This window comes from Narcine bancroftii, chromosome 1 (genome assembly GCF_036971445.1).
Source record: "Narcine bancroftii isolate sNarBan1 chromosome 1, sNarBan1.hap1, whole genome shotgun sequence".
Lineage (NCBI taxonomy): Eukaryota > Metazoa > Chordata > Chondrichthyes > Torpediniformes > Narcinidae > Narcine > Narcine bancroftii.
This window is the reverse complement of record NC_091469.1, coordinates 11,224,375-11,296,463: the sequence shown is the minus strand read 5'-3', so window position 1 is coordinate 11,296,463 and position 72,089 is coordinate 11,224,375. Positions and strand designations below refer to the sequence as shown.

Sequence of the window (72,089 nt, the reverse complement as noted above, 5' to 3'; positions counted from 1 at the left end):
GGGATTGCTTAAGATGGTATGTGGGTGGGAAGGGAAGGTTGAGAATCACTGCTCTAGACCCAATTGGTACTGAAATATTTTGCTTGAGAAAAATTTTTAGTGGTCCATTTCCCCTGGAAGTATGAAACCGTGCACATAGCGAGTCAATTAGGTACGATTAAAACAATTATTTTCAAACGTTTTCTTTCCACCCACATACCACTTTAAGCAGTCCCTTACTAATCACAGAGCACATTTGGCAGAGGGAATACTTAAAGTGGTATGTGAGTGGAAAGAAAAAGGTTGAGAATCACTGGATTAGAGGTTAATTCACTGGACCATAAGAGTGGCAGAGGGGATCACTGGAGTCTCGCCCCCTCCCCTCTCTCTTCCCCCCCATCACCTCCATTGACATGATTTACTGGGATCACGGTCTGAAGATGGGGCACAAAATTATTGAGGACCTCTTCCACCCTGCTCATGGTATATTTCTACTGCTCTCATTGGAGAAGAGAAGCAGGAGGATCAGAGCCAGCACCACCAGTCTGAGTTACAGCTTCTTCCCACAGGCAGTGAAAATGCTGAACGACCAAAGGAACTGCTCACCCTAACCATCCGTGATTCTCATATGCACCAAACAGTATTTATTTATTTGTATTGATAAAATACTTGTCCTGCATATGTATTGTTTGTCTGCATGTGTGTTATGTCCGGTCGTATGTCTGCCTGTTTTGCACTGAGGACCAGAGATCACTGTTTCGTTGGGTTGTACTTGTACAATCAGATGCCAATAAATTTGACTTGTCTTGAAGCAGCTGACAACCTTAGAATGGAGGAGTTGCTAAACAGGAAGGCTATGTGATGTGCAAACAGACTTAAGATGAATTGGAAATGGACCAGATCTTCTGGAAGGGAGACGATTAGAAAGGATTCAATCTCGATAGGGGACGTTAATATATGGAGCAGTGTCCAATCTGTATTAATGTGACCAGGGAAGGTTAGAGACAGTTTGATAGCACCATTATTCTCTGCATTTATAATACCAGAAGTATTTGCTTTGGGAACTCTTGCACTGAGGCTTTGATATCTCAATGGTTAGAGCACTGGTCTTGTAAACCAGGGGTTGCGAGTTTGTTCCTCGCTGGGGCCTCATTTCTGTGAGGGGTGCTGGACAAAGTGGTGAATCTCTGTCTTCTTTATGGTAGTCAAAGTTAAAGAATTTCATGTATGTTACATTCTAAATGTAGTATTACGTGTCAATAATGGAAACTTTACTGTTACAATATTCACAGTACAACCAGAGGGAGAGATCGAGAGTATGTACATAGGGGACCTTTCCTCTGAAGCTTAAAATATTGAAGACTTAAAAACTCCGAGTCAAGCTGTGAAAGATGACCCGGTGTGTTAGCCCGACTTTCAATTGGAGAGATTTCCACACACTGAATCAACTGTCAATCTGGCGTACTTTTTGAGGTTGAATAGAATCAGCTCCGGGATTAATTAAGTAAAACGAATGTAAAAATAAGCCATGAAGGGGAGCTAATTATAGTCTGAAAAGGTGCAGAAGAGGACAGTGTACAAAGGATGGAATCTATTCCCACTGATATGTTGAAAGGATGAGGTTTGTGAAGGATGATTAGTTGCTATAATTACACAGGTGGCGTGGCATCACATGGCACATAATAAAATCTCTCCCGTATATGAAATGGCACTGTGTGAAATGAAGTCTGCATATAGGATTCATGTACTCTCCTTTGAATTTTGTATTTGTGTCTGTCTGTACATAAGAACAGCCATCACACCATCACTAATGCCATCCAATTGGTATAGAGACCCCATCTGGATAATTGGGCTCTTCAACTGGTAGGTTGAGTGAGTGAATGCACAGCTGATAAACAGAGTTCAGTGGGGAGAGGGAGGATGGGCACATTGCTAAGAGGAAATATAAGGAAGTAATTGGAAAGCAAGGTGGCAGAGGCAGATGAATCACAGAATTACTGTCCTAGAGGCTTGTGCAGGCAGAACCTAGTGCAGGTTATAAAAGAGGAGATACATTTTTTTTGAAAGATCAGGGAGCTGACAGGGTTGGGGATTTGGTGCAAAGGAGGAATTAAGGCCTGGGCAGTACAACCATGATCATATTGATTGACAGCACAAGTCTGAGGGCCCCAGTGACAGACTCTCGTGCTCTTGTGAATTTTGCCTTGACTGAACAGGTAAAACGACTTGAGATTCAACCTTCAACTGCTCCCTCACCCTTGGTTAGAATCCTCGATTCAAGCACTTAACATGGCCGGTGCCTGTGGCTAATTTCTAGTTATTGATTCCATAAAAGTACAGCATTCAATATCCACAATTGACCAATGTCAACAGAACCAATGCAAAGCTGTGGAAAAAATGTATAATCAGAGCACTTCCAGTGTTAGTAAGTTGTGTGCTGATCAATAACGTTCCATTTATTCTGGTGATGGACCTTCTAAAAACCTGTCCCTTTGATGATGTCAAATTAGAAGTTGCTCCGTTCCTGATTATATTGATTATGGGTAATTTCACTTTCCTCTGGTCTGACATGTTCTGAGGAATAGATTACTGAAACAATACAAATCTCTGCTGGGATTTCTGAGGACAGAGAACCCATTTCTTCCTTCATGGACTTTGATGCATCACAATCAACACCCATGTCGCTACTTCCATCTCACAATTATTGGCCTTAATTTCTTGTGATTTGATATACTGTATTCCCTATTGCCCATGATATTGTCCCATAGCCCACAATATTGCCCTATGGCCCATGGTATTATTCCATGGCCCATGATATTGCCCCATGGCCCACAATATTGCCCTATGGCCCATGGTATTATTCCATGGCCCATGATTTTGTCCCATAGCCCACGGTATTCTCTCATGGCCCATGGTATTATTCCATGGCCCATGATATTGCCCCATGGCCCACAATATTGCCCTATGGCCCATGGTATTATTCCATGGCCCATGATATTGTCCCATGGCCCACAATATTGCCCTATGGCCCATGGTATTATTCCATGGCCCATGATATTGTCCCATGGCCCACAATATTGCCCTATGGCCCATGGTATTATTCCATGGCCCATGATATTGCCCCATGGCCCACAATATTGCCCTATGGCCCATGGTATTATTCCATGGCCCATGATATTGTCCCATAGCCCACGGTATTCTCTCATGGCCCATGGTATTATTCCATGGCCCATGATATTTCCCCATGGCCCACAATATTGCCCTATGGCCCATGGTATTATTCCATGGCCCATGATATTGTCCCATGGCCCACAATATTGCCCCATGGCCCATGATATTATTCCATGGCCCATGATATTGTCCCATGGCCCACAATATTGTCCTATGGCCCATGGTATTATTCCATGGCCCATGATATTGTCCCATAGCCCACGGTATTCTCTCATGGCCCATGATATTGCCCCATGGCCCACAATATTGCCCAATGGCCCATGGTATTATTCCATGGCCCATGATATTGTCCCATAGCCCACGGTATTCTCTCATGGCCCATGATATTGCCCCATGGCCCACAATATTGCCCTATGGCCCATGGTATTATTCCATGGCCCATGGTATTGTCCCATAGCCCATGGTATTGTCCTTGTTCCATGATATTGCCCCATGACCCACAGTATTGTCACATGGCCCTTGGTATTGTCCATTAAATATTGGGAAGGCCTTCAGCCCCTGCCTCAATCTTCAATTAAGCTCAGGGTCTATTCCATTCACTTTCACCCACTGACTGATTTGGGTGAGCCTTTAGTCCTAAAGTAAGCTCCCAACCCATTGCTCCCTCCCAGCTATTATAAGCACAGAAATGCTGGAGGAACTCAGCTGGTCTTGAAGCATCCATAGGTGGTAAAGATATACAGTAATTACAAAGTGACTTCCTTACTCAATACCCTGCCCAATGAAGGCAAGCCCGCTATACACATTCATTGCCACCTGTCTTTTAAAACTACATTTCTTTCCCTCTCAGGTTGGGTTTATGATGCAATCTCTCACAGCTGAGATCTAGTCCCTGCTGCCTAATGGTAGGGCACTGGTGGGGTTAGATGAAGCACCAATCATGATCTGATTGGATAACAAGAGCATATTGAAAAGTTGATTGCCAGAGCTAATGTTCCAGGTAATTATGATGGGTGTTAGACAGGCAGTATGATCCAGGTGGGCTGAATGGCCTGCTTCTGTTCTCTCCCACCTCAAAATCAAGCTTCCCACTGGACAGCCGCAGCCATTTATATTTCATCATTAACCACCAGAGGGCAGCAAAGGTTAGTATTTAATCTGATCTTTACAATCAATATTGATATTGCAATGATCTGCACTAGGTTCCAATGCATCAGGTTATTTCTCCATGCAATTTAAATGTTGATACTTCAATCCAATATATACAATCACTAAAATAAATTTTCTTAATTAAATAGACCATGGGACATCAAAGCACTTTGTTTCAGAAAGTGCTGTGTTAAATTTAGAGTGAGTGTTTCAGTACATGACACGAGACGCCAATGTGTATACACACACTGTCTCAGGAAAACCTGCGGGCTAACTGATCCAGTAAACTTTGAGAGAGAACTATTGATCAGACACGAGGCTGAATTGCGGTTTCTTCATGAAATTTTGCAGAATTTTTATCTCCTTCCTTCGGTGTACGACCTTGACACTAATCTCCAAACATAGAACCATAGAACACTAGAGTCGTACACAACTGTGCGCAGACATTCTGAACAACTTCCTTTTTGACACTGCCATGAATCACAGATGATTTGGCTCCACCTGCTAACGATAGCTGTGCTGTGCTTTTTAGCAAGTATTCTCAATGCATTGTGGGTTTTATTAATGTTTTTGGAACATGTTCTAACTATCACAGCAACCTACATTTCCTGTATCATTGATTGAGCAGGAAAAACAAAGAACATCAAATACAAGAGCTAGATCTCCTCTCGATCAAGTTGGTTGAGGACAAGATATGAACCAGGGACACCAGGTCAGTGGCATGGGATCTTTCACACCATGAGGGGGAGCTGGCAGGGCACAATTCAACGTCTCAGGGGAGAGCAGCACCCATTGCAGGCATCTACAGTACCTGTGCAAAAATACTTGCCCTGCACATCTCCTTTAAACTTTTCCCCCTTTATCTTAAAGCACGTCCTCTATTATTTTTTTTTTTACCCCATGATAAAGATTCTGATTGGCTACCCTATCAATGCCTCATAATTTTATAAACCAGCCTCTGATGCTCCAGAGAAAATACCCAAGTTTGTCAACCTCTCTTCATAGCTCATGCCCTCAAATCCAGACAGCATCGTGGTCAGCCTCTTTTGTACACTTTCCAAAGCTGCCACATCCTTCCTCTAATGGGGCAACCAGAATTGCATATAATATTCCAAGTGCTGCCTAACCAAATATTTATGCAGCTGTAATGTGACTTCCTTACCTTATACACAATCAAGCCAAGCGCATTATATACACTCTATCTAGATATTAGCTAACGACTTGCGTAAAACCCCACACTTCTTCATGGTTGTGGCATGGATCCATTCACACCCTGGATGGCTCCATTCAGCATCTCATTGGAGGACAGTACCGCTTGGTGCTTCATGCTCCCAAAGAATTTACTTTAAATTTGGTACCGTGACCTTCCACCTCTGACTCAAAGGCAAGCCCACTTTTCTCTGAACCGGAGAGGCAAAACCCTGAGCAGTATTTGCTCATTCCCTATGATACTTTGTTTAATTTTGTCATTATTATGCATCAGATCTTCCCATGGATCCATTCCTGAGAAAGTAAGCATTTGTTCAGTGGAAATATGTTAAGAAGTACATCTTGAATACAGGTTGAATATTGTAGAGTGCTTGAGATATATCAATGTCAATTGAAGTGTCAAATAAAATCTTGTTCCAAGGGAGTTTTTACTAAGAGTAAAGTTTGTAAATAAAAATATCCTGATAAAGGAATTATATGATACTGTACAAGCCATACTCAGCTATCCTTTATTGTCACGAATCAGTGCAGAACAGAGGCAGACAAGGAGTTACCGTTAGTGTCATCGCTGCCCCTCACTGTACAAGAGAAAGAGAAACAGAGAGTCCCATCAGACCATATAACCATATAACCACTTACAGCACAGAACAGGCCAGTTCGGCCCTACTAGTCCATGCCGTAGCAAATCCCCACCCTCCTAGTCCCACTGACCAGCACCCGGTCCATACCCCTCTAATCCCCTTCTATCCATGTAACGATCAAGTCTTTCCTTAAATGTAACCAATGAACCAATCAGGGTCACTGAATGTCCGTGGATTTGCCTCCAGTGCTCCCGCAGTCTCTGCAGCAGAAGACTCCAGTTCGATTCATCTCCAGATGCAAACCTCCGACATGATCAGAGGTGCCTGAGGCCCTTCGGGAGTCCTTGCACTCAGCACCCTCGCGATTCCCAGCTCCGATATCTGGTTCCCATGAGCCAGTGCCCAGCAAGCTGCAGCCCCCGACTTCAAGTCACCTGTAGCCTCTGTGGGTCCCTCAACCATCGACCTCCTTGCTGGTCTGCTGTTGCAGTTACCGTCCTGTAAAATTGTCTTCTCTATTTCTCCTTCTCCCATTTCTGGTGCCCTGCACCTGTCTGCTGGTCCCCACCGACTGCAACACCTCATGGCTGCTGCTAACCACAAGCGTCGCCAAATTTGGCACAGACCTCTGCGATCACAGGATTTCACTTACAAACATCGTAGCCTCATTTAACAGGCCATTTAAAGCCTCCACAGAGCTTCCGGTATTAGGACCAGGCGGTTAAAGCCTTTGGAGTAGCTCTATCTCTCTGCTCTCCCGGGTCTGCACCAGTGGCAGCACTTGCCATTACAGCAGCTTCGGTAATGCTGAAATTTCTTTTTGAACATGCAGTACAGAGGGATTCATATGATAATCATGGTCTCAAATGATTCATGTAATATATGGTGCACCCAGCTATTGATGCCATACATGCGGTACAGAGCGGTTCTGTTGAACAAAGCAGCTAATCACTTCCTCCTTTGATCCCCTCATTAATATAACTTTACTGGAATACATTTACTCAAAAAGAAACAGAATTAAGGCTGTTTAGCTAGTACCAAACCCTTACTGCGATTGCTAATGTAGGGGAGGTGTATAACGTGAGGTGTTCTCTTTCATACTGATATAGAGAGACAATCCGGGATTGAAGGCTCAATTGCTAGAAATGAGCATCAAAAGTCAATTACCGAAACCATTTCGACTGCTCTTTCTGGTGTCAGATTTCTGTCAGAGATATGGCTCTGCACTCTACTGTCACTTGCCCACCACATGTGTGAACTGCATTACTGAGTAGGAGGTTGTGTTTCCTTCACTACCTCCAATGTATCCTACACTATCTCCCAATCACCCTGTCTTTCTTTGCCTTGGCTTTGCGGACGAAGATTTATGGAGGGGTAATGTCCACGTCAGCTGCAGACTCGTTTGTGGCTGACAAGTCCGATGCGGGACAGGCAGAAACGGTTGCAGCTGTTGCAAGGGGAAATTGGTTGGTTGGGGTTGGGTGTTGGGTTTTTCCTCCTTTGTCTTTTGACAGTGAGATGGGCTCTGCGGTCTTGTTCAAAGGAGGTTGCTGCCCGCCGAACTGTGAGGCGCCAAGATGCACGGTTTGAGGTGATATCAGCCCACTGGCGATGGTCAATGTGGCAGGCACCAAGAGCTTTCTTTAGGCAGTCCTTGTACCTCTTCTTTGGTGCACCTCTGTCTCAATGGCCAGTGGAGAGCTCGCCATATAACACGATCTTGGGAAGGCGATGGTCCTCCATTCTGGAGACGTGACCTACCCAGTGCAGTTTGATCTTCAGCAGTGTGGATTCAATGCTGTCGGCCTCTGCCATCTCGAGTACTTCGATGTTGGAGATGAAGTTGCTCCAATGAATGTTGAGGATGGAGCGGAGACAACGCTGGTGGAAGCGTTCTAGGAGTCGTAGGTGATGCCGGTAAAGGACCCATGATTCGGAGCCGAACAGGAGTGTGGGTATGACAACGGCTCTGTATGCGCTTATCTTTGTGAGGTTTTTCAGTTGGTTGTTTTTCCAGACTCTTTTGTGTAGTCTTCCAAAGGCGCTATTTGCCTTGGCGAGTCTATTGTCTATCTCGTTGTCGATCCTTGCATCCGATGAAATGGTGCAGCCGAGATAGGTAAACTGGTTGACCAATTTGAGTTTTGTGTGCCCGATGGAGATGTGAGGGGGATGGTAGTCATGGTGGGGAGCTGGCTGATGGAGGACCTCAGTTTTCTTCAGGCTCACTTCCAGGCCAAACATTTTGGCAGTTTCCGCAAAACAGAACGTCAAGCGCTGAAGAGCTGGCTCTGAACGGGCAACTAAAGCGGCATCGTCTGCAAAGAGTAGTTCACAGACAAGTTGCTCTTGTGTCTTGGTGTGAGCTTGCAGGCGCCTCAGATTGAAGAGACTGCCATCCGTGCGGTACCGGATGTAAATAGCGTCGTCATTGTTGAGGTCTTTCATGGCTTGTTTCAGCATCATGCTGAAGAAGATTGAAAAGAGGGTTGGTGCGAGAACGCAGCCTTGCTTCACACCATTGTTAATGGAGAATGGTTCAGAGAGCACATTGCTGTACCTGACCCGACCTTGTTGGTTTTCGTGCAGTCGGATAACCATGTTGAGGAAATTTGGGGGGCATCCGAGGCGCTCTAGTATTTGCCAAAGCCCTTTCCTACTCACGGTGTCGAAGGCTTTGGTGAGGTCAACAAAGGTGATGTAGAGTCCTTTGTTTTGTTCTCTGCACTTTTCTTGGAGCTGTCTGAGGGCAAAGACCATGTCAGTAGTTCCTCTGTTTGCGCGAAAGCCGCACTGTGATTCTGGGAGAATATTCTCGGCGACACTAGGTATTATTCTATTTAGTAGAATCCTAGCGAAGATTTTGCCTGCAATGGAGAGCAACGTGATTCCCCTGTAGTTTGAGCAGTCTGATTTCTCGCCTTTGTTTTTGTACCCTGTAGATGGGGCTCAAATGCTGAGAGTTAGAGAGCAGCCTGTACAGGGTGGGATCTGAAACCAAGAAATGTCTGTGAGCACCTGAATCTTCCCCTGTTGAGGGCATGCTGGGATGGGATGGACTTACCCTGGAAACACCTGGCTCCCATTGAGATGCAGGGCTGGTACCACATTATTTTGTGCCCTAGGTTGGGCTGAGCATGGGGGGATGTGCTGACTGAGCTGAAATGTGTGTGTGTGTGTGTGTGTGTGTGTGTGTGTGTGTGTGTGTGTGTGTGTGTGTGTGTGTGTGTGTGTGTGTGTGTGTGTGTGTGGGAGGGGGGGTAGGGGGGAGAGGGGTGCTGACTGGAATGAGCAGTGGGGGCTGTACCTGACGTTCGACATGTGCTGTACCACTTCCTCCCGCCGCTTTACCAGACTGATGCATGCTCCGAAAGCGCATTAGTCAGGACCACGTTATTCATGTTGTAGAGGTGCTTGAGCTGTTGGATTCTCTTTTCCACAGTGCCCCTCTGAGATCTGTGCCCTAGTTGGTGCCTAGTTGGCCTAATGGTAGCTCCGGCCCTGCTGACATGTGGCCTTGCTGCAAACTATGTTTGTTCAGATACAGCAATGAAGTACCATCTTCCGTCAATGTCAAATCATAAAATGTCTCCATTGTCTTGGTCACAACCTCTCCTCGATGCTATGTGCAGTCAGAAGGTACTGGGTTTTATTCCAACAGCTATCAGGCTCTTGAACTTCCCTGTACTAGCCTAACCCTAAACATAAATTATTCCAAAAGATTTGGTTACATTATTGAAGCATTAGTTTGCTCTAACAACAACTGCAAATATTTATTTATTTATGGTCTTATTGTTGCTTTTCTTGTCTTGCCATATTGTGGTAATTTAATATTTACTGTTGCAGCTTGTGTGGCTGCAGCAAGTAAGAAATTCATGTGTGACAATAAACTCTCACACTCATATTATGCATTGAAATTTAATTGAATTGTTATTGTCATGTGTACCAACATGCGGTGAAAAGCTTTATATTGTGCGCTGTCCAGGCAACTCAATTCATACTCTCTTTCTCTTTGGCTTGGCTTCGCGGACGAAGATCTATGGAGGGGGTAAAAAGTCCACGTCAGCTGCAGGCTCGTTTGTGGCTGACAAGTCCGATGCGGGACAGGCAGACACGGTTGCAGCGGTTGCAGGGGAAAATTGGTTGGTTGGGGTTGGGTGTTGGGTTTTTCCTCCTTTGCCTTTTGTCAGTGAGGTGGGCTCTGCGGTCTTCTTCAAAGGAGGTTGCTGCCCGCCAAACTGTGAGGCGCCAAGATGCACGGTTTGAGGCGTTATCAGCCCACTGGCGGTGGTCAATGTGGCAGGCACCAAGAGATTTCTTTAGGCAGTCCTTGTATCTTTTCTGTCCACGCTGCTGAAGATCCAGCTGCGCTGGATGGGTCACGTCTCCAGAATGGAAGACCATCGCCTTCCCAAGATCGTGTTATATGGCGAGCTCTCCACTGGCCACCGTGACAGAGGTGCACCAAAGAAAAGGATTCAAACTTAAATGCAGCAAATAATGCAAAAATGAAACAAAAGTGCAAAATATTGAGTCATACAGGAAAACACGATTATAGACCAGAGCAAAGTCTGCAATGTGATGGGGTTTGTGAGATCAAGGCATCAGCTTTTATGAATGAGAGGTCTATTCAAGAGACTGATAGCAGTGGGAAAGAAACGGCCTTTGAATCTGATGGTACGTTCATGTCTTTCTGCTAATGGAGAAAGGGGAAGAGAGTGGGAGCAAGAGAGGATGAATCATTTAACATGTGGGCAGCTTTCCTGAGGCAGTGGGAGGTGAAGATAGAGTCGATGGAGGGGATGTTGCCTGCGTTGTGTGCACAGCTCTCTGCAGCTTCTTGTGGTCTTGGGCAGAGCAGTTCCCATCCCACACATGGATGCACCTGTACAGGATAGTTTCAAGCAGCAGAGTTTTAGTTTAATTTGAACACCATGTTCACTGCAAGCATCATGGGCCAAAGGGGCTGTTCCTGTGCTGTACTGTTCTTGGAAAGGTCAGACCTAGTATCAGACATGTATTGCAGGGTGCAAAAACTGAAGAGGACAAAGGGGAAATGCTGGTTATCTTTTAGGGAAAATTTCCTCAGGCTTGGTGTATTTTCTTAGCCATGGTGTCACAATGGATAAATGTAATAATGGCTGTGTTTTGTATCAAACTCTCTCAAATTTTGGGCTCTGCTGAATAACACCGAACCTGACACTTTGAGTCAAACAGCAAAGTCTGCAGATGCTGTGATTGTAGTGCAATACACAAAAGTGCTGGAAGAACTCAACTGGTCATGCAGCACTCCTTATATAGCAAAGATGCCTGACTGGCTGAGTTCTCCCACCACTACTTGTGATTTATATCACTTGGATGTCCTCTGCATCTTCCAAAGTTCTTTGCAGCTGGAGAGGTTTCCCTCATCCTTCTAATGTGGGTAACAGGTTGGCACTATAAGACTCCATAGTTGGCAATGATTGGAGATGCTGTGTTCTGTCATTTGTTGACAGGTTTTTGATTAATAAGAGTGTGCCTTCTTCTCCCTAGAAGAAGGCATTGAAAAAAAGAATATATCAGCCATAACTTGAATGGTGCTACAGAGTGGATGAATCGAATGGCTTCATTCTGCTCCAACACCTTGTGGCCAATGTTGTGCTTGCGGGTGGGTAGTGTGCAGGGAGGAGGGACAACAACCTGGGTATGAGGCATGGACTGCTGCAACTCCTGTGTCTATATGTGTCCCTCTGTGCTCTGCGCTGTCCAACTGGCCCGACTCCAACTGAAGGCACAAGTAATCTCCAGCCTGACTTCACTCTATTCACCATTTGGGTGGCTAGCTGAGTTGAGTTGAAGTCCAAGCTTTAGAGGGTGCCCTCTGTTGGTTGGGGGTGGGGTGGAGAGTTGCCCAAACTCACACAATCTCCAGGACCAAGCCTGCTCCCTACCAATCTCCTGCTTCTCCCTGTCTGTCTTGGTTGAAGTCCCAGACTAGCAGTATGAGACAAATGTTCCTGTAAAGCAATTTGCAGCTGATTTCCTTCCACTCATTTCAATGAAGATAATGTACATCTGATCACAGGGCAGATACTCCTGAAAGACTATACAATTACACTGGGGTGATGGGAAAGTCAGCTGTGCCATCCTAAAGACATCTCCACAGCCATCAGCTGTCAGGATGATGGATGGGTGATGTGGGCTTGTAATACAAATGGAGGCATTAGTCAAATACCAAGAAAATGAGAGTCCTGAGAATTTCCACATCTCACCTGCATAGAAGCCGATGGCGACAAAAAAGGTCAGTATCTATTTACCAGCCATGCAATAGATATCCACGACGATGCATCTAAACTGCATTTTGTTGTATCCTCATGAAGCTGGGAGCCACGTCTTTACATTGCTTCACCTGGGCACAATCTTTTGCAATTTGTTGGGTGGAGGGAGTGTTTAAAAAAATCTGGTCTTGAAGATATTGAATGTCACTTAAAAGGAATTGCTTTAAGAGCCATCTGGAGACATGGATATGTAACCCAGTATCTAAGTAATGGACTACCATTACAACCATGCCCATTACTCTGCTAATGTCCCAGGAAGGAGGTGTTGATTCTACTTTGCACCACTTTATTGCTACTAACTCATAGTGATTTTATTACCAGTGATTGGGGAAATAAATAAGAGGAAAAATTGTGAACGGTCCAAGCAGGAATCCAACTTCTGCACAGTTTCCTGCAAATAAGTGTACTTTCACTCCCATTGAAGCCATGCACAAATGCTGTTCAGCTTGCCTCATGAAACAAATTGATGCTCAGCAAGAAATGTGAATGCGATTTCCCTTCTCACATTATAGAATTTATTGAATTCAGAGACAAGCTTCTAGTCATTTCTTTTGAGGTGTGAGGGCATCCCAAAGTACCAGAGTGAAGGACTTCTTCGGAATGAAGCTAATTTGTGTGCAAACCTTATTGTCTGTTGTGATGAGGATGGTGACTAGCTCACACTGTGTTAAACAAGAAAGCGTGCAGTCGCCAGGGTCGCGGGCAGTACACAAACATGCTGGTGTAACTCAGCAGGACCTGCAACATCCACAGGAAGTAAAGGGTAACCAATATTTCAGGTCTGAGCCCCTTTTTTAGTTAAGAACATGACCAACCTGGTGAAGGGGCCAGGCCTGAAACGTTGGTTCCACTTTGCCCACTCTGTGTTAGGAACATGGGCAAAACCTCTCTGGTTTCTGCACCCTGCAATACATGGCTGACCTTTCCAGGAACATGGAACTGTGCAGGAGAGGAACAGGCCCTATGGCCCATAATATCTACCCTGAACGTGGTGCACAAATTAAACAAAATCTCTTCTGCTTGCAGATGATCCATATTCCTCCATTCCCTGCATATTCATGTATTTATCAAGAAACCTCTTAAATGCTATGACCATTATCTGCTTCCTCCTGGCAGCCCATTCCAGGCACCTGCAACTCCCTGTGTAAAACCTTGCCCCACACATCTCCTTTAAACATTCCCCTCCTCACCTTAAATGCATGTCCTCTAGTATGTGATATTTTTATCCTAGAGAAAAAAGATTCTGAATGCCTATGCTATCAATGGCTTCCATAATTTATATACCCTTCAGCCTCCAACACTCCAGAGAAAACAACCCAAGTTAGTCCAACATCTCCCCATAAATTAATTCCCTCTAATCCAGGCAACATCCTGATAAATCTTTTCTGTGTTGATCCAAAGCCTCCACATCCTTCTTGTAATGGGGTGATCAGAATTGTGCCATCCTAAAGACATCTCCACAGCCATCAGCTGTCAGGATGATGGATGGTTGATGTGGGCTTGTAATACAAATGGAGGCATTAGTCCAATACCAAGAAAATGAGAGTCCTGAGAATTTCCACATCTCACCTGCATAGAAGCCGATGGCGACAAAAAAGGTCAGTATCTATTTACCAGGCATGCAATAGATATCCACGAAGATGCATCTAAACTGCATTTTGTTGCATCCTCATGAAGCTTCACCTGGGCACAATCTTTTGCAATTTGTTGGGTGGAGTGTGGTCTAATTAAAGTTTGTGACAGCTGCCACATGACTTCTTATTTTTTTTTTACCAAATACCCTGTCCAATAAAGCCAAGCATGTCATGCTCCTTCTCGAACACCCAATCTACTTGGGGGCCCATTTTCAAAGAGCTGTGGACCTGGACTCCCAGATCTCTCTGCTTTTAAGTTTTTAACAGTCCTGACTTTAACTGTACCCATTGCCCTTACATTTGACCTCCCAAGTTCAACACCTCACGCTTCTCCAGATTGAACTCTATCTGTCATTTTTCTGCCTGTATCTGTAGCTATTCTTTACCTAGTTGTATTCTTTGACAGCTCTCTGCACTGTCCACAACTCTACCCAATCTTAGTGTCATCTGGAAACTTACTAACTCACTCTCCTACCTTTTCATCCAAGTCATTGATATCAATTGCAAACAACAGGGATCCCAACATTGTTCCAACATAACTGGTCATAGACCCCCAGCCGGAATACTACTTCTCCACCATCACCCTCTCAATTCACCATGTGTCCCAGACAGCCCTGCCTTCTGGATCATCCTCCCAGAAAACTCAAGTTCTTGAAATTAAATTGCTCGATGGGAACCTGTTTAACCTGCTGCTTAAACCCTGTTTACACTGATAGACACATGGAAACATCTCTCAAAGAATTTTTTAAAAAGGGCAACATCATTCACCCAGTCTCTGCATACCTACATTCTGTCGACTGATATTCCTGAAGTGAAGGAGGGGTAAACGACCTTGGGGAGAAGTCACAGAGGACCAGGTGTGCTGGGATTGCAGATTTTTCAAACTGAACAAAAAAGGCAATCACTTCTACACAAGGCAAGCAATTGTTAGATTTCACATTATGTTCGCCACCATTCAGGGTGGCCAACTCTGGTTCTACATGTTACATCAGATGTCCTGCTCTATGCAGTCAAGAGGTTTTTTTCCCTATCTCGTATCTATTTTTCTAATGCTCCGTTAAATGTTGTCCTGGGCATTTGCTGTAGTACCTAGTATGCAGGTGCTTAGACTGCATCCTGAGAAATCTGCAGTTTTCCTTCAGGGGCCGAATTATATGGAGGTTCAAAATTGACAACAGCTTCTGACAAGGATGATAACAGAATGGGGGTAGGTATAAGGGAACCAGAGCTGGAAAGGGTAGATTGAATCAACAGACAAAATATCCAAACAGTTGAATGAGATTCAATAATCTGAAAAATAAAAGGGAAAATCCTGGAAACACTTGATGCAGTACACTAATGTGCTGGAGACACTTAACAGGAAATAAAGGGCAACCAATGTTTTGGGCCTAGGCCCTTTGACAGGTATCAGGGAAAAACGGGCAGTCACCTGAATAAAAAAGTAGGGGGAGGGGTGGAGTGAGGAGGGATGAAGGGGAAAGAGCACAGGCCACCAGGTCATATTTGGATACAGGTGGGAAGGAAGAAGAGAAGAAAGCTGAGGGTCTGATGCTGCTGGAGCCATTGGTTTCAACATTTGCTTCTTCTATTTTAGATTTCCAGCTGCAATTTTTATGGATAGGACACAGTACTGACTGCTTGTACAGTTTTCCTCTGTAATCTGCTGGCTGAGATGGTTTCAGTGCCTGAAACTGAGTTATCCAAGTAAATGACCCACAGCAGAATGCTCGATATCAAGTGACCACAATTTACATTTTTAATGGGATGCAATGCCACGTCCCCCTGCACTACCCAAAATTACAGTCATACAAGATGCCACATGGAACTAATGAGAAGCAAACAGAACAGGAGATGGAATGGTTTCAAGGAGCATCTAGAGCGAAGAGGAAGGGGGGGGGGGTGTGGAGAGGATGAGAAGGAGGAGGGGCACTCTTTCTGAAATCAAGGAGGCTCGGGCGAGCAGAACAAAAGGCGCCGTGAGTTCATGGAGGGTTGAGGCTGTGAATAATATTACAGTGGGATGGGAAAAGATACTTAGGAATCTGAAAACAAAACAGCAGATCTTGAAACTTGTGCTAGACTTCAAACAAATCTCATTCCATTCAATGACTTGGTTTATATTTCAAAATATTATTCAAAAGCTATTTGGTGACTTCAAAAGGTGATTGGACATAAATAAAATTAAATTTTGTGGCCATTAATTTGCTAAATTGCAACTATCACTTAATAGACCATCAACACAGGGACTCCTTGCAGCTGCTTATTTAGTTCCCTGCTCTATTCCTTGTACACTCATGACGGCACATCCAAATCCAGCTCCAAATCTATAAATCCACTGATGACACCTCGGCTGTTGGCTGAATAAGTGGAAATGATGAATCAGAATACAGGATGGAGATCGAGAACCTGGTTGGATGGTGCCAAAACAACAATCCTGCTCTCAACGTCAGTAAGACTGAGGAATTGAATTTAGGAAGGAGAGGCCAAGGGTCTACATACCTGTCCACACTGATGGGTCAGTGGTGGAAAGGGACAAAACCTTCAAATTACTAGGAGTTCATATTTCAGAAGACCTCTCCTGCAGCGAACACATCAAGACAACAGTGAAGAAGGCACACAAACAGGTGCTACTTTCTAAGAAGTCTGAGAATATTTGGAATGTGGTTGAATACTCTATCAAACGTCTACAGATGCACTGTGGGAAGTATACTGACTGGTTGCATCACAGCCTGGTTTGGTAATACAAATGCCCAGGAATGCAGAAGGCTGTATAAGGTAGCTAATATAGCCAAGTTCATCACAGGCTCTGACCTCCCATCCACTAAATATACCTATGAGAAGGATGGTCTCAAGAAGGCAGCCAATGTCATAAAGGCCTCCCATCACCCTGGTGACAACCTTTTGGCACTGCTATCTTTGGGCAGAAGGTGCAGAAGCCTGAAGACTAGAACCTCAAGATTCAGAGACAGTTTCTTTCCAATATCTATCAGGCTCTTGAACCTCCCCTTATTACACTAACGATGCACTGCTCTGACACAACAAAAGGATTGTCCGCACTATTGTAATGCCAGCTTTTCCTCTGTCACTTTGGTAACTGTGAATATTTTTAACTTAAGGTATACGATTGTAATTGTTATTTTCTTTATGAAGTTTCTGTTCAACTGCAGCAAATAAGATTTCAGTGCATATGTACATTGTACAATGCATATGATATGACACCATTATCATCAGAAAGTTATTTAGGTCTCATGTAGTGAAGAGTTTGTATTCCTGTGCATTTTAAAAATTTTTAAATTTTTTTTCACACTATGAACCATATTAACCAAAGTACACACAAACATTTCCCTCTTGAATATACACAGTGTCATTTTCTCCCCTTTCCCCCCCTCCTTCCCTCCCTCCTTCCCACCCCCCTACCTACACACTAAACATTCAACATATACATTAAAATAAACCCATTAAACAATGTCATCACACAATGAAAATAAACAAGAAAATTGTATCATCTACTTTTACACACTGGGTCAGTTCATTTTGTCTTCTCATTCTGTCATTTTAGGGGGTGGAGGTCCGTGGTAGGCCCTCTCTGTTGTGTTCCATGTATGGTTCCCAAATTTGTTCGAATACTGTGACTTTATTTTTTAAATTATATATTATTTTTTCCAATGGAATACATGTATTCATTTCTATGTACCACTGCTATACTCTCAGGCTCCCTTCTGATTTCTAGGTTGACATTATACATTTTTTTTGCTATAGGTAAGGCTATCATAATAAATCTTGTTTGTGCTTCATGCAGTTTGAGGCCTAATTCTTTACTTCTTATATTACTTAGAAAGAAATATCTCTGGATTTTTTGGTATGTTGCTTTTTGTGATTTTATTTAGTACCTGATTTAGATCTTCCCAAAACTTTTGCACTTTCTCACATGCTCAAATTGCACGTACTGTTGTTCCCATTTCCTTCTTACAGTGAAAACATCTATCTGATACTGTTGGGTCCTAATTCCTATGCATTTTGCTGCAGGGTGCACAGGTATCTTCTGCTCTGTTCCATTCCTTAAGATTTCCCTTCATTGCAGGGTGAGTCTACAAACTGTAGAGGCCTGAGAGATCCATGCAATCACTGACAATATCTTCTCTATTTCTATTGTAAACTTGGCTACTGGTAGAAATTCCAGTCCCTTCCCATTTCACTGAAGAACATCGACAAATCCTTACAGCTTTTACTTCAGTGGGATTGGAATATCTGGTTTCCCACCAGCAGAGCCAATGTTACTCTTGAAAGAACAACCATATTTATGGCCCTCTACACCCTGATCGAGTGAGAGGAAGCTGCTTCACTTTATTAACTGTCCTTGTTTCCTTATGTAAGCTTGTCCCCTGATCTTGGCACAATCACAATGTACATTATCCTGCTGTGTAATTGCCTGGTATTGGCTTCTGTCATACAGCTCTCTGGCCATCAACCTCCACATAACCTGAAAGCTCAATGAGCTTCAAAAGAAGTTAATGAATGGACTGATAAATAGGCTGCAAAATGTGGTCAGATGTGAGGCGTTACACTTTGAGAGAACTAACCAAGGTAGGACATGCAAGGTAACAGTAGGGGCATCGAGGAGTGCAGTAAAACAGAGGGAACTGGGAATAAAGGTACATAATTCACTGAAAATGGCACCGCAGGGAGGGAGATAGGTCATAACAGAGCTTTTGGCACATTGGCCTTCATAAATCAATGTATTGAATGAAGAAGTGAGATGCTATGTTTAAGTTGTATAAGACATTGATGAGGCCACGTGTGGAGTATAGTGTGCAGTTTTGATAACCTAATGACGAGAAAGACATCAATAAAATTGAAAGAATGCAGAGATTTACAAGATGTTGCTGTGACTGGAGGAGTGTAATAAGGTTGAACGGGTTAGGACTTTATTCCTTGGAGCGTCAGAGAAAGAGTTGAATTTGATAAAGATATACAAAATTAAGAGCAGTATATATTAGAGTAAATGCAAGCAGGTTTTTTCCACTGAATTCAGGTGAGACAAGAAAGAGTACATGGGATATGGGTGAAAAACATGAAATTCTTAGTGGGATTATCAGGGGAAATTTCTTCATGCAGAGAGTGGTGTGAATGGGAAACGAGCTGCCATCTGAAGTGGTGCATGAGGGCTCGATTTTGACATTTAACAAAAATTTGGATGGGAGGAGTATGGAGGTCTGTGGTTTGGGTGCAGGCCAATTGGACTAGGCAGAATGATAGTTTGGCACAGACTAGATGGGCTGAAGGGCCTCTTTCTGTGCTGCAGTGTTCTATGGTTCTAAATTCCTTCAAAGGTGTAGCTTGAAGAACACGGAATTCTTGTTCATTAAAGTTTTATTCTGGACATCCCCTCATTTTTGTTTGTTTTATTGAGTTTGGGAGCATACTTTAATTTAAGGATGTAGCTATTTGATTCTCAGCAACTATACTCTTTTCTTCCAGTGACCCTTGACCTGCTCCCATAGGTAGCGGAGGTGGGGGGTGCGGTGACTGTTCCTCGGGCACCAGTGGGAGTGTTCATAAACTCCTCTGTCTGAAATCATGCAAATAGCATGAGTTCAAATCGGCAACACACAAAAGTGCTGGAGTAACTCATCAGGGTCCTTAGGAGCCAAAGATATATAACCAAAACTTTGGGCCTGAGCCCCTTGTCAAGGTTGCTATTACCTTGAGGAGAGCCTTTGGCCCGAAAAGTTGTTTATTTAAAAATAACAAGCATAATAAAGGGAAGAGAATATTTAGATGAATAAAAAGCAGCCTAACATTGCCTGCAAAGTTGTTGGAAAGGCTGCTGTGGTAGAATCTGGTTTTAAAGTTGTTCAGGGTTAGGGAGGGGAATGCATGGATTAGCAGGTCACCAGAGGATGTCAACGCCCAGCCATTCTCCTGTTCTGGATCCAGCTGAACTGACACCAGGAGTTTTGACTGAGGAGTGGAGAGAGTTCATAGAAAATAGGTGTAGCAGGAGGCCATTCAGCATCCCCATTCAACAATACCATCGTGGCTGATCATGCACACTCAGTATCCAGTCCCTACGTTCTCTCCATGCTCCTTGACCCCTTTAGCCAAAAGACCCACAACCCCTTTGTATAAATCCAGTGAACCAGTCTTAGCACCTTCAGTGGTAGGAAATTCCACAAGTTCACAACTTTCTAAGTGAAGAAGTTTCTCCTCATCTCAGTCCGAAATAGCTGACCTCTTATCCTCAGGCTGTGACTCATTGTTCTGGACTTTGCCAACATCAGGAACATTCTTCCTGCATCTGACCTGTTTCATCCTGTCAGAGTTTTATACATCTTAATGAGATCTTTCCCCTTTTATTGGGGTTTTGGCCAATGTTCATGGTAAGTCTTTGTTTGCCTTATGGCAGACAAAAGTTGAAGCATAAAATGTATATTACAGTTTTTGTGTATTATGAAAGGAACCTTTGAACATTTGAGATCCCCTCTCATTCCTCTAATTCCAATGAGTATACCCTGGTCTATCCAGTCTTTCTTCAAGCATTGGTCCTGCCATCTACTTTCACCATACACCCTCAAGAGCAAGAATGCTCTTCCTCAAATTAGGAGACCACAACTGCACATAGTACTCAAGATGTGACCATCCAAGGATTGCTGATTTATGTGATTACATGATGTGATCCAGCTGGACATCTAGAACACCTGGACAACAAAGGTGCATTCATCAGGATGCTCTTTATCGACTACAATTCAGCACTTAACATCATAATCCCCTCAAAACTGATAATCAAACTCCAAGTCCTGGGACTCTACTGTGTAATTGGACAATGGATTTCCTTATCTCCAGACCACAATCAATGGGGATTTGATCAGAACATCTCCTCCACAATCTCCATCAGTACCAGAGCACCACTGGGCTGTATTCTTAGCCTCTGCTCTACTCATTTAATACCTACAATAACACTATTTACAAATTTTCTGACGATACCACAGTAGTGGGTTGTACAAAGAAAGGTGGTGAGTCAGCACACTGGAAGGAGGTTGAAAACATGGCTGAACAGTGCACCAACAACAACCTTACACTCAATGTCATCAAAACCAAGGAGCTGATTGTCAACTTCAGGAAAGAAAGGTCAGAGGTTTACAATCCAGTGATTATTGGGGGATCAAAGGTGAAGAGGGTGAGCAAATTTAATTTCCTGGGAGTCACTATCTCGGAGGATCTTTCCTGAACTCAACACGCTAATGGCATCATAAAGAAAGCACGTCAATTCCTCTGTTTCCTTGAGTTTGCGGAGGTTTGGTATGACACCAGTAATCCTGGGAAATTTCTGCAGATGTGTGGTGGAATGTGTGCTGACTAGCTGCATCACGGTCTGGTGTGGGGACACAAATACCCCTGAGTGTAAAACCCTGTAAAAGATAGTAGACAAAGCCCAAGACATTACAGGCAAAACCCTCCCCACTAGCAATAACATCTACAGGGAACGCTGCTGTCAGAGAGCAGCAGCAATCACCGCCACGCTGCTGCCATCAGGAAAGAGGTATAGGTGCCGCAAGACTCACACCATAGGTTCAGGAATAGCTGCTACCCCTCCACCATCAGACTCCTCTACCACACACTCAATCAGGGACTCATTTAAGGACTCTTACTTGTGCATTTTATTGATTTTTTAAAAATTCGCTCAGTACTGCACAGTTTGTTTGCATTCATGATCTGTTTACAGTTCTTTCTTTGGTTACATGTATCCGCTGTGTACAGTCTTTTTGCACTACTAATAAGTGAAAATTCTGCCTTGCCCACAGAAAAAAGAATCTCAGGGTTGTATGTGGTGTTATATATCTGAAATCTATCTCCCACCCCAACTCTTGGAGCGCTGAGACCCAATTCATCCAAATAAGGTGCAGCCATGTTACTGCCTTGGATGCCATATCAAGGGTATGGAAGAGCAAGGCAGACACTTGCTAACTCTGAAGTCAATCCTTTTCATTATTCCATCTGCAGATTCTACCTCACCTGCTCATCTAATGTACATAGACAGGAATTTCAGGGCGTTACTGCCCCTTAGAAAAAGGTACAGCAATTAGATGGATGATTCAGCTTTCTAGAAGTCAATTTTTTTTTTTCTGGGGCAGACAATCTTGTGTTGAGTTGGAAAATAATGACAAGTTGTTGATGATCATGGTGGCAAAAATGTTGTTCCTGCTGTGTTCGACTGAAGGCTGGGCCAAGGACACCTATCAATCTTGGCAGTGACATCAGCCTGAGGAGATTTAACTGCGGGTTCATTGATGTCTAGCGAACTGATGCAAAAGAACAAGGACAAGGAAATCCGGAGGGGAATGATTGCTAGGATTGTTCCATCAAAACTCAAGTGGAACCAAGAGGGTTTAATCAAGGGAAATAAATAGCTTGGACCTGTCATCTTGCAATAAAGAGAAGCCAAAGGTATCGGCTGTTTGTCCTCAGATTGGTATCAGCTGCAATGTACAGCCATGATGTTTCACAATGCCCTCATTGAGCTGCGGCTTAACTGGAAATAGTCTTCTTCATCTTTAATTCTCTTCTTAAGTCGTTTGAGCTGAAGGTCTCAGAATCTTTCACATTCCCATGTCTGAAAGCGCCCGATGAGATGGCTCCATTAAAAAGAGGGGTTTGTGAGCTGCAGTGAGGTAGATAATCATTGAAGATTCAGAAGGTGGCTGGGCCAGAGCACCATGCCCAAACACTGCAAGTTAACATGGTTCAGGTATTTCCCCTGGTGGTGGCGACGAACTCGGCTTGTAGGATTTTAGCTCTGTGATCGAGGATTTTTTTTAAACAGATTCTTCACCTGGAAGAGAGCCTGATACTCACACATGGTAGATATCAGGGGTAACTGCTGTCTTTAATTTAATCTTAACTTAGACATGGTAACATGTCATTCCATCCCATGAGCTTGTGCTACCCATGAAGTGTTGGCCAATAGGTGGTAGGTGAATGTGGTATGACAGGTTGTGGGGAGGAAGGGTGGGGGGAGGGAGAGGATAGATATGTTGAGAAATTGCATTGGTCCGAAGTGGGAGTCTGAAGAGGTAGTGAAGGGGATCAATGAGGGTAGGGCGGTGGATGTTGTCTATGTAGATTTTAGCAAGGCCTTTGACAAGGCCCTGTCTGCTACCAGGTGTGGAAGGTTAGAACACATGGGATCCAAGGTGAGTTGGCCAATTGGATGCAGAATTGGTGAAGGTCAGAGAGTGTAGGACTGTGACCAGGTGCTGCATCTACTGTCATTTCTCATCTATGTGAACAATTTGGATGAGAACAAAATTAGCAAGATTAGTTTATTTGCAGATGACACCAAAAGGGGTGGTGTAGTGGATAGTGAAGAAAGTTCTCTGAAGAAGACTGAGTGACAGAGGTCAGTGTCCACTGCCCAGAGTGATGCAGAGGCTTATCACTGTGGGCTGACTGTGGCATCATTGACCTTGTGATTCCAGGCACCTGTATATGTTGCCCTTTAGAAAGGGGGTGATGGTATCTCTCCTCCCTCTTCTAGCACCTACAAATGCATCCTATCCACTGGCCATGTCACAGGCATGTTCATGGCAGGGAGGTAGCATGGAGAAATGGCAGGGTGAAGAAGCAAAGCCACTGCAGTAGACAGCAGCTGCCTTCTGGACCACTGTGCTTCCTCTAGAACTGCAGAGAATGGAACAGTGGGAAATGGCAGTCCCAGAGAGTGGCTAAACATCTATCTCCAATCAAAGCTGGTTTCTCCTGACCCCACTCTGAATAAGCATGTGTCCATTGACATTCCCAGTGCCTTGAGGAATGCCAGGTAATTTCACTAGCTGTCTGCCTCTTGAAAGATATTGGGTTCTGCAGTTTCCTTCAAAAGATCTTAATCTCTATCACATAAATGCATTCTTGAATTTAGGAAGTTTGATGGGAGTTTATTGTCATATATATAAACACAATGTAGAGATGCACTCAACTTATTACTTGCTGTAGCCACATTGGTACAATTCAATACAGCTACAATAATATAAATTAAATTAACACAAAATACAAGACAGAAAATGAGAAAATATTATTTTTTCTACAATAAATATGAAAGGATTACCACCTTGGAGATCCTATTTTCTAACCTCCCTATGTTCATTTTGCAGGACCACATCCCATTCCTGAACTATGCCATTGGTTCCAGCGTGTACCATGACTTCTGGCTGCTTGTCCTCCCCTTAAAGGAAGTGAGGACTCAATTGGAGAGATCCCTGACCCGGGCAATATACCATCTGGGAGTCTTGATCTTGGTCACAGAATCTCCTAGCAGTCCCTCTGACTATTGAGTTCCCCCATCACTATTGCTCTCCTTTTCCCCACCTTTCTCTTTTTGGGCTTAGAGTCAGATCCTCCCCAGAGCCAACATCCTCATCTTCTAGTGCAATAACCGGTAAGGTACACAGGAGACACAAAGTGCTGGAATCTCCTGCTGTGGCCAAACAGATGTTTTATAATATTGTGTCATAACCTCATGCATTTAATTCCTTGCAAGTTTCCCTCGTTCACCACCTTATTTACCCAGGCTGCCAGCTTCAGGGATTCTTTTCATCAGGACAATGTCCTTGTAAAATGCTTCACTGTGTGTGCATACACAGAGGGAGATTGGAGTTTACACTTGGGTTATGATTCAATTTTAATGACTTATTCATATAAATCTTGGTGATTTTTGAAAACCCACAAGACAATGCTTTTTTTCTGATGTTAATGAACTTCCTTCTGTTGTAGTTTTCTTCAGAGTTCCCCCCAGGTTCCTGAAGCTGCAGAGTTGACCCCTTGACCTTCTTCTTTCAAAGCATCTGTCTCCCGATTTCAGTCACGGGAAGATTCATCCTTTTTTCCCACAAGCACTGCTGCAAGATCCTCTGGGCTGTGGATGGAGAATCAAAGAATTCAAACACAGAACATGGAGTTTGGCTGTTTACAGTGGCCTGAAGAAGTCAATGTGGAGTCCCCAAGGTTCTTCAGCATGTGGCATCCTTTGCAGGTTTAATTGTGTCAGACAAATGTAGCTATACAGGTACAGAATCTTTTATCCAAAACTCTTGGGACCAGATACTTTTCAGAATTCAGATTTCTTCAGATAATTGAATAATAGTAACGTTGGTTCATTAAGCAATTACGCTGATTTCAGATTCGTGCAAAACAAACACACATTTCAACTAGAAGGATCTCTGGACGGAATGGGGTGGGGGGGGGGGGGAAATTGCCTCAGTGCTGGATGCCGGGGTGAGGAAGGGGGTGTAAATGAAGTGAGATAAAGATAGACCATACAGTCCAGACCTGTGTTTTTTGCCCTATGTAATGATGCTTTTCTATTTTTCATTAGTTTCTGGTCATCACTGTAAAACTTCAACAACTTATCTTTCTGCTTATTTAAGTCATATAGTTCCCACACCATAATCTTCAGTAAGACGCCATACAGATACAACATGATCAAGCTTCAACTTTGTGCGGTGTCGATAATGACAGTCACTTCCTTTTCTGATTCTCTCTGTTACCATACGGGGGTCTGCAGCTCATTTTGACACTTGCACGTTATTCAAAGTCCGTGAGCTGCAGAGGCATGTCTGACTGGTAGGAGCACTGAGACACGGTGCTGGATGGGGTTGGGTCACGTCGGGTCATGTTTGGAGTTAAACAGTCGCTTTGGTGTGCAGACAACGTCCATGGAAAAAGTGTTCGGTTTTCGGAGGTTTCAGTTTTCAGGATTTCGGATAACAGGTTATGTACCTGTAGCATATTGTTCAAAGGCTGTTCATAATGGGTCATGTTTTCAGACACTGTTCATGTTTGTTCACATCTCAGGTTATCTATTACACTTCAGGCATTCCCCCTGAACATCATATGCATCAGGTTGCACATCTTACCCCTTCCCACTACATTTACCACATGACCTTGTTCATACCATTTGGTGAAAGTATTGTCAGTGTACTTGTGGTCTGCTGGAGGTCATAGACAAGAGCTGGTCCTGACAAATAATGAGAGAGGATGTGGAAGGAAAGAATCAAAGATGGACTGAGTGACCAATGTAAGTTAGACATAAAAGAAATTGCATTGTCTTGTGGATTAGAAAAGGTCTCAAAGATTTATCTGTATAAGGAAATAAAGTTTAATCAGAGCAAGTGTGTGAACACCAAAACACTCATTAATATATGGTAAATTGGCCTTTCTGAAGATCTCGCCTTGAGAAAGGTGCATTGACCTAACAGCATAGCTTTGCCAGAATTATATATAGACTGCAAGGATGTAAGTATCAGAGGAATTGCAGAAAATAGGGTTATAATCAGTGGAATTTAGATGATTTAGATGATTAGAAAAGGATTTAGACAGAAGCTTTCAAGAATTAAGGGAAACTGATGGATGGAGGGAAGTTATTTCTGCTGGCTAGGGAGACCAGAACTGGCGGACAAAGCCTATTAGAGACAAACCTTTCAGGGGTGAAATCGGGAAACAATATGGGCCAGTGGAAAAGTAGAACTCTCTTACAAATGGCAATGTTTGCTGATGTTCTTTTCAACTTTTTGATTTTGGTATGGAGTGCTTTGAGGATTTAGGTCGCAGATTAACCATTGAACAGGATCAAAGAGAAAAATGGCCACTCCTATTTTATTCTTCATAAACTACTGAAGGTTATAGAGCTAAGAGCTTCACTTCACAGAGACAGCTTGCTGATATAGACTCTAATGAGGTGGTCGAGCTCAGGGAACTGGAAATTGTTGAAGTGATGGAAGGCATGTGAGGCATCATGAATGCAGGTTGGAAGGGATTGGACCAAAGAGGACAAAATGAGTCAAGATAAGATGATACCAGTTCAGTGAGGTAGGAACATGCAGAAACAATTGGTCTACTGGACAATTGGGTTTGTGGAGCTTGGGTAGGAGGTAGAACTGGGCAGTATGGGGTTGGGAAACAATGGGGTTAGAGGCTATGGGAGGGGGATGATCAGAAGTGATGAGGTCACTGATGGTGCTGGAGGCAGTGGCTTAATATTGTGTATTGCTGGCAGAAGCATTTTCCCATTCATCATTTCCATATTCTGACTGAGGGGAACCTATTGAATGCTTGTTGAATGTTGTCATTAATTGAAGGGTTTTGGACCCTTGGTTAAAAAGTTCAGTTCAGTTTTCCTCATATTTACAACATTGATTTTATTTTCCTTTATTCAAAGTAGTTGGCACTAGATATTGTGTGAAATTTACAATCACCATCTGTGATTTGTGTTGTATTGATTTAGAAGAGTTTTTCCTTATCAAAAAAGGATTTTCACACAACATGTCATGTTTTGGCTCGTAAGCCAGTAATTGCATCCTCACAGCTGAATCGAGTTTTGTTTACTCTGCTGTGATAGTGTCACAAGTTTCTAATAAAGTGATTCTGTCTGAAGTGCAAGGTTATTGAAAGGAGACAAAGGTGTTTTAGACTTCTTCAGTCCACAAAGTTTCACATAACAGTGTGAATTTGTACACCTAGTTCCTCTTATTACTAATGGAGGACAAACTGTCATATTCTTGCCCGTCGTATTCCTATGGGTTTTATCAAACAATCTCTAACATTTTTGCCCTGCTCACACCCTCATCTTATTCTTATTAAATCTTATTTCCTCGTCTCCAGAAGTTCTAAGAAAAAGAACCAAAAGTGAACAAAGTAAACACAGAGATGCAAAAGCAGGTAACAATTACAACAAAATTACAAGATTATATGGATGATTGGGCTCTCCTCCAGGGCACGTGGGGCCTGTTCAAGAGAGATGGGTTGATCCTAAATTGAACTAATATCCTCGGAGTTGATTTTCTAGTGTTAGTCAGGGGGTTTAAACTGGAGTGGTGGAGGGAGGGAGGAAGCAGGGCAGCAAATGGACAAGTTGAAGGGATGGCAGATGTTTTGACAGGGAATGATCAAAGTGAGATTGAAGGGCTGGAGTGCAGTTATTTTCAAGTTCAAGTTTAACTTATCATTATCATATGATTGTAAAGTACAACTGGATGAAACTACATTCTTCGGTCTGGGTGTAAAAACATGCAAACATATAAAGACATATTTACCAGCAATTTATATTCAGTACCCATTTATAAAAATAAATAAATATTGTTAGATAATAGATTTTGGAATAGTATGAGAAGTTCATCAGTCATTCAGCAGCCTCACTGCCCATGGGAAGAAACTATTTCTCAACCAAATGGTTCTGGCTCTGATACTCCTGTATCTCCTTCCCGACAGGAGTAGCTGGAAGATGTTATGTACAGAGTGGTGGGGGGGGGGGGGGGGGGGTCCTTAACAATTTTGAGAGCTCTCTTCAGATAATGATCCCAGTAGATCCTGTTGATGGAGGGGAGGTACACCCCACTGATCCTTATTGCTGCTCTTATGGTCCTGTGGATTAACCTCCAATCCAATGTTCTACAGCATGGCTGGGCAACCTATGGCCCACATGCTAGATCCAGCCCACAATCCAAATTTATTCATCCTACAACCTGCACTGCTGCCACCCCCCATCCAGTGCTGCTGCTGCCCCCATACCCTGTCCAGTGCCGCCCCATCACTGACGTCACCTTCTCCCCTCCTGTCCTGTTAGCCCATTCACTTTCAACTTATTAAAAGGCCAAAGCCAAATACAACATGGTGGCCAACAAGGCCAGTACTCATAAGACCTCCTTGTTGCCCCTGCGTAGCATCAGAGTGGCCCGCTATTCAACCACTGACACATCATCTGGCCCACATAATCTAAACAGTTGCCTGCCTCTGCTCTACAGCATCTGTACAACATGCAGCCAGCTAGGATGCTCTCTGATAGGGTTATACTATTCCCCCACTAGAGATAGAGGTACAGATCTGAAGACAAATTATGGAAAAGTGTAAAAACAGTTATCATTGCAGGAACTTTAATTTGCCCAATATTGACAGGAGCGTCTTTCATGCCAGAGGCTCGGATGGGTCAAGAGCCCAGTAGGGTTCCTTGAAACAGCATGTAAATAGTTAACTAACGTGGTCATGCAGCATCCTATCTTGATGAAGAGCCCAGGTCCAAAATGGAGTGGTTACCCTTCACTTCCTGTGGATGCTGCATGACCTGCTGAGTTTCTTCAGCTAATTTATGTATAGCACCCGACCCCAGTACTTTGTATCAGTACTGACGAAGGCGAAGGACATGGAGGATAGTGATAGGGAGTTGATGATGGAATGGCAACGGACGTTGTGTACGTGGACTTATATTTTAAAAAAAAATTAAACTTAGACATACAGTGTGGAGCAGGCTCTTTCGGCCCACGAGCCCATGCTGCCCAATTACATTCAAGTAACCTACACACCTGGTACATTTTTTGAAGGGTGGGAAGAAAACAGAGTCCCCAGGAAAAACCCATGCAGACACAGGGAGAACATGCAAACTCCTTATGGACAGTGTGGGATTCGAACCCTGGTCTTGATTGCTGGTGCTGTAACAGCATTGTGGTAACCACTGCACTAACTGTGCCACCCTAAAGTTAAACATTTGACAAGGTTCCCCTTGGTAGGCTGATTCAGAAGGTATGGGGTCAATGTTCCTTCCAAATTTTAGTAGTTAGTGTGTGCAAAAATCTTATGTTGTGTACATTTTTTTCCTGTGACAAAAGTATGTCTGCATGGAATGCTTGTGGAAATGTGCACATACATTTCCTTTGTGTGCTGGTTGCAAAATGTGAAGGAACAGTGTTGGGGCCCCTGGTGAATTGATAGCTTGGGTTCAGAATTGACTGGCCCATCAAAGACAAGAGGGTAGTGGTGGTACTGGAGATATTGGTGTTGGGATCCCTGTTGTTTGTGATATAGGTAAACAAATTGGATGGAAAAAGTAGGTGGATGGGTTAGTAAATTTACAGATGACACTGGGAATGGTGGAGCTGTGAACAGTGTAGAAGGTTATCAAAGAATGTAGCTGAATTTTGATTAGTTCCAGTCATGGATGGAGAAATGGCAGATAAAGTTTAAACTCTAATTAAGAGGGATAAAGGTCACGTGCAAGCAGCAGAGTTTTTGTTTAACTTGTTTGGTGCAGACTGCTGTTGGATTGTTTTGCGTTCTATGTTTAGTTTTCAGATTCCTTTTTTTGTCAAGTAATTGTACAGAACATGTAATATTACACAAAATCGCCTCTTCTTGCTATAAGGCAGACAAAGAGTTGCTATTAGCATTGCCGGACACCCCTAACAGAAAGAGAGCAAGAGAAGCTAAAGGGAGTCCCTTTAGAATCAGTGAGTATCCATGGATTCGCCTCCAGGGCTCCCGCACAGACTTCTGTTTGAGCATTGGTAGCCCGAGCTCCAGATCCAAAGCTGACACAATCTGGAATCTTTCAGCACCTGAGGCCCTTCGGGAGCCCTTCAGTTCCAGCAGCCTACAGCCTGTGTGGGTCCCATGTCCAGAAATCATCTGTGTGGATCCCTCAGCTGCTGGGCCGCTAGCTGGTTTGATGCCATGGTCATCATCCAGTAGGATGATCTTTTCTTCTTTTTCTCAATGGTTAGGGGGGGGGTGTTCTCCCTATTTCTGGCATCCTGTGCTGGTCCACTGTTCTCCGGGAGTCTGCAACCCCTCGTGTCACTGTCGAGCACAGGTGACACCATCTTCGGCCAGATGTGCAGTCATTCTGGTTTCAAACACATATCTGCACCAGGTTCCGACAGGTGGCAGTATCTGTCTAACTTGTTCATTGTACAAGTTTCAGATAGATATCTGTACCTATTTCTGACAGTTATATGTCTCAGCATTTGACATACACAGGATCAGATTCAGAATGGAAATATTATCTAGATCAACCTTACACTATTTTATCAATATCCAATGAATTTCACTCTCAGTTTCAGATTAGTGGTGTCTGTATAGAAGGATGTGAAGCCTGCAAACCTCAGTTGTTGCATATCGCTCTTTGAACAACGTCACCGTGTTCTGTGATGATTGTAGGTCGTTTCTCTGAGTTCACCCTGAACATGTCTGGCTGAGGAACAAATTTAGCTTGAGGCACATCTTAAAAAAAATGATTAAAACCTGACCAAATGACTCACAGGTCTTCAGAGAGATACAGCTCAGGGCCAGGCCCGTCAACCCTTCTGTCCAGAGTCTGTGCTGAACAATGCAAATGAAGTGAACACAAATTGCAAATAATAATGTGACACATGATGTTCCCTCAAATTACTGATAGCATGACATAAAGCATACAAACTGTTGTATAATTTTTCTGTTCTGTACCCAACACTTTGAATGTGCCTCCTGTTCTTTCTCTTTCCCACCATTCCTTGAAAGTTACCCACTTACTTTCCATCCTTTAACTTGAGATATAAAATCTACCATGGAACATCTCAGGATATTCTACCCTTGACCATGCAGATCACGCCTCTCTCTCTAGCTCTCTTTTCTTAGAATCAAGAATCTTTACCATGACAATTTGATTAACAAAATCTTGCAAACTCCTGAGGAGCCAGTCACCTTAAATCAAGTTTATTTATCATTTGATTGTACAACCCGATGAAACAGCATTCTCTGATCCTCAGTTCAAAACAGTGCAAGCACAAATACAGACATAACACACATACAGACAAATAATACATATGCACAGTTTGTACTGTGTATAAAAATATTAAAACAAATAACTATTATTGTTAAATAGATAGTAGAGTCACGAAGGGTTTGTATGAGCAGTTCATCAGTCGTTCAGTCATTCGTCTTGTCATTCAAGTGATGACTTGTTATTCTGGTCACATTGCCACATCGCAGACAGGAATAATAATGGGGTTATTGTCATAGACTTAAGTACAATTTGCTCTAAAATTCTTGCTGAGGCCAAACGGATACTTCATGAAAAAATATAAGTAATCTAGTATACCTAAAATGAATTAAAAAAGAGATTATAAATACAAAAGACAGATAATAATTAGTGCAAGAAAAAAATGATGTTTACTTAGTGAATCAAATAGATTTTGGATGTTCCTATATTTTTCAAACATTTTTATTTCTTTTAGGTGCCTTGGGTCAAACCTTCATTTTGTTGGCAGTGGTTGAGCTGTGGAAAAATGTAGGTCTGAGAAAACAGGGAGCAGAGATACAGTACTGCTCCACAGGGTCCTGTTGCCCGATGGCCCCATACACCAGGGAGTGGAGTCACAGCACTCCTCTGCAGGGTCCTACTGCCTAGTTGTTACAGCTACAGTCCTGTACTTGGAGGAAGAAAAACACAGTTCTCCTCTGAAAGGTCCTACTGCCTCGTTGTGATGCTGATGGTCCCATGCAGGTTTTAAATTTTCAGTAAAAGGGCCCAGCTATACTATTTAACATTGATGAAACCCAGGAGGTCCAAAACCAAGATGGTGGCACCCATGCTCGGTAGCAGACCATGGTGGGGGTGGAGGAGGGTCAGTGGAAAGGCACAAGAAACTAAAGCAGGACAACATCACCCCTCACCACCCCCTGAGGGTGGGAGACACAGTGGTGGATCAGCGAGGAGCTCAGCGGCTGAAGAACTCACACCAGGCTACGGGCTACTGGAGACCAGCTTGTGGGAACCAGTTATTGGGACCAGGTTCTGCGAGGGTGCAGATGGAAAGCAGGGCTCCCGAAAGGCCTGGGGCACTCACAGCCTCCTGATCATGTTGGTGGTTCAGATCTGGGAGCTTAAGTTCACCGCTGGAATGGACAGGAGGCTGTGCAGTTGCAGAGGCTGTGGGAGCACAGGGGCGAATCTATGGTGTCTCTGAAGGGATTTTCTTTTATTTCTTTCTCTAATTAGTGGGGGTGCCAGGCCATAATACTGGCATCTCTTTGTGTGATATTATGGCCAACAAAAGTTGACAAATTTTGTGCACTGTACATGACAATAAAGGAATCTTGAACCTTGATCTTGAACAGGTCGTCATCAATTTCTTTCTGTATACTTGAAAACTGAAAGCCCGTTCCTTACCGGATGAAATCAAACCTGAAAAGGATAGCAGGCCTGGCAACATCTGTGGCAGAAATGTAATCGACCTTGTAAATTTAACACTTTCTCCTTCTCCGCAGATGCTAACTGACCTGCTGGAAATTTTCAACATTTTCTGTTCTGATTTCAGATATCCAGCACTTGCAATGACTTTCCTTCTGAGAGAAAATGCATTCTGTCACTAGCAGTGGACTTTGCTTGGAAAGGTAATCTGAACGCTAACTGTGGGTTGGGATCTCTGAGTTCTGAGGGAGAGAGGCGTCATCTCTCTCTTTTGCAAATGACGATGAGGATTGGTTTCTCGTCCCAACCATTCATATTATTTATTGAAAGGCAATTTAAAATTAAAAGATTACCACCATTTTAGCTTTCCTACTTATCATTCCTACTTGCTTTTCCAATTAATGCTGAGCTGTTCTCCAACTTTCTACTGGCTCTGCAGCAAACAAACACCTGCCCAAATCTTTTTCCCTTTGAGCAATTTCACACTAAAAGCCCAGACCTTCCTTTAAATTCCTGCATTGATTTCCCACAAGTAATTGTGTGGCAAACGTCAGCAATTCTCTGCATGTTAGAATTGGACCATAGAGGTTGCATGAGATTCACCACACACACAACCTGCTGGACTTAGTTTTAACTGTGTCATGAAAAATATACATATGAACTCTTATCTAAATTTTTGAATCAGCTAATCTTTTTCCTTGAAGCCTATTTAAAGAATATATAGACCCACAGAATGATTTTTGTCCCTTTCATTTCAACAGCTGACAATGTAAATTTACAGGGATGCTGATTTGAAACTCATTTCAAAGATGATGAAATAATTTAGTTAACTTTGAATGATAAGAAATAATCAAAAATGGATGAATTGAAAGGACAAGAATAGAATTGGAAATGTAATTTGAACTGAATGAAAATTTAAAAGTTCATTTATGGGATATAGACTTCAGAACATAGAAATTCAAATGTCACAGTATTGCCCACGATGTTGTGACGATCTATGTGGACCTACTCCACATCAATCCTTATTTTTCTTTCATCCATGGGCCTAAGACTTGAAAGCACACCATCAGGTTCAGGAACAGTTGCTGCCCCTCCATCATCAGACTCCTCAACGACAACTCAAATCAGAGACTCATTTAAGGGCTCTTACTTGTGCACTTTATTGATTTTCTTTTTGTTCTCTCTGTATTGCACAATCAGGTTGTTTACATTCATAATCTGTTTACACAGATATTTGTTTGTTTACATGTTTTACACTGTGTACAGTTTATTTTTTGCACTACAAATTAGTGGTAATTCTGCTGCACCCACAAGAAAAAGGAATCTCAGGGTTTTATGTGATGTCATGTATGTATTCTGACAATAAATCTGAACGTCCCTATTGTACCAGCCTTCACCATCACCCCAACAATGCATTTCAGGCACCCACCACTTTCTGTGTAAAAAAAACATACCTTCGACATCTCCCCTCAACTTTCCTTCACTCACCATAAACGGACGTATTCTGGTATTTGCTATTGTCGCCCCAGGAAAAATGTTGCTAGCTGTTCACATTTATCTAAGCCCCTCAGAATCTTATATACACCTCTATTAAGCCACCTCTCATTCTTCGTTGCTCCAAAGAGAAAAACCCCTGCTCCATCAACCTTACTTCATATGACATGATCTTCAATCCAGACAACATCGTCATAAATTTCCTTGCATCCTCTCCAAAGAATCTGCATCCTTCCTGTAATGAGGCAATCAGAACTGGATGATATACTCCAAGTGTGGATTAACAGAAGTTTTATAGGATCAAAGCCTTTGACACCGTGAGCAGGAAAGGGCATTGGCAAATGCTAGAGCGCATCGGATGCCCCCCAAAGTTCCTCAACATGGTTATCCAACTGCATGAAAACCAACAAGGTTGGGTCAAATACAGCAATGAGCTCTCTGAACCCTTCTCCATTAACAATGGCGTGAAGCAAGGCTGTGTTCTCGCACCAACCCTCTTTTCAATCTTCTTCAGCATGATGCTGAACCAAGCCATGAAAGACCTCAACAATGAAGACGCTGTTTACATCTGGTACCGCACGGATGGCAGTCTCTTCAATCTGAGGCGCCTGCAAGCTCACACCAAGACTCAAGAGAAGCTTGTCCATGAACTACTCTTTGCAGACGATGCCGCTTTAGTTGCCCATTCAGAGCCAACTCTTCAGCGCTTGACGTCCTGTTTTGCGGAAACTGCCAAAATGTTTGGCCTGGAAGTCAGCCTGAAGAAAACGGAGGACCTGCATCTGCCAGCTCCCCACCTTGACTACCATCCCCCCAACATCTCCATCGGGCACACAAAACTCAAAACGGTCAACCAGTTTACCTATCTCGGCTGCACCATTTCATCAGATGCAAGGATCGACAACGAGATAGAAAACAGACTCGCCAAGGCAAATAGCGCCTTTGGAAGACTACACAAAAGAGTCTGGAAAAACAACCAACTGAAAACCTCATAAAGATAAGCATATACAGAGCCGTTGTCATACCCACACTCCTATTTGGCTCCGAATCATGGGTCCTCTACCGGCATCATCTACGGCTCCTAGAACCCTTCCACCAGCGTTGTCTCCGCTCCATCCTCAACATTCATTGGAGCGCCTTCATCCCTAACATCGAACTACTCGAGATGGCAGAGGCTGACAGCATCGAGTCCACGCTGCTGAAGATCCAGCTGCGCTGGGTGGGTCACATCTCCAGAATGGAGGATCATCGCCTTCCCAAGATCGTGTTATATGGCGAGCTCTCCACTGGCCACCGTGACAGAGGTGCACCAAAGAAGAGGTACAAGGACTGCCTAAAGAAATCTCTTGGTGCCTGCCACATTGACCACCGCCAGTGGGCTGATATTGCCTCAAACCGTACATCTTGGCGCCTCACAGTTCGGCGGGCAGCAACCTCCTTTGAAGAAGACCGCAGAGCCCACCTCACTGACAAAAGACAAAGGAGGAAAAACCCAACACCCAACCCCAACCAACCAATTTTCCCCTGCAACCGCTGCAACCGTGTCTGCCTTTCCCGCATCGGACTTGTCAGCCACAAACGAGCCTGCAGCTGACGTGGACATTTATCCCCTCCATAAATCTTCGTCCGCGAAGCCAAGCCAAAGAAATAGGGTTACAACATGACCTCGCGACTCTTGAATTTATTCCCTCAACTAATTAAGGCCAAGGCACATTACACCTTCTTGACTACCCTATCAACTTGCATTGCAACCTTGAGGGATCTATGTATGAACCTGGACCCCAATATTAAGAATCATGACATTATCCACATACTCCACCTTCAAGTTCAAGCTTCCAACTATCTGATACTGTTGGGTCCCATTTATTTAACTTTTCGGGTGTGATATATAGCCTGTGTAACCAATTATATTGTATCATGCGTAACCTCTTGTTTATTGTATTTCGCATAGTTCCGGAGCATAGCTTTTCCCATTTTTCATTTTTTATCTTTATGTTTAGATCTTGTTCCCACTTTTGTTTGGGTTATGGGAACAACAGTACATGCAATTTGGGCATGTGAGAAAGTGGAAAAGTTTTGGGAAATCTAAATCAGGTATTAAATAAAATCACAAAAAGTAACATACCAAAAAATCCAGAGATCTTTCTTCTAAGTAATATAAAAAGTAAAGAATTAGGCCTCAAATTGGATGAAGCAAAAAAAAGATTTATTATGATAGCCTTAGCTGTAGCAAAAAAATGTATAATGTCAACCTGTAAATCAGAAGAAACCCTGAGAATACAGCAATGGTACATAGAAATGAATAAATGTATTCCATTGGAAAAAATAACATATAATTTCAAAAATAAAATGACAGTATTCGAACAAATTTGGGAACCGTACATGGAACACAACAGAGAGGGCCTACCGCGGACCTTCCCCCCCTAAAATGATAGAGTGAGAAGAAGACAAAATGAACTGACCCAGTGTGTAAAAGTAGATGACACAATTTTCTTGTTTATTTTCATTGTGTGATGACATTGTTTAATGGGTTTATTGTATTGTACATGTTGAATGTTTAGTGGGTAGGGAGGGGGGGGGGGTGGGAAGGGAGGGGGATAAAGGGGAGAAAATGATACTATGTAAATTCAAGAGGGAAATGTTTGTGTGTATTTTGGTTAGTATGGTTCATAGTGTGAAAAATAAAAAAAAAATAAAAAAAGTTCAAGCTTCCAAAATGTATCACTTCACACTTACCAGTTTGAACTCCATCTGCCGCTTTTCTGCCCAACTCTGCATCCTGTCCATATCCTGTTGTAACCAATGAGAACCTTCTATGCTATCCACAACACCTCCAACCTATGTATCATCTACAAGTTCCAGGATCTCGATTTCTCTTTGGCCATTAAATAAAAAGGTCACACAATTTGGATCAGGTGAGCTTTGTGCATTAATGGTGGGAGTTTAATCTCTGATCAAATATGAAGAAAATAAAGTTTTATTTATAAAGGGTACAGGAAAAATACCAGCTTGAAGATGAGAGTTTCAGCCAATACAGCAATGACAGTTCTTTGAATATAGATCAACAGCAATCTCTCTGCACTTTGTTCTATTTTTGTGTTGGATCAATATAATGTCAAATGATGCATGTGGTGTTGTGCTGTTATTGACTTTTCTGTTTGGATTGTACTTAGGCTGAACTACTCCTGCTTTTTCTGATCTTATTATGATTACCCTATCATGCAGGAAACCAGTTCCAATTCTCAAGGCAAGGTTCAGGTTCAAAGTTGCACATCCTGGAATTAAATGGCAACCAAACATGAGCTAGGTGAAAATACAAATGGGAGACCCTTTGCTTATATAATCTTTCAATATGATCTTTAATTAGATAATAAATACTGCCTGTCCCGCATCGGACTTGTCAGCCACAAACGAGCCTGCAGCTGACGTGGACATTTACCCCCTCCATAAATCTTCGTCCGCGAAGCCAAGCCAAAGAAGAAAGAAGAAATACACATTATTAGAATATCAGCAGAAATTGTTTTGTGGACTATTGTGAGGACGACATTGGACCTGAGCTCGCTAGCAGGATTTCATTGGTCCCCAGGGATAAATTACACTCTTTCACTTCTGCTTGTTCCAGATGCTTCACTGGCCAAAATGGCAGGGCGACTGAAAACTGTCAGAGCAAGAAAAGGGTAAGTGAACATCAGAGCAGGATATAATAAGACAGCTCTCCCACAGTCAATAAGCCATGAAATGGAAGAGACTACATCCATGATAACAGATTTTGAGGAAGGGTTTGGAAGGGATCATTGATTGCTACTGCTAGGACACCAGGAAGGGAAACCTGGTGGATACATGGATCTGGACTTTGAGCCTCCTTTGTGAGTCTCAGTCAGACTGAAAAATTGGCTGAGGACAGACCTTGCTTATTTCTCATCCTATAGCGGTCCGAAAACACGTAAATGAGGGAAATCCCACCTTAGTATTGTTCAAATGTTGGGGTGCATTCCTGATATTCAAAGCCCAAAGCAGAGCCAACACAGCCCAGAGGATTCTTTTGAGATTTTGGATAGCTGCAGAACTTTAATCTGAAGGTCAAAACACTGTTGTTCTAAGTGATTAACAAACAGAGGCTTCAAGACTGGGCATCGACCATTACCATGTCTCAAGAAATACCAAGAACCACCCTGAAGAAAGGTGAGCCTTTTATTTTGCAGAGACATTCTGCAGGTCATTTGAAAAGCAGCACATTTCAAGTGGTTGAAACACAATCCTGGATCATGGGTGAGATGTAGCTGACATTTTTTTCATGCCTTGATGGTGGGCTGAGGGCTGAGGCGTTGGTTATGTATCCAGGGCCATGCCAGAGCCAGACTATTTTGCTCCCAAGGCAAAACCAACTACTTACGCCCCAAAAAATTGCCAACTTTGATTTTCAAAAACATATTATGTAGAAAAAATTAAAAGCACAAAACTTCTCTCTCTCTCTCTCTCCCTCTCTCTCTCTCTCTCTCTCTCTCTCTCTCTCTCTCTCTCACTTTCTCACTCTCCCTCCAACCCCCTTCTCTCTCCTCACTCCCTGAATATTTTCTACTTCACTAATTTAACCACCTTCCTGTAGAATCTGCTTTATGCTACATTTGGCGTGACCCAAATCTCAACCCACCCGATGATTATTTTCTGAAGAACCACTGCTCTCTCCTTTGACTGCCCTATCCTATTCCTCCCCTGGACCCTGCCAGTGCAGTCTTCGCTCTCCACATGTCCCCCTTGATTTGACCAGAACCATTGGCCCCTGCTGTTCAGACACCACGCACTGACACTTGTATGCTGCATGTGTGCAGGATGGGGCAAGGAGCATCTGCTCACCTTGCTCCCTCCAGGGGCTGACCTGCTGAGGACAGGAAGGTGTCATGGTTCATTAGTGGAGGGCTGAGGGTCCCTCTCTGTGTCTGCACACAGCGGCGAAGTTCAGCCCCTTGGCAAAGTAGCAGCAGTGACAGAGCCAGTCCCGCTCCAGCTTCCCCTTCCCCTCGCTGCCCTTGTCCACCTTCCCCACCTACACTGCTGCTCCTCCTCCGTCTGGGGCTCTCCGCGGGTTGAGCTGCTCCCTGTTCTGTTGGAGATTCCCTCGTCTTGCACAGTAATAATGCCTGAACATCCTTTCCAGAGCATGGCCTTGAAGTGAGGTGAAAGTTGAGATCCGCGATGGAAAGTTTAAGAGCAACACTAAGCTGTTTTTTGTTCAGTTCGAGATGAAACGCCAATTAAATTTTGTCATGAAATGTATTTGAATCCAAACTAAAATTGGGGGAAAATAATGAGTTTGTTGTCATAGACATTGTGCAATATACATGTGCACCAAAATGAATTTAAGAGTAGAAACATTGGATTAGTTTGCAGTCCCTGGTTGCACCCCTCTGATATGTGTGCCATAGGTGGCTGCCTAATTGGCCTAATGGTAGCTCAGGCCTTGTATGTATCTTTATATTTGCTACATGAAGTATCTTTATATTTGCTACATGAAGTTTAACCAGTTGAGTTTCTCCAGCATTATGCTTCTACTTTAACCAGGATGTCTGTAGACTTTCATGTTTTACATTTCATGTGGTTTCCTGCCCGCTTGTTCCAAAAACATAGAGGATTTCAGTCTTAAGATCTAGGTAAATTCATACAGCTGTGGTCATCTGATAGTTTGTCTAAGATTTGGAATAGGTTGGTCAGCTCTAGTGTGTAAGATTAATGGGAAGTGAATGAGCAGTGTCAGCATACTGGACACTCTATTTACATTGCCTTTACTGAAAGCACATAGACGAATGATGAATTGGTTTTCCACTGTTTACAGAACTGGTGATCACTGAGTGTCGTCACTGGGAGAGACAGTACAAGATTTAAGAGATGATTGGGTCAACATAGAGTTGGAGAATCAGTACCCAGAGGACATACAATAGGTTTAAGGTGAGGGGGAGCGATTTAACAGTAACCTGAGAGGTAACTTTTTACCCAGAGCATTGTGGGTGTATGGAATGGGCTGCCAGAGGATGTGGTTGAGGTAAGTTGAAGAATGTTGAAGAAAAAAATGGAAATGGATAGGATGGGTTTGGAGGGATATGGGCCAAATGCAGGCAGGTGGGACTAGTGAGTGTGGGATATTTTGATTGGTGATGGCAAGTTTGGCCAAAGGGCCTATTTCCATGTTGTATATCTCTATGATTCTATCTTTGAGTTCATCCTGATTAAATTTTTGATTAACATCAAAAGTAAAACTAAAACTGAGATCATTTATGATCAGGACCTAACCGAGTTCCATCTTGCCAGTCTTTCAGCTGAACTGAGGTGGATGATAAGGCAACAAGGTGAGATTGATGAAAGAATCCTACAAGCTCTAATATTTTGGGGCATAATCACTTCCAAAGGATTTAAATATTAGTCTATGTTTGTGATTTACTGCATATGTAATTTTATATTAATTGCCATATTTATAGAAAAGAATACAGAAGGACCCACACAAATTGTGGGCAGCTGATGACTTGCGGGTGAAGGGTATATTGGTCCAAGGGCTGCTGGAGCTTGGCTCAGGGGAACCAGGTTTCGGAACCAGGATTCAAGAGGATGCTGAGGGCAAAAAAGGGCCTCGGGCACTGAAGGCTTGCTGATCTTATCAGAGGTTTGGATTCAGAACTCTGGTTGCAGATGGTTTGAGTAGGTTTGTGCATCAGCAAAAGCTGTGGGAGTGCTGGAAGTGAATGCACGGACTTTAGTGAAGGGATTCTCTTTTGCTTCTTTCTCTTCTTATTGGGAGCACCAGGTAATGCTTATGGTGACTCCTTGTTTGCCTTTACGGCAGGCAAAAGTTGAAGTATATCATGTATATTACATTTTTTGTAATCAAAGGGATCTTTGAACATTTGAACTTCTGTCACAGAATTCAGTGAAGTTAGAAACACAATTTGGACAAACGGATTGTGGTAAACCACTGTATATGTTTTTGGATGTGTTAGGACACACCCCATTACTGACTGTGCCTCTCCCATGCCCCTCCCACTGACCCCTGAATAAAGGTGACTGTGCAACAGCTCCCTCCTCAGTCCAGGACAGTCGACCAGCATGGATGTGCCTCCATTCTGTTGTGAATAAAAGCCTATCAGTTTCTCTACAACTCCTAGTCTTTGAAGTTATTGATGGTGCATCAAGCATGAAGAAGGGAAAAACCAGATTGGACCAGATTAGAACTAGATAAAATAGGGGAGAAGATACCTGAACATATACTATATAAGTGGGATGAAAAGTTGGTGCAACATAGGAATTCACCAGTATTGCACCATCTGCTCAACATTTGGAAGAAGATTCATGTAGAAAGGAATAAAATAAATTATCAACTACCAAAATTAATATTGACACAAAATCAACTAATCTCTTTCACAATAAATAACCTTTCCTTCAGAGAATGGGAGAGAAAAGGGATAAAAAGAATAGAAAATTGTTTTTTGGGAAATAAATTATTATCTTTTGAACAAATGAAGGACAAATATAATATAACTCACGATACAATGTTTGCATACCACCAACTGAAAACCTACTTGAAGGACAAATTGGGAAACAGTCTGAGGTTACCAGAAGGAAGCAATTTTGAATATGTGATTACGGACACAATGATAATTAAAAAATTTATAATAAACATGTACATTAAACTGCAAGAAAAGGAGAATGAGGAAACAAGCTGTAAACCTAAACAAAAATGGGAACAAGATCTAAACATAAAGATAAAGAATGAAACATGGGAAAAGCTATGACCGGAACTATGAGAAATACAATAAATACGAGATTACGCATGATATAATATAATTGGTTACACAGGTTATACATCACTCTCCAAAAGTTAAATAAATGGGACCCAACAGTATCAGACAGATGTTTTCACTGTAAGAAGGAAATGGGAACAACAGTACATGCAATTTGGGCATGTGAGAAAGTTAAAAAACTTTGGGAATATCTAAACCAGGTATTAAATAAAATCACAAAAAGCAATATACCAAAAAAACCCAGAGATCTTCCTTCTAAGCAATATAACAAATAAAGAACTTGGACTTGATTTGGATGGAGCACAAAAAAAGATTTATTATGATAGCCCTAGCTGTAGCAAAAAAATGTATTATGCCAACCTGGAAATTAGAAGACAACCTGAGAATACAACAATGGTAAATAGAAATAAATTAATGTATTCCATTGGAAAAAATAACATATAATTTAAGAAATAACATCACAATATTCAAACAAATATGGGAACCATACATGAAACACAATAGAGAAATCCTACCATGGACCTCCGCCACCTAAAATGACAGAAGGAGAAGACAATGGAATGAACTGACCCAATATGTAAAAGTAGATGACACAAATTCCTTGTTTATTTTTATTAAGTGATGACATTGTTTAATGGGTTTAATGTATCATATAGATTGAACTTTGAATAAATGGGGAGGGGGGGGTGAGGGAGGGAGGGAAGGGAGGGGGAAAAGGGGAGAAAATGACACTATATATTCAAGAGAAAAATGTCTATGTATTTTGGTCAGTATGGTTCATAGTGTGAAAAATTTAAAAAAATTTAAAAAAAGCATGAAGATAAAAGCTTTCAAATTCAAATGAGTTATTTTTACAGCAAAAACATCAATGAATTTGATATTAATAAGCTTCTGAGGTAGGTTATTTTTGAAAAAATTAACAGCTGCCCTATATTTGATTTATTCTCTGACAATCAATCAAACTGGCTTTAACACCCAAAAAAAGAGGGTACATGGAATCTTATTAGTTAGTGTTCCAATAAATAACCTCTCTTAATTCAATCCAAGTGTACAGTAGCAAAGCAGTGAAGGGGGAATGATGTTAGAACCATAGCACCTAAAGACCTGCTCACTTGTAATTGAAGTCCATCAATAACCTTGGTTTGAAGAACACTTTGATGGAGACTGGGAAAGTGTGGGGTGAATTTTAATTCTGAAAGAGTGTGGTGTTAAAATTGGGAAAATTAACAGCTGGGTGACTTCTGAATTTAGTTGAGTGTGCTAGACGGCAGTTAGTATCCTGAATGTTAATCACTTAGTTACAACAAAGTCAACAGACCTTTGAGTTGAGGTCTCCTCAGTTTCCTGAATCTCACCAGTGAAAGCATGATGAGAATCCAATGTTAATTCAGGGACTGAATCAAGCACAGGGAAAATGTCAATATATATGAATTCCAACTATGTTCCTGTCATGAATAGCAAAATGTTCAAGTTCAAGTTTGAGTTCATGTACAACCAGATGAAACAGTGTTTCATTGTGCAAACACAATACACAACTCATAGTAATGACATATATTCATTAAGATGTAATTTAAAATGAATATATATATTTCAGCATATAAGTCGAGTTGTGAAACCCTAAAAAAACTCTCAAAAATGGGGGGGGGGGGGGGTCAACTTATACACTAGATATACTTTTGAGATCTTAAAATCAGCTCAAAAACTGCTCCATGCTGTCGGCCATGCACGATAACACCACGGAAAACCTAATCCTTTGCTTCTGGTTTGCACAGTTTAGTCACCCTTATGAACAATGATAAACATTGTTCTAATGCCCTATCATGACAAGGTTCATGGGGGCTTTGTGCATTTCCAATTTTTGCCAATGCAAACTAGTGGTTTTGTCAGACGTTGTTTACATCCGGTACCGCACGGATGGCAGTCTCTTCAATCTGAGGCACCTGCAAGCTCACACCAAGACACAAGAGCAACTTGTCCGTGAACTACTCTTTGCAGACGATGCTGCTTTAGTTGCCCATTCAGAGCCAGCTCTCCAGCGCTTGACGTTCTGTTTTGTGGAAACTGCCAAAATGTTTTTTGGGCTGAAAGTCAGCCTAAAGAAAACTGAGGTCCTCCATCAGCCAGCTCCCCACCATAACAACCAGCCCTCCCACATCTCCATCGGGCACACAGAACTCAGAACGGTCAACCGGTTTACCTACCTCGGCTGCACCATTTCATCGACAAAGAGATAGACAACAGACTCGCCCCAAGGCAAATAGCACCTATGGAAGACTACACAAAAGAGTCTGGAAAAACAATCATCTGAAGAAACACACAAAGATCAGCGTGTACAGAGCCATTGTCATACCCACGCTCCTGTTCGGCTCCAAATCATGGGTCCTCTACCGGCATCACCTACGGCTCCTAGAACGCTTCCATCAGCGCTGTCTCCGCTCCATCCTCAACATTCATTGGAATAACTTCATCACCAACATCGAAGTACTCGAGCTGACAGAGCCCGCAAGCATCGAATCCACGCTACTGAAGACCCAACTGCGCTGGGTGGGTCACTTCTCCAGAATGGAGGACTATCGCCTTCCCAAGATCGTGTTATATGGCGAGCTCTCCACTGGCCATCGAGACAGAGGTGCACCAAAGAAGAGGTACAAGGACTGCTTATAGAAATCTCTTGGTGCCTGCCACATTGACCACCGCCAGTGGTCTGATATCGCCTCAAACCGTGCATCTTGGCGCCTCACAGTTCGGCGGGCAGCAATCTCCTTTGAAGAAGACCGCAGAGCCCACCTCACTGACAAAAGACAAAGGAGGAAAAACCCAACACCCAACCCCAACCAACCAATTTTCCCTTGCAACCGCTGCAACCATGCCTGCCTGTCCTGCATCAGACTTGTCAGTCACCAACGAGCCTGCAGCTGACGTGGACATACCCCGCCATAAATCTTCGTCCGTGAAGCCAAGCCAAAGATATAAACTGACAAAAATGTATAACTTTATGATCAAGATCTTTTGGTAGGTTCTGAGCAATTTTTGTTTTTTGTCATAATACCAGATTTTTTCTGTTCATGAAACAGTTGAACCAGCCTTCTGTAGGCACAAGATCTTTACTGAGGTCTGGGTGTGTTATTGCCCACTGCGGTGTAAATGTTCTCATTTTATTTCCAGTGACTATGTAGCAATCTTGCCTCTGTCCATATACCCATTGTGCAACATGATTTTCCAACTTTGGCCAACGAGTGATTCCTCTTCTAATCGATTATTGCCTTTTTGGTATTTTTCTTAAAGTTTCCTCCTCCAATCTCTTACCAACTTCTCAGAAACATCAATTTTTCAGGCATAAGTGCAGTTGTTGGTTTACTTGGCCATCTCTATCATTTTTACTTTAAAATTCGCTTCGTACTTTCATCATTTCGATGGAGCCTCCATGATCACAATCCCCTCCAGCCAACACCCAGCAGGTCAATCATCGTGATTTATGGGGGTTGACTTAAATGACCAATATATGATAAAACCCTGAAAATGAGGCTGAAAAAGGTGGGGTTGACTTATCTGCCAGTCATCTTATGTGCCAAAATATACGGTATATATATATTTATATTTTGGAATTACTTACTCGGTGGCAGAATACTATTAATCCATTTCACAACCTGTGATAAGAAGCTATTTCACAGCCTGGCAAGGTTTGTCACAGTAATTTTGCTGTGAGGTTCTTTCTACAATTTGGAGATTTGCTCTGGTGTTTAGCATTGGCTGTCACTTGTATGCCAAAACCAAGAAAATTACTCCAAAACAAATATCAAAGATGTAAACTGAATGTAATTATTAAAAGCTTGAAACATCTCCCAGGAATTATTATCTTAATCCTGATTATCTCAAGTAGAACATGCAAAATAAAATCCAAACCTGATCTTCCAAATAAAGAAGCTACTGTATTTCCAGTATCCACTTTAGAACCATACAACCATAGAACATTACAGTTCAGAAACAGCACTTCGGCCCTTCTAGTCTGTGCCAATTCATTATTTTGCCTCACCCACTGACCTGCACCAAGACCATATCCTGTCAAACCCCTCCCATCCATGTACCTATCCTAATATTTCTTAAATGTTAAAATTGATTGTACTCACCACTTCAGGTGGCAGTTCATTCCACACTCCCACCAATCTCTGTGTGAAGAAGTTTCCCTTTCACCCTTAATCGATGTCCTTTGGTTTGTATCTCACCTAACCTCAGTGGAAAAGGCCTACTTGCATTTATTCTATCTATACCCCTCAAAGTTTTGTATACCTCTATCAAATTGTCAGTCTTGCAATGTAGACTTCTTGTTATTCCATGAGACTTCCAAGGATTTCTATAACATGATAAATGACCGGACAATAATTTGTTCTGGGAAAGCCCCCGATATCCTCAAAAATAATTGGGCATCTAGTCCCCAGATTTGTTTGGCTTTTCCTATTTTCACCTTGGTCTCTTTCAATATTTTTGCTGAATCTTAACTGAAATAATTTGACAAATCTCCACACTAGCCACCTCAATCATGATTTTAAAGACATGACCAAGTTCCTTTTCCATGTTCTGAACTCTAGAGGAATAAATTCAGTCATTCTTCACATATTGATATGCTTCCACTGGGGACACATTCCTTCAGGAAAATCAGCCCACTGTGCTTTTCATTTTTACATTTCCATTTTTTACTAATTTCAAGTCAAGTCACATTTATTTGTCGTTCAACCCATAACCAATGCAGTGTACAGTGAAAATGAGATACTGTTTCTCCAGACAATGGAGTTGGTTATTTATGTAGCTAAATTGCAACAGAACGTTTTGATAAATAACATATCACTTATAAATGCTGTTTCCAATCCGGACTGACCGAGGTCTTCTAGTCAGGTAGACGAGGATCCAGTTAGAAAGGAAGGGGTTGAGGCCAAACAGCGTCATCTTCCTAATCAGGTGCTGTGGAATGATTGTGTTGAATGTTGAGCTGAGTCTCAAACATGTTTGCTCAAACATTGATCAGTGCGACATTGACATTTATATTTCACAAGTTTCTTAAGGCTACATCATCAGATATTTCATTTGGAAACTGAATTTGGATTCCCAAGTGTGACAGAATGATTCCTTTTATGTAACAGTGCTTTATTGTACTAACTGTACAAAGTACTATTTTTACAGGGATCTCAGATTTCACGTCAGATTTATTGTCAGAGTACATATATGACATTACATACAACCCGGAAATTCCTTTATCCTCCGAGTGTGGCAGAATTACCACCAATTGGTAGTGCAAAAATAAGCTGTACACAGTGTAAAACAAGTGAACAAATAAAGAAGTGTAAACAGATAACAAATGTAAACAAACTGTGCAATACAGAGAGAACAAAAAGATAATCAATGACGTGCACAAGAGTCCTTAAATGAGTATCTGATTGAGTTCATTGTTGAGTCTGATGGTGGAGGGATAGCAGCTGTTTGTGAACCTGGTGGCGAGAGTCTTGAAGCACCTATACCTCTTTCCTAATGGGAGCAGCGAGAAAAGTGCATGTGCTGGGTGGTGTGGGTCTTTGCTGATGCTGTTGTCCTCTGACGGCACTACTCACTAGTGGGAAAGTTTTGCCTGTAATGTCCTGGGCTGTGTCCACTACCTTTTTGGAGGGTTTTACGCTCAGGGGTATTGGTGTTCCCATTCCAGATTGTGATGTAACCAGCCACCATATCTCTGTAGAAATTTGCCAGGGTTTCATGTGTCACATCAAACCTCCACAAATTCCTGAGGAAGTAGAGGAGCTGTTGTGCTTTTTTACGATGCCATTGGTGTGTTGGGTCCAGGAAAGATCCTCTGAGATAATGACTCCCAAGAACTTAAATTTGTTCACCCTCTCCACCTCTGATCCCCCTAATGATCTCTGGATTGTAAACCTCTGGCTTTTCTTTCCTGGTCAACAATTGTTTTGGTGACATTGAGTGCAAGGTTGTTGTTGGTGCATCATTCAGCCAAATTTTCAATCTCCATCCTGTATGCTGATTCATCTCAGTTACCTTCTCTCTCTGAAAAATGCATCAAGACACTTGTCAGGAAACAAAATGATGGAAGAACTCAACAGGCCAGGTAGAGTCTCAATCTAAAATGTTGACAATTCCTTTTCCTCCACAGATGCTCCCTCACCTGTTGAGTTCCTCCCACAGTTTGTTTCTTGCTCCAAATTCCAGAACATTTTGCTCTTGTCTCCAGAGTGCTTGTCCAAATTGTCATAAAAGATCACAACTTTATGGATGGATATTTTCAGAGGGGTGGAAAAGAATTCAGGCAAAGTGGTGGCTGTAAAGGAGAAGCTGAATGGGGGCATAGACAGCTACAAAGAGACAGAGAGGGAGATAGGGCTGAGTTAGTAGAAATCTTGGCCTTCACTGATGAAGAGAGGGGAGAGGAAACTGCATGAGATGCTGGATCAATGTGGTTGTTGAGTTGGAGGGAGTCAGAGAGATGGAGATGTTTACAGAGGATAAGAGTACTCCACCCGAACCTTGGCAGTTATCAAAGGAAGGATGATAGGCAAGTAAACCTTTGTGTGCCAAAAGAGCTTTTATTTGGGTGAGGGCAGGAGTCCAATCTGGAGAAACTTGGGTCCTGCAGGAGATAAATGCGTGGATTGTACTTCCTGCACCAGATGGCCTGAGACTCAGGTGAGGCATTCAAGATTTCAGAGCGGGACATAAGCTATGTTTTGATGGAGGATTTCAGCTTGGAGTCATTTGGTTGAGTTCAGATAGGCCGAATGCCAAATCTGCCAAGTGTTTGGATTGGACTGGAATGTAAACAGGGAGGGTAGCTCTGATCCAACACCTACGGAAGTGTTGAGTGTGATGACCTTCTTGTTCCCAGCATTTGACTGAAGGAAATTACAAGCCGTCAATCTCAGAATACTGAGCAAACACCCTGATAACACCATTGCAGAATCTCTGTCTGCCTTGACACCCAACACTTTTTCTTGGCATTTTACTCATCTGTTATGCTTCTGTGTGATAGCAATGAGAAGTTTCAAACATTTTGATCACAATTATCTTAAAATGTTAGTTTCTAACCACTTCCCTATCCCAGGGATTCCATATGCTCATTTATGGTTGGGCTGTTTTTGAAGAGGCCTGACAGTGAGGCCCTGCTATTATATATTGAAGAAGAGCAGAGAAAGCAAACAGCATCCTTAGCTTTGCAATTGAATAAAATGAAGGTCTGCTAATCACTTGAGGATATCCAGACCTTGAAGAGGTTGCAGAGGAGCTTCACCCTATGGAAAGTGAGGGAGAGGGAGTTCTTTGACATCAGATATTGTTGTAACCAGGATTTGACCTGCCAGAACAGGGAAGGTTGAGGGCAGATCTCAGAAAGATAATGAAGTTACAAGAGGTTAGAATGAATACAAAAAAGAGGGACAGTAACTACCGGTAGAAAGTTAAAACGATTGGCATGTGAGGCAGAAGGCAAGTAGGAAACTTCTTGTTAAGACAAGAACATACTTCCTAAAGGTGTGGTGAAATTAGAATCCATATAATCTTGTTAATATCAGGAACGCACTTCCTGAACTTGTAGTGAAATCAGAATCTGTATCAACTTGTTAACAACAGGAACACACTTCCTGAATGTGTGATGAAATAAGAATCTGTATCATCTATTTTTTTAAACTTTATTTAAAATTTTATGACATGAATAAAATAAAAATTACATTTAAAGAAATCATAAAAAATAAGATAATAAAAATTAGAATACTACATCATTAAACTACACAAATTAACCCCCCCAATAATTATAACACAACATTAATCATCTAATTTAAAATTAGTCCAACCCTCCCCCCAAAAATAAAGAGTGAAGAATTAATTAACAATATTGTAAATAAAGTAAAAAAACCCCACTTACAAAAAAAGGATAAAACTTAAAAACAAAAAAAATTACTAACAACAAAAAAAATATCAATACTAAAATAATACCCTTAAACATATATTTAAATCAAACATAATACATGTATTTAACAAATGAAATCCACTTTAAAACTAAGTTCAAATATTAAAATCATATATCAACCACATATCTGTTATTCAAAAAAATCATAATTAATAATACATAAATACAGAATTTCCATTAATACCAAGTTTCCTTTATAATTCATCGAGAGAACAAAAACATCCCTTAGAAAAACAATCAGATAAACTTTTTATTCCCTTCCCCTCCCCTTATATAAAAAAAAGAAAAAAAAAGAAAAATGTTCAAACTCTTATAAAATTCTCCATATTCTTCATTTATAACATCTTCAAAATTTTCTATCGAAATTAACTTAATTTTATTAAACTCTTCTCCCTCAATGTATTTGTACTTAATTTTCTTCTTTTTCTTCTTATCACCTTTCCCCTCATCTTCCTCTTCATCTAATTCAACATCCTCAATTTTTGACTTATTATCTTCTGTGACATCATCCTCTTAAAAAAGAAAGAAAAAAGAGAACCCCCCCCCCAAAAAAGAGAAAAAAAAGGAGAGAAAAAAAACCTCCTAATTCCCTCTCAATTACAATCAGAAAACAAAAAGAGTTAAAAAAAATATTTATTTAAAAAAAAATAATAAAAAAACCTTCACTTCTTAACCCAAAAATTAAAAAGAAAAAAAACAGGTCGGAGGTCACAACTACCTCCTCCTGTTTAAACCGCCCAAAGTGGTAACTCCACCAAAATATTGGGTGTGAGATAACTCACAGGTAGCTGATGACTTCTGGAAACTAGTGCCCACCCAGTTCCCTCTCCCAACTCCCATTTCATTAAACTATCATCATTATTTAAACTATTTAAACTCTTTTCAAAAAAAAGATAAAAGATTTATTTTTTTAAAATCAATGTTACCACTTCGGTCACCATTGCTTCCATTTCTTTTAAAAAACTGGATCCCACCTTACATCTCTACTCTCTTTGGAGACCTTGAAGGACTACATCGTTCCTGAAACTGCATGATTGGTAGAGACTGAGCAAAGTCCATAACTTCTTTAGGATTGTCAAAGAACTTTGGCTAATTTCCATCCTAAAAAATCTTCAGTACTGCAGAATACCTGAAAGTTCCCTTATGTCTTTTTTTTCCACAACCGTTCTTTCACAGAATTAAATTCGCGTCATTGAAACATAATTTCTTGACTCAAATCTTGATAGAAGAAAACAGGATTATTCTGAACCATCAAAGGAGATCCTTTTTGCTGGGCATTTCTAATAGCCGTACGTAAAATTGTCTCTCTGTCACAATAGTTTAAACAACGGATCAAAACAGATCTTGGATTCTGTCCTGAAAAAGATTTTCTTCTTAAAACTCTATAAGCACGTTCCAGTATTAAACCTTCAGGGAATTTATCCTGTCCTAACACTCGTGGAATCCATTCAGTAAAAGATTTTCTTGGATCTGGTCCTTCTATGCCTTCTGGCAAACCAACAATTTTCACGTTGTTCCGTCTAGATTGATTCTCCAAATAATCAACCTTTTTTGCTAAATTTTTATTTTGGATCTGCAATGTTTCAATTATTCTATTTTCATCTTGCAGTTGATCCTGTGCATCGACTAAACCTTGATCACACATTTCAAATCTTTCAATGGTTTCAAGCTTAAAAGCTCCATTAATGACTTCCGTCATCGCATTAATCTTGGAAATAAACAGGTTCACAAAATTAGCTAAGTGACTCGATACAGAATATATCTTATCTTCAAGATCCTTAACAGACATTTCAACAGAAGTAGATTCAGGCATAATGGGGTCTTGCTGTTCCTTAGAGACCACAGGATTTTCTGTCCCTTCCCTTAATTTAGTATCTTTTCTAGCAGTTTGACTTCGTATAAAAATCCCTCTCAAAGTCCCCCCAGCAATGCCAGGAGACTGAGGATCATGGTTATCTTTAAGCCAAATCTCTTTAATCATCTTCACTGAATCGATGTCTGGAAAAACCGTTGTAAATGAAGATGCATTTTGCAGCGCCACCACTATAGCAGTCGAATGACAACTCTTTAACTCTCCAACTGGTGGCGTCCCAACTGATTTAACTGTCTCAGCAACAACACCTGCAGTGGCCACCGTGCGAAACACTGGCACCCGTCCAGCCCCTTGTTCTGAAAGCTGTTGAGTGGGACTTTCAGAGAGCCTCACCGGCTTAAAACGAAGCTTCAATGCTGATCTCTGCACGTCCTCCTCTGGATCCATTCTACGTTAAGACCTGGCTTCTTGTAAACAAGTCAGACAATTTCAGAAAATGTAGTTTTTTAACAATCTGTTGATATTTTCTTTTACCTTTTTTTTGCATATAAACCATTAGGCACTAATCCAACACCTCTTATTATTTATAAACTTTTAAAAGAACTTTAATGGGCACTTAAAGACAAAACAATAAATCAGAGTCAGGAGAGGTCTGGAAGGCACGTCTGTTCCCTACGCCATCTTGCCACGCCCCCCAGAATCTGTATCATCTTGACAAAAGTAGCTGGAGGGATGGTCGAAGGAGATAAATTTACTGCTGGGTATTGACATTTCTTTCAAAGTGTTGGGCTGGGTATATGTTAGGATGAATAGTGTTTTTTCATCAGTGCAATGGGAGAATATGACTACATCCACCTAATGGGGAGAATTAATATTGAATAGTTGAAGGCACACAGGAGACGGCAGATGCTGGAATCTGAAGCGAAGCACACAGTACTGGAGGAATTCAACGGGCTGAGTAGAATCAGTGGGAGAAAAAGGTGGCCGATGTTTTGAGGCAAATCCCTTGTGGTAAACCACTGCTGTGCCATGATTGGCTGCTGCCGGCTGAACACGCCTCCTGAGACCAATCCTACCCATAGCCCCTTGCATGCTCCCCTTTCACTTTGCTTGATCAGTCAATGAGATTGATGGTTGTTCCAGTCTTTAGTTAATAAAAGCCTGATAGTTCCACACCTCCAGTCTTTTGTGAATATTGATGGTACATGTCCCTTTAATGAATTCAGCAGGATTAAACCAGTGAGTAAGATATTTATACAATCCATCTTCTCACATCTGGTGAATCTGATTGAAGATAAACTAGCTTAAACAGAGTCAAGCAGCACAGAAACAGACTCTTTATTCTTTAGTGTCCATGCAGTCCATTAATACCATCTATATTCATCCCAGTTACCAGCACTTGATCAATAGCCATGGTAATTCAAGTGCTCATCTTGATACTTTATAAAACATTGTAAAAGTCTCGCCCTGCATCTCTTCTCAGATAATGTGTTTAAGAGTGCAATTACCCTCTGGGTTAAAAAAATGCTTCTGAAGGACCCTCTAACTCTCATATTCCTCACCTTAAACCTTTGACTACTAGCTTTACACATCTCTGCCATGCAGACATTTCTCACTATTTGCCCTATCTACAGTATGATCTCACACTCATGAATCTTCTTCCTGATGGGGGGCTGGTGAAGAGAGTGTGGCAGGGGTGGGATGTGTCTTTAAACATGTTGGCTGTGTTTGCAGTGGGAGCTGTTGATGGAGGTGTGTATGTGTGATGGTCTGAGTCATGTTCACACTAACCATCTGAGACTCTCATATTTGTGAAACAATATTTATTAATTTATTTGCATATATGATTACTTGTCCTGCATATGTATTGTTTATCTGTATGTGCTATGTGTGGTTGTGTGTCTTTGTTTTGCACCAAGGATTGGAGAATGCTGTTTTGTCAGGTTGTATTTGTGCCATCAGATGACAATAAACTTGACTTGACTTGAAGATTCAAAGGACTTTTAGACAGGCACATGGTTGTAGGAAACATTGGTTGTGGGTTAGAAGGATAAGTTTGTTATGGAGTAGGTTTACATAGGTTGACACAACAAAGGTCTGTGCTGTGTTGTAATGTTCTATACTTTATATCTTAACTGGTCGGACTACTTGTAGATCTCTACTGTCATGCCTTGTCTTCCCAGGCTTAACCTCTCAGTGCTGTCCCAACATTTCTGCCTATGATGGGTTGGTGAATATTTTATGCTGGTGGCTGATGTTGCTGGCCTTGGGTTTAAGGTCAAACATACCAAACACTTCCTTTTTCATTCTTCCAATAGAGTGGAACAATAGATTGAATAAAAAATGTTTGGACGCAAATATTATTCTACCTTTCTTTCACACAATGATATAGTTGATTTAAATGTATTAGTTTCTTCACTGCATGGGGAAGGACCAAAGGATACTTGTGTACTTTAGTGATTAGATTTAATGGCTTGATTTAAATCGCCTTAGAACCATAATGCAACACTACCACAGAAACAGGCCATTTGTATTTTGTACTGAACTATTATTCTGTCTAGTCCCACTGACCTGCACCCATAGAAACATAGAAACATAGAAGATAGGAGCAGGAGTAGGTCATTCGACCCTTCGAGCCTGCTCCGCCATTCAACGAGATCATGGCTGATCTTAAAGAGATCATGGATGATCTTAAAGACCATAGCCCTCCATACCCTTCCCATCCATGTACAGATCCAAATTTTTCTTAATTTTACAATGGAGCCCACATTCACCACTTCTGCTGGCTGCTTGTTGCACACTCTCAACTACTTTCTGTGTGAAGTTCCCCCTAATATTCCCTTTGAACTTCTCCCCTTTTACCTTTAGCCCATGCCTTCCAGTTTTTAATCTCTCCTAACCTAAGCGGAAAAACTCTGCTTGCATTTACTCTATCTATACCCATCATAATTTTGTGTACCTCAATCAAATCACTGTTACAGGTTAAAATGTACCTTAAACAAACAGTATCCAAATGGGAAATCAACAGGAGATACTCCAAAGTCATAGATCCTGCTATTTACTGAGATATAGTCCCTCCACAGAGATACAGCATGATAACAGGCCCTTCCGGCCATGAGCCTGCACCTTCCAAAACACCCATGTGTCCAATTAATGGACTTACGCCATATGTCTTTGGAAGAAACTGGAGCATCAGGGGAAAATCCACGATATTGGGGAGAACATACAGCCAGTGGAAGATATGAACTGGGTCGCTAGAGCTGTTATAGCGTTGCCCTAACCATTACGCTAAAGTGCCACTAAAGTATGGAATTTATGTTCGCATCTCACCTGGAACATTTGTCAGAGGCAAATTACCAGGGAGAGGTGAATGTTGCCTTGCTCGAGGAAGGATGGTCGGTGGGAGCAAGAAAACATCTAGTGGCATGATGGTGGCGATTACATTTGTTGGGGTGGAGAGAGCAAGGGAGAGCGCTGGGATAGGAAGGTATTTCTACAGTTCTCAGCTAGTTATCCTTCACACATTAGTGGCACCATTTTTTAGCTACTTGCTTTCCTGAGGCTTGGAGCAAACTTCAGCAAAATATCAACTGACTGACTCACCTTGTGGAATGATGAAGAGTAGAGGTGAGTGAATTTGAGGTGGAATAAATTGAATTTTGAAATATTTTTGAAATATATATTGCTCGATTCAAAGACACCTGTTCTGGGGATTATGATTTTTTTCAGTGTTTAGTCAAATAAAGTCATCCGCACTTTGGGAATAAATATGTTTTGTTTGGGGCTCTGGAGAGTAACTTATGAAAAAAATATTTGACTTATCCCTAGTATATGTAATATAAAATACATAAATAAATATGAATAACATTCCACTTGAACATCAAAATTAAGCCAGAGATTGGCTTGAATTTAGCAATATTTTTCTATTTAAATGTTGTGGTACATAATGTATTCACTTTGAATTTTTGCTGTTATTTCCTTAAATTAAGAGACAACAAGCCTTTGACCTCTCATTAAAATTAATTCCTTGAAATGCTTTTAAGTGAGCACCCAGCAGATTAAGAGTTTTAATATCCTCATTGTGAGAGCTGGTCAGAACTGACATGGTTGATTCGCTTCTGCTGAGGCCTTTAATTAATTCTGCAGGGAGGTGGATTCAGGACAGCCTCATCCAAATTGCAGCAAAAAGTTATTTGAAGCCTACCATTCGATCTTAACTTCAGAAAAGTGCTTTATGTGTAAAGCACTCTGACCAATACCCCATATACCAATAAATCTGAAATCTGAAATCTATATTTGCCTGTAATATTTTGGCATAGGGAGTTAAAGGAGATGAAGGAATACAACACCTTTTAAAAAAGCTTTAATCCACCAGCTCCATATTAAAATCCATTGTTCTTTCAGTTTTTCTTCATTTGTTAGTGTCTTAGCAAAATTGTGCAAAGATTTAAGCCAAATTTTGTTGTTTTCCCAGCAGACTTGTTTCATGTTGACATGGTGAATCATTCATTCTCCCGAGATTTGTGTCCTGTTTAAACTTTATTGATGACCCATTTTTAGTAGTCCATGAGAAGATGGTGCTGAACTGAACTTGCCACAATGTTACTTTCACAGTACAGATAGACAGGGAAGTTCAGGGCTCCACCTATAACTTCCATTGCCTTGAAAAAGCAGCCACAGTATTAAAAGATACCCCACTTTAGCACGCACTCTTCACTCCCTCCTGTCAGAAATAAGATTCACAGGTGTGAGATCACTCATAACCAGATTCAAGAACAGTTTCTTTCCCACTGTTATCAAACTCCTCAATGAACCCTCCAACAAAATAATATTGCCTTTGCTCTATACAAATTGATCTCTTTTTGTAACTCTGCACTTTTGTATAGTGTTATTTATTATATTATGTCTGTTATGTTGACTGGTCTACACACAAAACAACCTCTATAACTGTATCTTTCATCTTGGTGCACGTGACAATAAACTAGAACTTGAACTTGATTTTGACTGAAATGATGAGATGACCAAGTCACACTGGTGTGTGAATTGAAAGTGAACATGGACGTTAATGGATGTCTCCAAATGCCTCATTCTCTGAGTGATGGACATCATGGTTTTGGAGAAAGTAAGAAGTCTCAGCAGGCTGATCTGTTGTGACAGATGGACACTGCACTCCATGGTGCACTAATTCAGAGGGAACTGACTGGGCTATCGATGAAGCTTTAGTCCTCGTTGCCAGTGCCTTATCTTCAAGCTTGGGCCAGGTCAATCATTGGTGGTGTTTCCAAGCCCCTTTGCAACAGTGAGTTCCTCTAGTCAAAATATATTTTGTCCTCTTGCTCCAAACACACTCTGTACTCATTCAGGTGGAGAACTGATAGATTAGCCAAGGGTTGTTCAGATGACAGTTTTGTTGCCTAGGAGAAATTCTGCAGATGTGGGGGTTGAGCAGTGCACACATGAGCTGGAGAAACTGCCCAAGTTAGTCTGACGTCAAGAGAGTTCATGGGGTCTGCAGTCAATTTTGAGTGTGTGAGGAATACTCCTCCCTGACTCAGTGCTCATTCGCCTAAACAGACCTGTCTTCTGACAGGATGTCACCTCAGGAAATAAATATTTAGTACTTTGTTCTGTCATTGAGACCAAATTAGGTTGCTGCTGGATTTATATGTGCTGCTTCACTCCAGACTCCAACAGTTAACTGGACTTTCATGAACCTTCATCAGAAGGCAAGCCTTGACTGAAGACAAATGGTTGCTTTTGTTCCGACTTCTGGTCATTTTTTGCCACTATTAGATACGTGACCATCAGGTTCAGTAGACAGCTGTGAGTTGGTCTCCTCAGTGTGGGCCTGAAGTCACAATTGAGTCACTTTGTCTGGTCTTCTATGAGTGTTTGAGAACCATTTCAATTTTAATGGCAATAGTATAATGTCCAGATATTTTTTCTGATATCAGCTTTTTATTCCAGATCTAATATGCATGGCATGGGTAGTGTAGCAGTCAGCATAACACTATTACAGCAGAAGCGACCTGGGTAAGAATCTAGTGGTGTCCGTAAGGAGTTTGTATATTTTCTCCATGACTGTATGGGTTGGCTCCAGGGCATCCAGTTTCCTCCCATGTTCCAATGACATATGGGGTTGGTAGGTTCATTCGGTAATTAGGTAGTGCGAGTTTCAATAGCCGGAACTGTGATGTAAAATAATTCAAATTAATTTTGTCAACTTCTTGAAAGTGTCTGGTAGGATTTAGACTTGCATCTCTGCATATTTAGTCTTGGCCTCCACTTTACCCCATCTAACAGAATCCCTTCTACATTACTGCACTGTTGGGAACAATTCGGTGAAGAAAGTATTTATGCTAATTAGGTATGATTCACATCTGTGCAAAGTCACTAAGCACTTTATAGCCAACAAGATGCTATTAAAATGCAGTTGTGTTTTTAATGCAAGGATACATCACAATCAATTTGCGCAGAGCCAACCAATACAAACGGTGAAAGGATAACAAGTGGGTAATGTGGACGATAAAATAAAGATCAAGAAAATGGGCACAGGGTTTCAATCCATTATCAATTCAGGGCAGTTGCCTCTTTGGATGCAGGGGGTTGATCCATATATTTGCCTTGACTGTGGCGTATCAGGTCAAACTACACTGAGAATACCTCTGTCTCAATCATTGCAGTACTTCTGGTGAAAGTGCTCCCTTGAATCTGTTGGACAGGGACTCATAGGATTTAGACCCAGTGACAATGGAGGAATGGTGATATGTTTCCAAGTCAGGATACTGTGTGACTTGGGGAATCTGCAGCTGGTGGTCTAGGCATCTGTTGCCTTGGTCTTTCTCCCTGGTGGAGGGTTCAGGATTGGGAGGGGCTACCAAAACAGTTTGGGAGAATAACAGCCATGCATCCTGTTGATGGTTTATGTCGTGGGAGGGTTGGGGTGGGGGTGGGGGTTACAGTTAAGGTTAGGTGATGGAATATTTAGCAAAATCATGAACCCACTCCTTGGAAGCATAACAAAAATGGTGAGACCAATTTTAACCTGAATGCATTTTAATTATGTTTATTCACGGATAAATTCTGGTCAAGTGATCTGGAACAAGCCCAGTGCTATAGGATTTCAGAGTTACTGAAGAGGATGTTAGGGTCTTATGCAGTACCTCCGACAATGCAGGACTTCCTTAAAACTGCATAAGAATTAATTTGGGTTAAATGTTTCACTCATTGAAAGCACAACCTTCAGAATTGAGGCATACCTTCTTAACACAAGGATAATGCTTCAAAGCTTGGAAGAAACTGTTGGGTCCCATTTATTTAACTTTTGGGGCGTGGTGTACAGCCTGTGTAACCAATTATATTGTATCATGTGTAACCTCGTGTTTATTGTATTTCTCATAGTTCCGGAGCATAGCTTTTCCCATGTTTCATTTTTTATCTTTATGTTTAAATCTTGTTCCCACTTTTGCTTGGGTTTACAGCTTATTTCATCATTCTCTTTCTCTTGCAGCTTGATGTACATGTTTGTTATAAATCTTTTAATTATCATTGTGTCTGTAATCACATATTCAAAGCTGCTTCCTTCTGCTTCCCAATTTGTCCTTTAAGTAGGTTTTCAGTTGATGGTATGCAAACATTGTACCGTGAGTTATACCATATTTGTACTTCATTTGTTCAAAGATAATAAATTATTTCCCAAAAAACAATTTTCTATTCTTTTGATCCCTTTTCTCTCCCATTCTCTAAAGGGAAGGTTATCTATTGTGAAAGGGATTAGTTGATTTTGTGCCAATAATAATTTTGGTATTTGGTAATTTGTTTTTTTCCTTTCTACATGAATCTTCTTCCAAATGTTGAGCAGATGGTGCAATACTGGTGAATTTCTATATTGCACCAGTTTTTTATCCCACTTATAAAGTATATGTTCTGGTACCTTCTCCCCTATTTTATCTAGCTCTAATCTGGTCCAATCTGGTTTTTCCCTTGTTTGAGAAAAATCTGATAGGTATCTTAATTATGCAGCTCTATAATAATTCTTAAAATTTGGTAGCTGCAAACCACCTTGTTTGTACCATTCTGTTAATTTATCTTGCGCTATTCCCCTTTTCATAAGAATTTCCTTATTATTTTCTTTAGCTCATTGAAGAATTTCTCTGTTAAGGGAATTGGTAACGATTGAGATAGGTATTGTATCCTTGGAAAGATATTCATTTTAATGCAATTTACTCTTCCTATCAGTGTTAGTAGTAAATCTTTCCAATGTTCTAAGTCATCTTGTAATTTCTTCATTAATGGCTGATAATTTATTGCCAAAATTCTGAATATATCTGACACTTTATCATACATACCTCCCTGCTGGATCTATTATTTCCTCCTCTATTTTGATTGATACATTTTTATTGATTAATATAGCTACACCTCTGGCTTTTGAGTAAAATGATGCTGCTGTTACGTGCCCTACCCAGTCTCTCCTTAATTTCTTGTGTTCCTCTTCATTTAGGTGCGTTTCCTGCACAAATGCTGTATCTATTTTTTCTTTTTTCAGTAAATTTAATAGCCTCTTCCTTTTGGTTTGGTTATGTATTCTGTTAATATTTATAGTCATATAGTTCAACATGGCCATTTCATACTTTGTTTACATTTCATTTCCACTTCCTCACCACCACCTTTCCCCTTTTCCCATTTCCATTTCTCAGTTTTCTTTTTTTGTACGCACTGTATGACAACACTTCTAAAACATAAAATATTTCAACCATTCCCACATCTAAAATTCCCTTAACCCCTTGTCATGCCCCAAAAGTTAAATAAATGGGACCCAACAATATAAGATAGATATTTTCGCTGTAAGAAGGAAACGGGAATTTGGGCATGTGAGAAAGTGGAAAAGTTTTGGGAAGATCTAAATCAGGTATTAAATGAAATCACAAAAAGCAACATACCAAAAAAATCCAGAGATCTTTTTTCTAAGTAATATAAAAAGGAAAGAATTAGTCCTCAAATTGGATGAAGCACAAAAAAGATTTATTATTATAGCCTTAGCTGTAGCAAAAAAATGTATAATGTCAACCTGGAAATCAGAAGAGAGCCTGAGAGTACAGCAATGGTACATGGAAATGAATAAATGTATTCCATTGGAAAAAATAACATATAATTTAAAAAATAAAGTCACAATATTCGAACAAATTTGGGAACCGTACATGGAACACAACAGAGAGGGTCTACAGCGGACCTTCACCCCTAAAATGAGAAAATGATAGAATGAGAAGAAGATGAAATGAACTGACCCAGTGTGTAAAAGTAGATGACACAATTTTCTTGTTTATTTTCATTGTGTGATGACATTGTTTAATGGGTTTTTTGTATTGTATATGTTGAATGTTTAGTGGGTAGGGAGGGGGACGAGGTGGGAAGGAGGGAGGGAAGGTAGGGGGGAAAAGGGGAGAAAATGACATTGTGTATATTCAAGAGGGAAATGTTTGTGTGTATTTTGGTTAATATGGTTCCTAGTGAGAAAAATAAAAAAAATTAATAAAAAGAAGCTTGGAAGAAAGAGGCCAATCAGGGAAGTACTGATGTAAAGCAGATGATTGATTAAACCACACTTGGAGAACCATGTGCATTCACTCCACTATAGGAAGAATGTGAATAAGCTTAACAGGGTGCAGAAAAGATTCACAGGATGTTGCCTCAACTGAAGAGTTTGAGTCTTCAGGAGCAAGACGGCATTTTCTTCCTGGAGTGTAGGAGACCGAGGGATTATAAAAACAGTCCATAATAAGGATGAAGGTTTGTAGGGTAGAGTGACATATTCTTAAATTTTTGTGTAAATGGGAACCAAAATTAAAATCTGATCGGAGAGTACTGTTTTATTTCACTCATGGAGGATGGGGCTGGAACAAACTTGTGGATGCAATTGAAATTCAGCAATGATGGGTGAGAACAAGACGCTGGCTGGATGTGCCTTGATAAGCAAGACCTTGAATATAGTGATGCTACATCAATCAAAGTTAACCTTTGAAGCTCGACACAGGCAGGTGTTGACCTAATCACATCTGGTTTCCGAGTCTGAAATGCTTTAAATTTAGAGTGGATTAGTTGATAACAATCTGCTGACCAATCATAGGGGAGAGATCAGATTGAAGACAAATGGTCTGTCAGTCAGAGAACTTGTCTGAGACACGTCTGACTTGCAGCTGGAGCCTCCCTGGATTAGGCAGAAGGATTTAATACATCAAAAATAAAATAAAGGCAGCTGCCACTGACAATCCATTTGGGTGGAGTTTCAATACACTTATGCATTAGCATTTTAGATGAGTTTGCAGGTATAAAATAATTCCTACTGTAATATATTTCATTAGTATTTCCAACATAGAATAAAATTAATAGAATTTATGATTTATAATTCATTTTTCATTTGCTCTCTACTCCCTGTAAATCATTTTAGGATGTTCAGTCAAACAAATCTCTCCTTACTACCTGTAATGAGATTGAGTTAATCTTTCTTGCCTCCTTAAGTACAAGATTATAATGATCTGATCATTTACTTCAAACTTTTATTTATTTCTTTTGTTTCTTTCTCTGTTAAAATATTAAACAGAATATTAAACCTCAGATAGTTTAGAATTATACTTTTATACACTGTCATGACACAAGGTTTGGAGGTGTTGTGGATAGGTCAGAGGGTTGTTGAAGATTACAACAGGATATTTATAGGATGCGGAGTTGGGCGAAAAGTGGTGGATGGAGTTCAACTCAAATAAGTATGAAGTGATGCATTTTGGAAGATTAAACTTGAAGGAAGAAAACGTGGTTAAAGGCAGGATTCTTAATAGTGTGGAAGAACAGAGGAAACTTGGGGTCTGTCTCTCCCTGATGAATGGGACCTCTGCATAGCTGCGACCAAGGTGAGGAGAATCACATCCAAGGTGAATTCACACAAGGTGGCAGGACCAGCAACATACCCAGCTGGGGACTGAAGGACTGTGTAGACCAACTGATGGAGGTCCTTACGGATATCTTCAATATGTCTGGTTTCAAAGAGGGCGATAGTAACAGGCCTCAATACTACCACTCATTGGCACTGACCTCCCCCATTATAAAATGCTTTGAGCATCTGGTGATGGAACGCATGAAAGCGCACCTCCCACAGACACTGGATCCATTAAAATTCGTCTACAGATGGAGCCATTCCAATGATGGAACTATGGCCTTGTCCGTCCACTCTGGCTGGAGAACTATGGCTCATATGCCAGGCTGCTGCTCATTGACTTTAGCTCAGTGTTTAATATGATCGTGGAGAAGCTGTCCTCGCTGGGCGCAACACTCTTCTCTGTAAATGGATTTTGGAGTTTCTAATGGAAATACCACAGTCTGTCTGGGTTTGCAGCAGAACATCGAGCAATGTCTTCATGCTGAGCACTGGCCCACCATTCGGCTGTGTGTTCAGCCCAGTCTTGTTCTTGCTACTGACCTACATCTGCATCACCAGATCCAAAATGAGTCATTAAGTTTGCAGATGACATGACAGTAGTTGCTCTCATCAGCAACAAAGATGAGTTGCACTACAGAGAAGAGGTGGAAAAGCTTGTGAAATGGTGCGAAAATAACAACCTTAGTCTCAATTTAGATAAGGTGAAGAAGATGATTGTGATTTCAGGGGAACCAGGGCCCTCCACCCTCTGATACGCATTCATAGCTTGGTAGTGGAGAGAGTAGAGAGTATCAAGTTCCTGAGTCCACTTAAGAGGTAACCTATCCTGAACACAAAACTTCTCCTTACTTGTCAGGTAGGCACAACACTTCCTGAGAAGACTAAGATGGGCAAGTCCACTGGCCAACATCCTGTCAACTTTCCACAGGAGATCTATCAAAAGTGTCCTGGCTGGCTGCTTCACGGTGTGGTACGATTGTTGAGGAGCATCAGATTGGAGGTCAATCTACAAGACCATAAGAGCAACAAAGATGATCAATGGGGTCTCCCTCTCTACATCAATGGGGTTTATCAGGATCGTTGTTCTAATGAGAGCTTGCAAAATCTTTGAGGACCTGTATCTTGCTGCCACAGCATCTTTCCCATCGGGAAAGCAATACAAGAGTATGAAAGACAGAACCAGCAGGCTGAAAAACATCTTCTTCAGCTGGCAGTGAGACTATTGAATGACCGATGAACTGCTCAGACAAACCCTCCGTGACTCATTTATTTATTTAACAATAATATTTATTTTAATATTTGTACTGTGCATATGTATCATTTGTCTTTCATGTGTTATGTCCGTATGTGTGTTTGCAGGGTGTGGCAGCAAGTATCAGAGAATGTCATTGCATTGGGTTGTACTTGTACAATCGGATGACAAATAAATTTTAACTTGAAATCTATAGATCTCTTGAGGTTGCCATGCAGGCTGATAGGGTAGTGAGGAAGGCTTATGGGGTGCTGCCCTACATTAGTTGGGGTATTGAGTTCAAGAGTCATGAGGTAATGTTACAGCTCTAAAAAATTCTGTTTAGACAATACTTGTGTTCATTTCTGATAACCCCATTACAGGAAGGATGTGGAAACTATGGTAAGGGTGCAGAGAACATTTACCAGGATTTTATCTGGTTTGGAGAATGGGTCTTATGAGGCCAGGTTAACAGAGATAGTGTTTTTCTCTTTGGAGCCAAAAAGGTTGTGAGGTGTCTTGGAAGAGGTCTACAAGATTGTGAGAGGCATAGATAGGGTGGATAGCCAATATGTATTTCCTGGGGCGAGAGTGGCAAACACCAGAGGACAAAATGAGGGGAGAAATGTTTAGGGGAGATGTCAGGGTACATTTTTTACACGGAGAGTAGAGAATGCTTGGAATCATTGTGGTGAAGGCTGGGGGTACAACAGGGACATTTTAAAAAACTCTTAGACAAACAAAAACAATAGAAAGTCAGCAGATGCTATGATTGTAATAGAAACACACAGAAATGCTAGAGGAACTCAGTTGGCCTTTAAGCATCCATAAAAAGCAAAGATATATTGCCGACATTTCAGGCCTGAGCCCTTCCTCAAAGAATACACAGAATGAGCCAGAAGCAGGAAATCTCATGAAAATTTCAGAATTCATGCAATTCTGGCTGGGGGAGGAATCCAGACCAACAAAAGGTGCTAATTATATACATTAAGGGGAGAGGTGAGAATTTATCACCTCTCTGTGTATAAGGAGACAGGGGAAGGGAGAGACAGAGCTGGGGGAAGGTGACGGGGGGGGGGGGTGGAGAAATGAGGGGAGATGGTGGTTTAACAATAGTCAGAGAATTCGATTTTAATACCATCCAGTTGGAAGATGCCCAGTTGGAAGATGAGGTGGTGTTCCTCCAATTTGAGGGTAGTTTTAATCTGGCAGTGCATGAGACCATGGACAGACATGTCAGCATTGGAATGGGATGGAGAATTGAAATAGGTGGCCACTGGGAGATCCACGCTATTGCGGTGGACAGAGCCGAGGTGCTCATCAGAGTGATCTCCCAGTCTGCGTCCAGTCTCTCCAATGTAGAGGAGACCACAATGGGAGCACAGAATGCAGTAGATGATCCTTGCAGATTCACAAATGAAATGTTGCTTCACTTTGAAGGACTGTTTGGGGCCCCGAATGGTACTGAGGGAGGAGGTGGAGCATCTCCTGCAGTCACAGGGGTAGTTCCCAAGGGGAGCGAGGAGTGGACAAGGGAGTCACAGAGGGAGCAGTCCCTATGGAAGGCAGAGAAGGGAAGAGAGGGGAATATATATCTAGTGGCAGAAATGGCAGAGGAGGATGTGTAGGATGCGAAGGCTGGTGGTAAGTGAGGATGAAGAATCCTGTCTTTGTTGCATGTGGGGGCAGAGAGGGCCAGGGCAGATATGCGGGTAATGGAGGATATGCTGGTGAGAGCCGAGTTGATGATGGTACAGGGAAGGCCATGTTGTTTGAAGAAGGACACCTCTGATGATCTGGCATGGAAGTCCTCATCCTGAGTGCACATGAGACGGAGATGGAGGAATTGAGAGATTGAAATGGAATCCTTACAGGGGATAGGGTGGGAAGAGGTCTAGTCAAGGTAGCTTTGGGAGTTGGTGGGTTTATAGAAGATGTCTGTCGAGAGTTTGTCCCTTGAGATAGAGACAGAGAGATCGAAGAAATGGAAAAGGTTGCTAGAGATGGACCAAGTGAATTTGAGGTTGGGTGTAAGTTAGCTGAATTTTGAGATTTTCTGAGATTTCCTGATTCTGGCTAATTCTGGCTAATTCTGCTTATTCCTTGAGGAAGGGGCCAGGCCAGAAACGTCAGCAATATATATTTTTTGCTTAAAGGTCAGCTGAGTTCTTCCAGCATTTTGGTGTGTTTTTTTGAAAAATAGAGGGTTGCGGGAGTGAGGCAGGAAATGTTTAGTTGGTTAAGTAGGTTTATATCGATCGGCACAACATTATGGCTGTACTGTGCTGCAATGTTCTATGTTCTATGCTCTAAATGATATGCTTGTAGCATCTGCTATGGCAGCGCTAGAATAAAGAGATGGAATAAAGGGACGCCCACACCCACTTCTGGTGATGTGTGCGCCGGCTTCTGGAAGTGACGTCAACTTGTTGCGGTGTCACTCACTGGCGGGCGGTGCGCCACCCGGAAGTGGGGAGTTCCCCTGGGCAACAAGTGGCATCAACCACAGGCTTCTCAGGAGTGAAGGGGGACCTGCGCCATCTTGAGTCGGCCGACTGGAGCGGCGATTCGGCCCATCTAACCATGCAGTTGCTCGGCCCACTACATGCTCTAATTTGAAGTAACAGTTGCACTGTGCAACCTGAGACACTAGATATAACTCCAGAGAAGTAAGTTCCAAACGAACTTTGTGACTTCTTGCTCCGTCTTATGTGAGAAGGGCATCGGTGTCCAATTTATTCTCAAAAAGTACTGAGATTGATATGTGCTTCCCATAGCTGGAAAAGGTGACAACTTGTACCCTTGGCAGCGAAGTAGTCTTCAAATAACAGAACATCTTCAATCATTAGCGATACACAATGTGAAGAGCTTCAGGCCAAATAAAACATCCAGCATTTTTTTTTTGTGATTTATGATTGAGACAACATGCTTTTTTCAATTGGCAAGTATTCCAAGCAAAAGCAAAGGGGAACTTCACAAAACTAGAACAGAAAATACACTGAGTGTAAATATACATTCTGGGATTGGATCAAGCTGAAGAGTTGTAATCTCTTCCCTGTGGAGCCTATAAAGCTTCTTGAAAGATACCTTTCAATGTAAGTGGATAGATTTTAGTCCCATGGAATGGCGATTGCCTACGTGTGGTGGCCGTGATATTGACAGGTAATCTGCTTGCACTGGTAACAAAATAAAAAAAACCCCATCTTCTTGCCCAAAGGATGCCATATCTGAACAGTTAGCAATGACCCAGAGCTGTCAGCCTGGAGAGCGTCAGGGATCAAAGCTGTTCTAAAGTGAGCCAGCACCGACGCTGTTAATAAAGGAACGTCTTTAAGATAAAATTTGGGATGTGGTTGAAGAGAGCAGTGGGGGTTCTTGTCTGCATCTGCCAATATGTTCTTCGGAAAAAAAAAATCACTCTCTTTACATGTTAAGTAGGAAATTGGCCATCATCCAGCATCACCATTAATCCACTGCTCCACATGGCAAGGCACCATTTTGAGAGTAATTAGTACGTGATTTCATTAACAATTACATCACTGAGCAAGGTCAGAGGAAAGTCTCCCTCCAGCAGGCCACAACTAATTAACGAAATCAATCCTCTCAGAAAACTGAAGAGAACATACAGCACAATTGGCCACCTGATACAAATAGTAACAATGAGTTATCTGACATTGTTCAAATCGATATCGGGACTTGAAGATTGCACAGGCGCTGTTCCTGAACCCTGTAATGCACCTTGCATCCAAACGGAGCTGTTAACCCATCTGCAAAATGCACAAAGTGCTGGAGGTACTCAGCAGGTCTGGCAGCTGTTATTGATCCTGAACAATTTTATTTTTGGACCAGGGGCAGGAATGAACCTTTGACGGGAGAGAGAGCGTCCTGCTCTGCTTTGAAGCGCTGAAGTAGTGCAGGGAAGAATGACAGCTGTCAGAAGCATGAGAGCCATGCATTGTAAGCTGGTGGGCTTGCGGAGAGTGCACTGCTGTTGTCAACCTCTATCAATCGGGAGAGCTGAAGGCATGCGCTGGGGCAGTTGAAGAGCCTAGCGCTGAGTTTTGAACAGGTTGGTCGGTTACTCACTTGGTTAGAAGGCAGTCAGTCAGATGGTTGGTCTGTGTGTGCCTGCTCACCCGGCAGCTTCAGTAAGCAAGAGGCTGAGTTGCTTCATTCACGGGTGCTAGCACTGCCATCCATAACTGTCTGTCAGTCGTTTCAGTGGGAGAAAGGAGGCTAAGCTACTTTGCCTGTAGGAGCAAGCACTGTTGTCCTGATAGCACTTGGCACCACTCTGATACTAACAATGTGGGAGATGGTATTAACAAACATATGAGTGGGCGTCCTGTCAGATGCATATTGATTGTGTACCCATTTACCAACAGGGCCAGCAGGAGATGACCCACAGATAGGGAAGAGACCCTGGGGTCAGATTATAAAATCCATGGGTGGACCGATGACCATCAGGGTTTCAACCGTTTGGCAGCATGGCTAGCAAGCCATGCCATGCCAGTCGATTGGGTGGACAGGTTGGATTCCCATGGAGAGAAGATAGGGCACCATGTGGTTTCCCACCTGGAGTTACTGAGGTTTTCTGAGGGCAGAGGGAGTTGTGGGGGGAGCCCTATGGTGGCTAATATCACTACTTAGGCACCAGTGGGGTATCACATCCAAGTTAAATAATCAGGATGTACAGAAGGATAGGGATGTAGAATCGCTCCAGCGTTACTGTTGTGAACAGCAAGAGGCAGTGCAGATTGTCCAAGGGCAAGTGACCAACCTAGAAATTGAAGTCATGGAAGCAGCTTCTAAGCTGATTGAAACACAGCAGCTGCAAGCAGGTCACTGGTCTGGCTCATAGCTTGACCCAGGGAAAGTCCGAGCCATTGTCCAGTGAACGGAGGAGATGAAAACATGGTTGTGGTATGGGTATGTGTGGATGGATGGTGATAACCCTGAGGAATCTGAGTCCCACGACACACTTCCTCCTTCCTGCGTGACCACGTGGTCCCAGGTCTGCTACGAGGGCACCCTGCTGACTCACCAAAATGGGGAGGTAGTTGAGAATGGGTGGACATGTAGGTGGTCATTGTGAGATAATGAAGACCCGCGACTACTCTGATAAGGGGTAACTGGGCGAGGGGACTTATACCACCACTGGCCAGGTGAACACCAAGCCATGCTACTGCTTCAGTTAGGAGATGAAGGGGCTCCCAGTTCACTTCTCTCTCATCGGGAAATGAGCACCCTGGGCGGTCTGTCTGACCAACAGATGATTGCCAATGCCTTGCGGGTGCTGCCAGAAGGAGTCGATGATGGCACCACGCTGTGGGAATGGAGGTAACTACGGTCTGGTCCATGTTCCATAGGCTCCTAGAATGGGCTGACATGGCCAGCCACAGTAGAACACCAGTGGCATTGGTTTGCGGAGTGTTAGGGAGCAGGCATTGATTGTGGGTATCTATGGGAGTTTCCTTGGGAGCACCACCTCTCAGGGAGCACAAAGATGGGGTAATTGATCACACCGCAGGCCCTGACCTTAGAGGGGTGGTCTTGTCCCTCATGGGACTGGCAACCAGGAAAACAGTCTGAGAAGCTATTACCCTCCTGAAGGGATCGGAGTACAATGTAGCGGAGAGCACCTGCTCACATTTTCAGGGCTGAGGCAAAGTTTGGTGACGTCACTCTGCTGGTGACTTATGGAGACATATATTGCAGGGGGGAAGCCCTGTAGGGGTGGAGCTTCCCATGTGATGTCCACTCTGACGTGGACCTACCTCCCCTTTGGTCATTCCCCACCGGAGGTGGCCACTGACCAGTCTATCTCGTAAGCTCTCCAAATACCCCTCCGCCGCAGGAGAAGACTACCTTTCAAGCTGTTCCTCTTCTCGATGTGAGGGTCTACGAAACATTCATCAAAACAGACTTGCTGCGATCCTATCACTGATTTCGCTCAACAACAAGCAAGAAACACGTCACTTATTATGCAACAAACTGTCACTAAGACAGGAAAGAGCTATTGCCATAGAAACTTTCACCTCAACAATGGACATTCGATTGCGTCTTTTGTTATGCACATTCTGGGTGCAAATTTTCTAATGGACCTTTTGTTTTTCTCATTTTTAATCACCATGGGCTGCAGTAATAATGCCTTTAAGCACACTCAGGGAATTGAAGTTACAGTTCGCTGTTTCAAAATCACATTTAATAAGCAGAGTGTCGCAGATCAAGCACTCGAAACGTTGTATATATTTTGTTTAAGTTGACAATGACAGTGTCTCCCCAGCCTTCCCACTAACTGAAACAAATACTTGATTGAGTGGATGCTTCAGGAGTTTCTATTTAAAATCACTAATTGGCTAATTTTCAGTCCCGACTCCTTCTGCCTATCATTACAGGGATGTAACACAAGCACTTGTGGCACCTGTCTAAAGAACGCAAGCGAGAATGGCCTCCTGGTGTCAAACAACAGCCTAGAGAAAAGGGGTGCTCCAGGTACACTCTGGATATATGCCTGCTGACCTGCCCCTGCCTCACCATGAGATAGCAGGGCAATGGTCATCTGGACACTGTGCTAAGGGAGGCCAAGACGTGGGATGCGCAAGCCAAGAGAGGGCTCTGGCATCTCATGGGTGACCTTGTACTTCTTGCTTGCATATGTTGGTGGTAAGGATGCTCACATTTGCCAGCCAAGCTGGAGAAACCAGGCATATGAGTCGGTGACCAGGCAAATTTCTTTCTCCACCCTCCCCTCTGACACTGGGAGCAGCTCCCACAGCACCCTGCTCCATCAGAAACACAGTGACGCTTTTTGGTCATGGGGTGGGAGGGAAACTGGTGAGGCATTGTCAGTGACTTTGATTATGTGCCTTGTCCAGCATATAGAAGGCATTTGTGTATATATTGGTATCGTTTTTATTTTGACATGTCTTTTTATTCTTTCTTTCTTTTCCCTTTTCCTTTTTTATCATTATAACATGTATGTAGAGTTATTGATTGACTTCATGTGACTTCTGAGGGATGGAATGTTGTGTGTGGAGGAAATGTGACCTCCCTGCTTGTCTGGATTGTGTATATTGCAGGTGGTCATGTGTCCTCCCTATCTGAAACTTATTTGGAAGCCACATCATCTGTCAATCAAGGTTGGACTCTGGCCACACATTAGTGCATACCTTGCCATTGGCTTGCTTAAATTACCTAAGTTCTTTATTTGCTAGATTGCCAGATCAAAACTGTATAAAACAGCCATAGGTGGACAATCTATGGCTCACAATCTAAATTTACCCAGTCAGTAGGTCTCTGGATCTGGCCTATGATCTAAATTTATCCATCCAGTGCCGCCACCACACCCCTCCCCCCACCCCATCGTCAGTGCAGCCCGCCATTCAACCACTGATACGATTTGGCCCACACATGGTAATAGGATCCCCCTGTTATAAAACATCAATGCATATCATATTTCTTTTTCTCTGCCTCATGGTCCAAACCCCAGACATCACATAATTCCAGGTCGCTACTGTGGACAGCACTGGAAGTGTCGGTGGTAAGGTGTGTACTACACTGAAGCTGAGCCGTTAGTACTGTGATAAGTTGGTACTTGTAGAGAGCTGCAACCCTGTTGGTCAGGGTATCGTGTGTGTGTGAAAGTCACTGTAGTGTGTGAGTGGGTCGAGTATAGGTTTACTGTCGTTGGAGCCTAACCAAAGTCCAAGGTGGATATATATATCGTTGCTTATGTGAATTTGAAATTGTGTACCATTTAACATTCTCCCCTGTTTGCTTCCCGTGTGTTAATAAAAGTTATGTGTGAACCCACCGAACCTGATACAACAACATCTGCACAAGG

The 72,089-nt window shown here is 42.2% G+C and overlaps 1 long non-coding RNA gene across 1 annotated transcript; it reads left to right on the top strand.

The window, feature by feature from the left end:
• The first annotated feature begins 24,833 nt into the window (after nucleotides 1–24,833).
• LOC138763275 (uncharacterized) lies at nucleotides 24,834–38,199 on the top strand. The gene is made up of 4 exons (XR_011357474.1): nucleotides 24,834–25,099; nucleotides 27,694–27,750; nucleotides 33,156–33,231; nucleotides 38,145–38,199. It is a non-coding gene; the product is annotated as an uncharacterized lncRNA (long non-coding RNA).
• The last annotated feature ends 33,890 nt before the right edge of the window (nucleotides 38,200–72,089 follow it).